Source organism: Bos mutus, chromosome 2, assembly GCF_027580195.1.
Source record: "Bos mutus isolate GX-2022 chromosome 2, NWIPB_WYAK_1.1, whole genome shotgun sequence".
Taxonomy (NCBI): domain Eukaryota; kingdom Metazoa; phylum Chordata; class Mammalia; order Artiodactyla; family Bovidae; genus Bos; species Bos mutus.
The window spans coordinates 95,584,587-95,656,675 of record NC_091618.1 but is presented as its reverse complement, the minus strand read 5'-3'; positions in this window follow the sequence as shown (position 1 = coordinate 95,656,675).

Sequence of the window (72,089 nt, the reverse complement as noted above, 5' to 3'; positions counted from 1 at the left end):
TAAAAAATAAGCAGCCAATGTTATAATGAATATCCTTACATACTGTTCTTTATTCACGCATGCTTGTGTTTCTCTTACCTGTGGCAGATTTATTTCGATATTTGGCAAAACTAATACAATATTGTAAAGTTTAAAAATAAAATAAAAATAAAATAAAATAGAGCAGAGGAATTTTCCTAATGATGGCAATTTAAAAAGATTATCTCAAAAATGGATTTACTAAAAATATAAAAACTCGCTCATTTTCTCACCTTTATCAAACTTGGTTGTTAATAGTAACATTTTTTCCCCTCATTTTTTGCTAAAACATAAAATCTTATTTTAAAATTGTCTTAGCCTGAATTTTAGTGAGGTTGAATTATGTCCTTGTATTTATGGGCTAATTATATTTCTTCCCTGAGTTATTTTTTCTTACTCTTTTCTTATTTTTCCATTGTGCTGTACTTTTCTCATGATAGATTCTGGATATAAGTATTTTGATTCTTGTACGCACTAAAAATTGTTTTCCTAGTTTTTGCCTTGCTTTTTTTATCTTTGGCCATAATAACTTTTAAAACACAGAAATATAAAAAACCTGGACAAAATATCAAATGTTTCTTTTATGAATTTTGGATCTTGTAATTTAGAAAAGCCTTTTTCATTTTGAGACTACTAAATATTTTCAATTTTTTTTCAATACATCATATTTTTAGAATTTTACATTTGTTCCTACACTTATCTGAAATATACTTTTGTTCATGTTGTATGTGTTTATGAAATTGATCTTTATATTTTCCAAATGCATAACCAATTATCATGTGGTCATTCACAGTACGGTCCATTTTCCCTACATAATTCAAAGTCTTAAATGTTGACAGAAGCATTTTCCTCTTTTGGGACTCTATTCTCTTTCATTGGTCAATATGTATATTCCTGCAACAAATGTACACAAAGAACTACTATAGCATTACTTTATGACATGATAATATACTGACAGTATAGAATAGGCCCAAATTTGATTATAAATTCTATCTCCTGGAGAACTGAACTATAAATACTAATTGCCCTATCTAAGTAGAAGTTCAAAAATGACAAAAGCCGAAAGAATTGGGTCTGAAAAATAAAAAACAAACAAACAAACAGATCTTACCCTTGTGAGTCCAAACATATGAAAGCTGGGTATAAAGAATATGTAAAAGAAGAATTATTTATTTAGATTTTTATACTTTTCTTATGGACGAGAACAATATGATATGACTGACTCTTGGAAATCATTTTTTAAAGTTTAAATACACAGTTTAATATGGCAAAACCAATACAATATTGTAAAGTTAAAAATAAAATTGAATTAAAAAAATAAAATTCAAAGATAAAAATTAAAAAAAAAAATTTTAACAGGAGAATAGAAATGGACATATAACTTCCAAAACCCTAGATAAATAAAGGAAAAATGGGGAAAGAAAACCCAAACCAGCCAACCAATGTCAGAAAAGGGAAGAAAAATACAAGAACACTAAGAAAGCATGCTAAGGAGAGCACCTAAAAAATTGAAGCACCTAAAAAATGAGCAGCAATAATCCTAGGCAGACCAGTAAGTCATGATAAATATTAATGGATTAAGCAAGCTTTTAACATAGAGACTTATTTTATTTGTTTTTTTTTTCCTTTGAAAAAGCATGCTGTATGCTATAAGAGTCCCACAGAAAACAAAATCACACATAAAAAGAAAAATAAAAAATGTATTTATAGGCCATTACTTACACAATATGATTTGTGATAAAAATGTCAAACCAAAAACATTAAATAAGACAGAGGCACTCTTGTGTGCTGATCTCAGCCTATCAGTAGGTTATTTCCATCTTTCTCAGAAATAGACAAAATGAGTCAATAAAAAAAAGTAAATAAACAATAAAGTGGATTTAAATAATTTTTTTTTTTTTTTTGCATCAGATGGACAGGTAAAGTACATTATAGTCAAATTTTGAAGACCCATTCACAGAGACTGTTGAATAAAAATCATGGACAAATAGAAAAGCAACAAGGATATATTATATAGCACAGGAAATTATAGCCATTATGTTATAATAACTTTTAGTGGAGTATAATCTGTAAAAATACTGAATTACTAAGCTGTACATCTGAAACTAATATTTTAAGTCAACTTATATTTTAATAAAAATGGGCAATTTAAAAGAAACTCTTTAGAAAAGTTTAATACACAAAAATAAGAGAACCTGTGTATTTAATCATTAGGTAATAAAATAAACCTCAAAAATGTCCCATGGCCTACTTGTTGTTCAGTCTCTAAGTCATGTCCAATTCTTTGCAACCCTATGGATTGCAGCATGCCAGGCTTCCCTTTCCTCCCTCCCTGGCTTAATAATGGGACATTTAAAAACATTCTACATAATTCTTGGGTATAAAGATGAAAATGCAATTGAGATGGCAAACTATTTTGAAATGAAGATAAAGTGATTGCCTGTATACTCAGTACTTGTGAGTTAAAGCCAAAACAAAAGTCAGATAATGCAATTTATCACCACAATTTATTTATTAGAAAACAAGGGAAGTAAAACATACCTTACATATTTTATAGAGGAAAAACCAGAAGATAATGCCATAAACGTAATATTTCTTAAGAGCTTACTGTGTGCCAACCACATTTCTAAGTCATTTGCATATAAATAAATTGATACAGCAAAATGATTTTAAAGAGGTTGGCAAATTACTATATTGATTTTATAAATAAGAAGTTGAAGCACAAGAAGCTTAAATAAATTGCGTAAGGTCACTCTGATAGCAAGTTGGGGAAGTTGGCAACGACTCTAATCCAGGATAGATAAAATAGGAAAAATAAACCAGGCTGCATCATTCCATTCTGAAGATTGTCTTCTGAAAGGATCAACTCAAGAAACCAAACTCATAGTCAGTCTGATTAAGTAGAAAAGTTTTAAAATGCAAAAATACATATTAGAAATATAAAAAGGTAAAATTACAGATGCCGTCCCTGGTGGCTCAGATGGTAAAGAATCTGCCTGCAATGCAGGACATGGGTAGAATTTAAAAACTTTATGAGAATACTACACCCAACTTTATAGTAATATGCTTTATAATCTGGATGATATATAAATGGATAGATAAAATGAAATTTAAAACTGTCTCAAAAAGAGATTTGTAAAGTCATTTTACAGATTTTATAAGTTTACATAGACTAATATTTATAGAAGAAATTGAAGGTATTCAAGGATTACCTTTGAAAGTGAGTAGCCCACATTTTGGGAGGAGTATAATCATTTATTCCATAAATATTGTGTTCAGGGTAACAGAGCCCCTCTACAGAATGCCATGACTCTATCAGCAAAGATAAATTGGAGATTCATTCTTAATGTTTTTGGGTCCAACTGACCCCTAGCCCTTAATTTTATGGCTGCTCCTTAGAATTCACAGAGTCTTAACCTTTTTTTGTGGGATGAAATGCATTATCAGTCTAGTGAATTCTTTGTACCTTTCTTAGAAAAAATGTTTTAAAATGCATGCAATCACCCACACAAGTACATATGATCATAATACATAGGCTTATAAAGAAAACCAATTATATTTAAAAGTTTTCTAGCTACAGAGTCCTTGGAGGGGAAACAAATTAAGAATCCTGTGAAGGTCTTGTCATCAAGCTATTGTCATTTTAATTTTATGATATTTAAATTCCAGTGGATCTTTAGTGTGGCCCAAGAATCACACATTTCCACAGTCCATTCACCCTCCTTCCCTCCTAGATGACTGTTATCATCTTCTCTACTCACCTCGAATCTCCAGTGCCTCCTTCTAATCCTCACTCTCAGCAGTGGGAAATTCCTCTCCCTCCTCTCTCTCTAAGTGAACAGTTAGATATAATATCCTTAAGGCTTTACGACTACATCTAGTTGTTTACCTTCTTCTGTGCCCACATACTTGACCTGTTGTTTGCTCAGTCAGTTGTGTCTGACTATCTGCAGCCCTATGGACTGTAGCATGCCAGGCTCCTCTGTCCATGGGACTTTCTAGGCAAGAATATTGGAGTGGGTTGCCATTTTCTGCTCCAGGGAATCTTCCCGGTCCAGGACTTGAACCTATGTCTCCTGCGTCTCCTGCATTGGCAGGCAGATTCTTTAACACTGTGCCACCAGGGAGCCTGTTATCCTGTTATTAAAGAAATTTCTTTTGTCTAACAATAAACTTTAATACAAGTATATTAATATTATTTTTACTAGATATTTACATTTAGTCTAATTACTTTAATATAGATTCTACCAATATTTTTGTTACCACCTCCACCATTATGAAATAACTAGGTCAAAACATGCTTTATAGGGAAATTGGCATTTAAGCAAAAGTAAAATTGGGAATGAGATGATTTCAGGATAAAAAAATTTCAAAGCTGATATTTAATAATTATGAATGTAATATGCATATATGCTTAGCTGTGTCCAACTCTTTGCAACCCTATGACTGTAACCCACCAGGCTCCTCTGTCCATGGGATTTCCCAGGCAGGAATACTGGAGTGGGTTGCATTTCCTCCTCCAGGGAAACTTCCCTATCCAGGGGTCGAACCAACATCTCCTGTGTCTCCTGCCTTGGCAGGCAAATTCTTTACCACTGAGCCACTTGGGGGCCAGTTTTTTTTTTTATATAATTCATAGTTTTTTAATGAAATAAATGATACAGTACATATTTTAAACTCTCAGAATTTTAAATCTGTTTCTAGCATTTTGATAATTGTTTTAGAAAATTATGAATAGCCTACAATAGTGATTCAAAGAATAGTTTAAATACCTATAGGCTTCCTGAAACACCTTCTAAAAAGTCTGCAAAGTCAAGCTCTTTTTATGATACACTAAGATGTTCATGGGAAATAGATGGGGAAACAGTGGAAACAGTGTCAGACTTTATTTTTGGGGGGCTCCAAAATCACTGCAGATGGTAACTGCAGCCATGAAATTAAAAGATGCTTACTCCTTGGAAGGAAAGTTATGTCCAACCTAGATAGCATATTCAAAAACAGAGACATTGCTTTGCCAACAAAGATCTGTCTACTCAAGGCTATGGTTTTTCCTGTGGTCATGTATGGATGTGAGAGTTGGACTATGAAGAAGACTGAGTGCCGAAGAATTGATGCTTTTGAACTGTGGTGTTGGAGAAGACTCTTGAGAGTCCCTTGGACTGCAAGGAGATCCAACCAGTCCATTCTGAAGGAGATCAGCCCTGGGATTTCTTTGGAAGGACTGATGCTAAAGCTGAAATTCCAGTACTTTGGCCACCTCATGCGAAGAGTTGACTCATTGGAAAAGACTCTGATGCTGGGAGGGATTGGGGGCAGGAGGAGAAGGGGACGACAGAGGATGAGATGGCTGGATGGCATCACTGAGTGGATGGACGTGAGTCTGAGTGAACTCCGGGAGTTGTTGATGGACAGGAAGGCCTGACATGCTGCGATTCATGGGGTTGCAAAGAGTCGGACATGACTGAGCGACTGAACTGAAGATGTTTTTGGCTTTCTTACTTTTATTCTCTCTTGAGTGCCATGGAGTTTTCCAGAGGCCACATGATACCTGATTACATCTTTGCTCTGAAGGCTAGTGGAATGTATGCTGTGTAGTTTTGTGTTTTAAAAAGTTTACAGCTTAAATCTCTAATATGGTAACTATCAATAAGAAAAATATAAATACGCAAAAATTCTTTGAGTTCTTTAATAATGATTAAAAGTATAAAGCAATTCTGACACCAAAATGTTGGAGAACCACTGTTGTAGAATGATATGTAGTACTTATGACTATCCTAGGGTTGTTGAAGTCTGGAGTGTATGTTCATGTATGCTAAAATACATACATTGGCCACTCGATATATATCTCAGAATTAAGAGTGGAAAACTTATTCTGTACCTCAGTGATTTAGAACATGGTTTCACATTGCAGATGGGCTAAAGAGAAGAGAACAAGTTGACTATGAGCACTATGTAGGGAACAGTTTTTAAAAAAATAAAGCTTAGGTATGGAGAAGAGCTTCCAGGCAAAAATATGTAGTTTGAAAACACTCCTCTTTCATTTTGGCTTTATTCATCTCCACCTACCCCAAAAGCCTTCTCACCCACCACCAATACACACACACACACACACACACACACACACACACACACACGCATGCACTTACATGTACACGTGTGTGTACATTTGCACATTGAATATTACTACTTGGGTCATTAGTAATCCATTATCATTTTATAAAGATCATTGTATTTGTATGGAAAATGCATAACAAAGTAAGAAGTATTTGGAAGGGGGGAAGAAACAGAGTTTTGAACATACTTTGAGGAAGAATTCAAACTGTACCAGCAAAATATGAGAGAAGTCAGTTTCTAATCTGGTTGCCAGAGTAGATGTTAGTATTATCTGTCATGGACTGAATGTTTGTGTCTCCCCCAAATCATATGTTGGGAGTCCCAACTCCTCAATGTGCCCACATTTGATAAGGCCTAATGGAGTTAAGAAGGTTAAATAAAATCATAAAGATGGGGCCCTAATCCAATGATTGGTATCCTTATAAGAAGAGATGTAGGAAATCTTTCTCTCTCTCTTACTCTGTGTGTGTGTGTGTGTGTGTGTGTGTGTGTCTTGGGAAGACACAGTGAGGAGGAGGCCTTTGCAAGTCAGGAAAAGAGCTCTCATCTCTCAAATAGTGAGGAAAACTAATACTGGATTTCTAGCCTCTAGAACTGTGAGAAAATAAGTTTCTGTTGTTTAAATCATGCAGCCTGTGATATTTTATTAATATAGCCCAAGCTAAGATATTATAAAGTAAGATACAGAAATGAAGTGGACAGGGAAATAGTGCAGACAGATTTAAGAAACAAATAATGAACTGCAAAATATTACTTTCTCCCTAAACCAGTTAAGTTGCCTGAAATTTCTTGATATATTTGACAATTATTTTGGTTTAAGATTTCTTTTTCTTTTTTTTTACAATGTTATCTGAAAATTAGAACACAGTAAAAATTCATCATTGCTCTTTAACCCTTTAGTATTGAATTAGCTTCTCAGATTAACTGTGCTTGAATGGGAATGAAAACAGTTGATGTAGAGTTGGGAGGAAGATAAGTGATAGCACAGGCATTAGGTATAGTGCCTAATGCCATCTATGGGACAATAACAGGGTCACACATAGAGTTTGAGGAGACCTTGCAAAACAGGAAGTTCTCATTTTACTGATAGGAAAGATTAACCCCAAAGTTGTAAAGATTTTTGTCCATGACCTCATGAACAGTAAAAGGGATTGCAATGAAACTCAAATATTTTTACTCATAAAGCTTTCCACTTACTAGTGACTTCCAAGTCATACTTTAGTTGAGTATTTTTGGAAGTACTTATTTACAAAGTATTATTATGAAGGTCAAGAAGCAACAGTTAGAACTGGACATGGAACAACAGACTGGTTCCAAATAGGAAAAGGAGTATGTCAAGGCTGTTTGTTGTCACCCTGCTTATTTAACTTATATGCAGAGTACATCCTGAGAAATACTGGGCTGGAAGAAACACAAGCTAGAATCAAGATTGCCGGGAGAAATATCAATAACCTCAGATATGCACATGACACCACCCTTATGGCAGAAAGTGAAGAGGAACTAAAAAGCCTCTTGATGAAAGTGAAAGAAGAGAGTGAAAAAGTTGGCTTAAAGTTCAACATTCAGAAAACGAAGATTATGGCATCTGGTCCCATCACTTCATGAGAAATAGATGGGGAAACAGTGTCAGACTTTATGTTTTGGGCTCCAAAGTCACTGCAGATGGTGATTGCAGCCATGAAATTAAAAGACACTTACTCCTTGAAAGAAAAGTTATGACCAACCTAGACAGCATATTAAAAAGCAGAGATATTACTTTGCCAACAAAGGTCCATCTAGTCAAGGCTATGGTTTTTCTGGTGGTCATGTATGGATGTGAGAGTTGGACTGTGAAGAAAGATGAGCACTGAGGAATTGATGCTTTTGAACTGTGGTGTTGAGAAGACCCTTGAGAGTCCCTTGGACTGCAAGGAGGTCCAACCAGTCCATCCTAAAGGAGATCAGTCCTGGGTGCTCATTGGAAGGACTGATGCTGAAACTCCAATACTTTGGCCACCTCATGCGAAGAGTTGACTCATTGGAAAAGACCCTGATTCTGGGAGGGATTGGGGGCAGGAGGAGAAGGGGATGACAGAGGATGTGAGATGGCTGGATGGCATCACCAACTTGATGGACATGAGTTTGGGTAAACTCTGAGAGTTGGTGATGGATAGGGAGGCCTGTCGTGCTGTGATTCATGGGGTTGCAACGAGTCGGACACAACTGAGTGACTGAACTGAACTGATTAAAATATTGGCTATATTTTGGCACTTTTTTATTAAGAATTTACTTTTAAGAGCAGTTTAAGGTTCACATCAAGATGGAGGGAAATGTATAGTGATTTTCCATATATTTCCTGTCCCCACACATGCATGATCTCCATCATTATCTATATTCCCCAACAGAGTGGTACATTTGTTTCAATCATTGAATATGCATTGACATATCATAATGTTCTGTAGTCCCTCGTTTAAAGTTCACTCTTGGTGTTGTACATCCTATAAGTTTGGTCAAATGTAAAATGACATCTAGCCATCATAATGATATCACACAGTATTTCCACTGCCTTAAAAATCTTCTGTTTTCTATCTATTCATCTCTTCCTCCACTCTGTCCTTCAACCTCTGGTAACTACTGAACTTTTATCTTTTCCATAGTTTTGCCTTCTCCAGAATGTCTTATATTTGGAATCATGCAGCATGTAGCCTTTTCAGATTGGCTTCTTTCACTGAGTAATATGCATTTAAGCTTTCTCCATGTCTGTCCATGGCTTGATAGTTCATTTCTTTTTGTTGTGAATAATATTCCATTGCCTGATGTTCCATAGTTAATTGATCCATTCACCTACTAATGGACATCTTGGTTGCTTCCAAGTTTCTCCATATATAAATAAAATTTCTATAAACATCTATGTGTAGGTTTCTTCATGGACATAAGTTTTCAACTTCTTTGGGGACATATTTCTGTATCATATGGTAAGAAAATATTTAGTTTTGTGAGAAACCACCAAACTCTGTTCCAAAGTGTCTGGAATTTTGCATTCCCACTACAATTAATGAGAGTTTGTTGGCTCACCTCCTCACCATCATTTGGTGTTGTCAATTTTCTCCATTTTGGCCATTCCAGTATGTGTTTATTGATATCTCATTTTTTAAATTTGCAGTTTCCCGATGACTTCTAACATGAGCATCTTTTCATATGCTTATTTGTCGTCCTACATATTTTCTCTGATGAGTTATCTGTTCAGGTCATTCAGTTCAGTTCAGTTTCTCAGTTGTATGTTCAGGTCTTTAGCCCATTTTTAAAATTAGGTTGCTTGTTTTCTTATTGTTGAGCATTAAGAATTTTTTGTATACTTTTGATAACAGCTCTTTATTAGATATGTATTTTGCAAATATTTTCTCCCTGTCTCTGGCTTGTCTTATTTTCTTGACATTGTCTTTAGCAGAGCATACGTTTTAAATTTTTGTCAAGTTCAGCTTATTAATTATTTTAATAGATTGTGTCTTTGGTGTTATATCTAAAAAGTCATCACCATAACCAAGGTCATTGGTTTTCTCTTATATTATCTTCTAGGAGCTTTATAGTTATCCATTAAATCTGTGATCCATTTTTGAGTTAATTTTTAATCTGTGATCCATTTTTGAATTAATTCTTAATCTGTGATCCACTTTTGAGTTAATTTTTAATCTGTGATTCATTTTTGAGTTAATTTTTTATAAAAGATATAAGGTTTTATATATAAAGCGTTTTGTATATATAAGGTTATATATAAAGCTTTCTAAATATATAAGGTTATAAGGTTATGTATAAGATATAAGGTTTTATCAAGATTTTTTTCCCATGCATTTGTCCAGTTGCTCTAGCACTTTCTGTTGAAAAGACTGTCTTTGCTACATTGTATTGCCTTTGTTCTTCTGTCAAAGGTCGGGTGATGATATTTATGTGGGTCTATTTCTGAACTCTCCTATTCTGTTAAATGATCAGCTTTACTTTTCTTTCATCAATATGACAATGTTGTGATTCATAGTAAGTATGAATAGTAGTTAAATACACATAGTACACATTCTATAGAATGCGTAGATTCATAGTAAGTCTTAAAGTTGGATAATGTCAGTCCTTCAACTTTGTTCTTCTTCAATATTTTGTTTGCTACCCTGGGTCTTTTGGCTCTCTAAATGAATTTTAGAATCAGTTTGTCAATATTCACAAAATAATTTGCTGGGATTTTGATTAGTATTGTGTTGCTCTATAAATCAAATTGAGAAGAACTGACATTACGCCAGTATTTTCTATCTGTGAGCATGAATATTCTCTCCATTTATTTAGTTCTTGTTTGCTTTCTTTCTTTGTGTAGTTTTTCTCATATAGATCTTGTACATGCTTTGCTAGATTTATATGTAAGTATTTAATTTGGGAAAACTGGTATAAATGGTATAGCATTTTCATAGGTAAGCAGTTAACTTTGGGGCTTTGACCTTGCACTCTTCACTCTTGCTATGTTCACCTACTCATTACAGGAGCATTTTTGTCAATTCTGTTAAAAATTCTTCATAAATATTCATATCAGCTATGCACAAAGATGGTTTTATTTTTCCCTTTCTAATTTGTATCCATTTTCTTTCATTTTCTTGCCCTATGGCATTACATATAATTAAGAAACACAGGATGACTAGAGTGGGCTTGAATTGGACATTTCCCTTTCCCAGGTTAGTTAGACTTGGAGGATATCCCAGAAGGATAGGTTCAGGTTAACTAGTTTTCCCTGAGGGCAAACTTTGTTAAGAACAGAGTGCTCTGATGTATTTCAAAATGGTTCCTTTTTTCCTCCTGCTGGAAGAAAGAGGATATTTTTCTGTGATAGTTACTGTGGGCACATTGTTGAGCTTCTGGAAGCAAAGCTCCCAAATCAAACATTTTGCAAGTCCCCATGTTACTGAATTCCCTTGGACTTTTTAACTCTGTGATTTGTCTACAGTGAGCTTCTAGCAATTCATCCATTACAGTTTAGGTTTCCCTACCTAGTACTGGTTCCCTCCACAGTTAGTGGTGGGAACTCCTTGTCTCCAGTAGTCTCTCCAATCTGAAGGACTGTGGTTTTCCCTGAGTCCCCCAACTGTCATACAGATCCAGGAAAGCTTGTTGACTTTTTAGTCTCTTCAGCCTTTTTTTTCGGTCTTAAAACATTTTTTTAAATTTATTTTTTTAATTGAAGGATAATTGCTTTATAGAATTTTGTTGTTTTCTGTCAAACCTCAATATGAATCAGCACTAGTTAGGGGGTTGCAACTTCCAAGCTCCTGACATATTCACTAGAAAACATTCTTCCTTGGATAATTTTCTTTAAACTTTTAATTTTTCATTTTAAACATTTATTGGTCTGAATCATGCAGAAAAGAAAAAAATAATGTTAATAAGTAAATAATTCTCAGCCAATGTTCTTTGAGTGTCACATTTTAACAGTAGAGATTTGTGCTTAATCTCTGCTCCAAATATTTTACCTCTCCGGTTAAATGCTATTAATGTTTATTGAGCATAATTACTAAAAATTGCCTTGAATAAAAGCAAAGTACATTTTACCACATTTGGTAGTCCTCTCTTGCTCTTAGGGTTTTACTTTTTCCAGTTACTATGTAAAAGGCACGTCTCTAGGGAGGTATAGTACAAGAATGTTCCTCTTTTGACTTGGGATGTCTTATTGATTCCTTCATTTTCTTCACTGTTGAGCCTATGCTTGCCAATACAGCCCCCTGTAGAGAGATTTTTTAAAATTCCCAAATGTTTTGAAGAATGCTTTAGAATGTAACTTCTGCCAGAATCTAATTAGACAGGAAACCTGGATTTGGGGAGACATTCTTTATAACTGGCTTATTTTTTCTTTATCCTTATTCTCAAAAGGAATCTTAAAAATATTGTCTTCATAATTATTCCTTCTCCTTATTTTTGGCCTTTTCTATAATGGCTTAAAAATTCTTCTAAACAATAAGAACAAATGTTATAAACAAACTCTTTCACAGGCTTTTTCTTCCTCACATCCTCCTTCTCTTCCTACACTCTGAATAAAACAAAGGCAAAACCTCACAAAGCAGATTTTCATGAAGCAAATGCAGAAATCATAAATCTAACAAAATAAGGCAGGGTTAATTTTTCATGACTTATCAATACATTTAGCTTTTCAGAGTGACTTTTCTATCATATCTGAGGGATGTTGATCACATAAGTAACAAGCTAGCCTGGTGGTGGAAAGACTGCTCACCATTCTGGCATTGATTCTGCCCACAGAAATATGCAGCAAGTTACAAGTGGAATTTACCCTTTGGCCTTTAGCTCCCCCTCTTCTAAAACCAAGAAGTATTGTTTGCACTGTGAGACCAGCTTTTCCACCAGCTAAAAGTGTTTGTAGCTTATTACTAAATGATCTTAAAACAGCTCCTGGAAATATGGAACTTCTTTTTTCAGGAGCACAAGATAAAAAAAAGACAGAGAGAGACCTAAAGTTACCAGTTAAAAAAAGTGAAACCACTAATATTCTTCTAGATTTTTTGTTTTTTTTCTTGACATTTTGTTTGGTGTTGAAATCATATGAGAAACTATGACCAGAATTATATGCATCTAAGAAGACACAGTGATTCTCAATATTCACATTCCCACTTACTCATCACTTTCTTTGCTTATCTTTACTTACTTCTAAGATAAAGTTTACTTATCTTTACTTTTAAAGTCTTGAAATGAAGGAAAATAAGTTGTAGGTATTTGCAGAGTTTCCAAAAATAAGGTTGGTATGCTCAAATAAAAGATGTCCAGTAGTCAGGAGAGAGAGATTTGTCTTCTAAAGGAATAGAGGACAGAAACTGGTATGCTACAAAAATAAGATATGCTTAAGAAAGTATAGAAAATGAAGAACATAAAAACTGCCTGAATTTTCTTTTATGCAGATAAATATAGATAATTTTGGGATAATGCAATTATTATATTTTTAAAATATAGTCCTTATCATGTGAATGTTAGTTGTTACAGCTACTTATATCTTTTTACATTCAAGAAACTAAAGACTAAAATAGAGAATTGTTGAAGTTAGTGCCGGAAGTGGAAAGAAAATCAAATACACCTTCGTGTCTCTCAAACCTGCCTGTTACTGCTGAATGCTCAACTCTCCATGGTAATATTAATAAAAAGTACATGCAAATAATGTTTCATGAGGGAAAAAATGGCTAAAATACACAATGCAAGTGGGAAAAGAACTAAAGCTAGAAAGTGTTAAAATGCCAAATGTGATTTTCTTGGTTTAATCATCTCAGATTTCAGATTAAGAACTAAGATTTATTTAAGTCTCTTTTGTTGAGGCATAAGGATGGAGTTCTTGTCAGAAAATTGTTCACTTTTCTTGGCTGTAGTAACATTATAAATGCCATACAAATACTGTTTTTCTTCATAGCCTGCCAAAAAAAGTGGTAATAAAGAGTTAACTAAATATATCCACATCGCAAAACCATTTTAATTTTAATTTTAGAAAAAGATTGTAGTTAATTCACTTTTAAAGGCTGCAAACTTTCTTAATTGTAAAAAGTAAAAATGGAATTTATATATGAAAAACTGTATGGTTTGCTAAGAAAAAGAGAAAGAGACAGAAAGAATGCAGCCACTCAAAAATGATTGGTAATCACTCTCAAATCTTTTAAGAGAGGAGGGTGATATTAAGAATGAGGATGAGTGTTAGTTTAATTTTATGCTCTCTAGTTTCCATAATCTCAGAGGATGTAAAGTGAAAAAAGACTGACCATATATTACTCTCTGTTGTTTAGTTTTCTGGTCTGAATTTCAGTGCTGTCTTATATGTTGTAACAAGATACAAAATGCTCCCCCCTGCAATACCAGTGCTTTAATTCCAAGGGGATACAATTCCTGAAACTGGAATTATAAAAAAACAAATTATGAAACATTTTCCAAAGTGGTCCTTTCTCCAAAATGGCTGTAGTTTTAAAGGATTACAGATTAGGTACTCTTTTTCCTAGTTGGAGGTGACAAGGAAAGGTGAAAAGGGATGCAGAAACAAGCAAAATACAGGTATTTAAAAAATTAACTTTATTGGCATATGGTTTACATGAAATAAACTTCACAATGTTTAATTGTACAATTCAATGAGTTTTGAAAACGTTTACGGTTGGATAATCCATACCACAATCATGACACTGGATTTTTTTCATCACCTCCATAGGCTTCGTTTCCGTGTGCTTCCTTGTTGCCAGCCTGCCACCAACTTCTGGCAAGAACTGATCTGTTTTCTATCTTTGCCTTTTTTAGAATTTTATATAAATAGAATCATAGAGTATGCAGTCTTTTGTTTCTTTTTTTTCATTTAGCATACAAATTTGAAATTCATTTAGATTGTTATATATATCAGTAGCTTTTTTCCTTTTGGTGTTGAGTTGTATCCTACTATATGGATTTGTTTATCAATTGATAAACATTGAGTTTTTTTCTATTAGTAATAAAGACTTTATGAACACTTGCATCCATGTCTTTGTAACAATATATAGGAATGGGATTTCTCTGTCATATAGTAAATTTATATTTAACTTCATAATAAATTGCAAAATTGTTTCCTAAAATGGTTATAACCACTTTGCCTTCCTTCAAGCAATGTATTAGAATTCTAATTTCTCCATATTCTCAACAACACTTGGTATCTGTTCAAATCTTTTGCTCACTTTCATTTGTTTTTAAAGTGAGATTGTTTGTCTTTCTGTCAGTGAATTCTAAGGCTTCACATATTCTTGATTTAAGTTTTCCTTTTTTTAATAGCGAATAAAAGGTTTTCATTTCGGGCAAAGTCCAAGGCGTCAATTTTATTCTTTTATGGATCCAAGTTTAGGAATATATCTAAGAAACGTTAACTGTCTAACGTCACAAGGATTTTCTCCTCTGTTTCCTTTTGTTAATTTTACAGATTTAGCTTTTACATTTAGCTCTATGATCCACTTCAGGTTAATTTTTGAAAATGGTGTCTGGTAAGGGTAACATTTAGCATGGGCGGCTGTGACCGGCGCAGAGTGGGCCTTAGAAAGCGTCACTACGAACAAAGCTAGTGGAGGTGATGGAATTCCAGTTGAGCTACTTCAAACCCTGAAAGATGATGCTGTGAAAGTGCTGCACTCAATATGCCAGCAAATTTGGAAAACTCAGAAGTGGCCACAGGACTGGAAAAGGTCAGTTTTCATTCCAATCCCAAAGAAAGGCAATGTCAAAGAATGCTCAAACTACCGCACAATTGCACTCATCTCACACGCTAGTAAAGTAATGCTCAAAATTCTCCAAGCCAGGCTTCAGCAAAAGTGAACTGTGAACTTCCAGATGTTCAAGCGTTTTAGAAAAGGCAGAGGAACCAGAGACCAAATTGCCAACATCTGCTGGATCATGGAAAAAGCAAGAGAGTTCCAGAAAAACATCTATTTCTGCTTTATTGACTATGCCAAAGCCTTTGACTGTGTGGATCACAATAAACTGTGGAAAATTCTGAAAGAGATGGGAATACCAGACCACCTGACCTGCCTCTTGAGAAATTTTTATGCAGGTCAGGAAGCAACAGTTAGAACTGGACGTGAAACAGACTGGTTCCAAATAGGAAAAGGAGTACGTCAAGGCTGTATATTGTCACCCTGCTTATTTAACTTATACGCAGAGTACATCATGAGAAATGCTGGGCTGGAAGAAGCACAAGCTGGAATCAAGATTGCCGGGAGAAATATAAATAACCTCAGATATGCAGATGACACCACCCTTATGGCAGAAAGTGAAGAGGAACTAAAAAGCCTCTTGATGAAGGTGAAAGAGGAGAATGAAAAAGTTGGCTTAAAACTCAACATTCAGAAAACAAAGATCATGGCATCTGGTCCCATCACTTATTAGGAAACAGATGGGGAAACAGTGGAAACAGTGTCAGACTTTATATTTTGGGGGGCTCCAACATCACTGCAGATGGTGATTGCAGCCATGAAATTAAAAGACGCTTACTCCTTGAAAGAAAAGTTATGACCAACCTAGATAGCGTATTGAAAAGCAGAGATACTACTTTGCCAACAAAGGTCCATCTAGTCAAGGCTATGGTTTTTCCAGTGGTCACGTATGGATGTGAGAGTTGGACTGTGAAGAAAGCTGAGTGCTGAAGAATTGATGTTTTTGAACTGTGGTGTTGGAGAAGACTCTTGAGAGTCCCTTGGACTGCAGGGAGATCCAACCAGTCCATTTTGAAGGAGATCAGCCCTGGGATTTCTTTGGAAGGACTGATGCTAAAGCTGAAACTCCAGTACTTTGGCCACCTCATGCGAAGAGTTGACTCATTAGAAAAGACCCTGACTCTGGGAGGGATTGGGGGCAGTAGGAGAAGGGGACAACAGAAGATGAGATGATTGGATGGCATCACTGACTGGATGGACGTGAGTCTGAGTGAACTCTGGGAGCTGGTGATGGACAGGGAAGCCTGGCATGCTGTGATTCATGGGGTTGCAAAGAGTTGAACACGACTGAGCAACTGAACTGAACTGACCGAAGGGTAACATTTTGATTTTTTATTTTTATATAGAAATATCCAACTATTCCAGGACATTTTTCAAAAGACTCTTTTTTTCCCTTGAAATATCTTGACATATTTGCCAAAATCAGTTTACTATATATATGTAACTCTGTTTCTCAACTTTCTATTCTATTCCATTGAGTTAAATATCTATCTTTTGGCCAATGCCACAATGTCTTGATTACTGTAGCTTTATTGTAAGTCTTGAAATAAGATAGAATTAATTCCACAACTATGTTCTTCTTTTTGAAAGTGTTTTAGTCTTTGCATTTCATGTAGACTTTAGAATCAGATTATAATTTATACCACAAATATGATTGGATTTTGATTGAGACTGCATTGACATCTATAAATCAGTTTTTCTAGGTCTTCTTTCTTTTCTTTTGGCAATGTTTTTTTTTTTTTTAGTTTTCAGTGCATAAGTATTGCACATTTCTTATTAAATGTAACCCTAAATATTGTATCTAATGACATTTAAAAAATTTAATTGGGTATTACTAGTATTTAGGAATATTGTTAGTATGTTGATCTTGTTTGTATCTTATAATTTTGCTAAACTTATTTCTTTGCCAAAGAAGGAATAAAGAGGTAGGAAGATGTCAAGATCAGTTAATTCGGTATTATGCAATAATCAAAGATCTAAATTTATAGCTCAGCTCTGCCAGCTCTATCACAGTAGCTTTTGACTGCAGATTTATTTTGTCATAGTCATAAAGTGGCTGAAAAACCTCTAGGTATCATATTCTCACACATAGACACACACACAAAATGCAAAGCCCAGTTGAGAAAATACTTTTTCTGATGCCTTTTTATAAGAGATTCAGCAAAAACTCTCTTTCCTGATGGCACATCCATGCAATTTTGTATCCATTGCAAACCCATTCTTGGACAGCCATAGTCAAGGAGACCAGATTCACCATATAACTGGCCTTCACTAATCAAGACTCACCCACTGGGTCTGGAGAAAAGCCTAGCTCCTCTAAAGCATATGACTACCTCAAACAAACAAACTAGTTTGAGATTGCCCAAAACTAGTTTGTTTGTTTTTTGCCTAAACAAAATCATATCCTCTTTAGGAGGAAGAATGGGGAATGACCAATGGGTAATCAGAAAGAGTTTTTCAGGCCTCTGATAATTTTAAGAATGATTTTACATGCTTTTAATCACTTGGCTACAGAACACTAAAAATAATTATTTTGAACTTGATTTACATTTATGTTCTGAAATAGGGACATGAGACAGTATTCAGTTATCAGTTCATATTCAGTTATGATAGTTCTAAATCAAATCTTGATAGGCTAGTTAATGGGACAGGAAGTCAAGTACAAAACTATAGTAATTATACACAGAAGATTTTAGAAAAGCCTTTACTCCTCTTTGATAAGGTATTCTATGTAAGGTTTTCCATATTTATAAACTTAAGTTTAATCTTATTTGAGTGAAACAATGGCAAAGGAAAAACTTTTATTTGTGTTATTTTTGGATGCTATAAAATGGCAAAAATGAGTAAGAGTATTTTATTTGTAATCTTAAAAAAAGAAAGACATTAATGTAGCCAAAAAGAAACTGGCCAACTAACACACATGAGGAGAATATAAAATAACAAAGCATAAAACTGAAAAGTTGTTCATTGATCTCTTAAAATAGATAGTTGTATGTGAGTGGTTGAGATGCAAAAAGGCCTACTTAAATTCAAACATAAATTCAAAACAAGCAGTGAATCAAGAATTTAGACAGTTCTTTCACTTATTTTCTTAATTAAAAAAGCACAGTATTTTTGGTATATGTGATCTAGTTCATTTAATCACTTCTCTCCTAAAATATCTTATGTCCCAAAACCTCTAATATAACACTCTAGAATTAAATGTTAAAAATCTTTAAATTTGAAAGTTAAGGGTGTAATAGCCTTATTCACAAATTAGAGTATTTTGTGTTCAAGTGGTAAATTTTTACATTTATGTGTAATAATGACTATAGAGAATTATCTTTTCTGATACCATATATATAATATGTGTGTGTGTGTATCACACTGCAGCCTCATTAAGCACCACACAGGGCATATACTCAGGCACTTAGAAAAATATCCTGAAATAATCCTGAATATTAAAATACTTCAGCTTCTTAGCATTTGGGAGGTTAGGAGTCTCTGGGAACATTCAGCCACAGGTAGCGGGGGCAAACGCAGTGGACAATAGTCTCACCAGATCTGCCCAGTGTTGTCCAAGAGGAAAGGCTGGGTAAGCATGTGGCTGGCACGAGCACATAAATGCATATATGCTGGTAGATTCTTGAACCACCTCAGCCTTTTAACCCAGTAAACACTACATTAAACATACCCCAGAGGGAAGAAATAAGGAGCGGTGAGGCCAGGGTCTCAGGATCCAAAGGCATCCAGGGCCCTTAAAAGAACTTTTAGTGCTGGGTGGAAATTATAGGAACTAGAGACTCTATTCTCAAAAGGGGAAGGTGAGGGTTAAAGGTATTGACTAGAACTTCCGGAATTAGTGGCTTTCAAGTCCTTTCTCATACTCCTAGCCATGTATAGTTTTTTTTTTATTTTTAGAGTAAAAGATATTACCATTAAATAAAAATTCTAGGGGGTGAAATTCTCCTTCTAAGAACAACTTGTGTATTATTATTCTTCAGATTAGAGAGTTTGGAAAGTCAAGCACCTAGTCAGTAAGAGATGAAGCCTCTAGGGATCAGATGATGAGCAGGACAGATTTTCTCCTCTCCACTCTCCCTACCTGCACCCTGACTCTTCTCTTGTAGCTTTTGAATACATTTGTCTCTTGGTATTTGCGGGGGATCGATTCCAAGAATACCTGTGAATATAAAAATCCACACTGCTTAGGCACCTTCTATAAAGGTACTTGCAGCGTACTACAGTGAATACGGCTTCCCAGGGGGCACAGTGGTAAAGAATCTACCTGCCAATGCAGGAAACTCATGAGATACGGGTTTGATCCCTGGGTAAAGAGCCTGGAGTAGGAAATGGCAACACATTCCAGTATTCTTACTTGGAAAATACCATGGACAGAGGAGCTTGGCGGGCCACAGTCCACGGAGTTGCAAAGAGTCAGACATGACTGAGCAACAGAATACAGAGAGACAGAGACTACAGTGAGCACAGTCCACCCGCTCATCTGCGGTTGTCAACCAACTGCCCTTGGATGTCATCTTTCCACTTATAGTAAGACAAATCATGCAGAACACTACAAATGAAACTACAACTGAACAGCAATTCCCTTGGTTTACCAATTTCTGTCTTAGTTAACGTTAGGAAAATATGTTCTCCTTTCAACATCACAGTTAATTTACATCTTTACTAATTGTTCCAGCAAAAATGCAGAATGATTTTGGCAATTGCCTATTTGAAGTGATGGATTTTTTTTGATTATCCTACTCTCTTCTTTGTGATGGTGGTGGTTTAGTCACTAAGTCATGTCCAACTCTTGCAACTGTCACCTGCCAGGCTCCTTTGTCAGCGGGATTCTCCTGGCAAGGACACTGGAGTGGGTTGCCATTTCCTTCTCTAGGGGATCTTCCCAACCCAGGAATTGAACCCAGGTCTCCTGCTTGCAGGCAGATTCTTTAGCAACTGAGCTACGAGGGAAGCTCTCCCTTCTTTTCGAAACTCTTAATTCCCTTAGCTTCTGGGTCTCCATTTATTCCTTTTTTGGCCTTAGATTTCTTTTTTGTGTGTGTGTGATTTTCTGTGTTTTTTTTTTTTTTAAAACTTTATATAATTGTATTAGTTTTGCCAAATATCAAAATGAATCCATCACAGGTATACATGTGCTCCCCATCCTGAACCCTCCTTCCTCCTCCCTCCCCATACCATCCCTCTGGGTCGTCCCAGTGCACTAGCCCCAAGCATCCAGTATCGTGCATTGAACCTGGACTGGCATCTCGTTTCATACATGATATTTTACATGTTTCAATGCCATTCTCCCAAATCTTCCCACCCTCTCCCTCTCCCACAGAGTCCATAAGACTGTTCCATACATCAGTGTCTCTTTTGCTGTCTCGTACACAGGGTTATTGTTTCCATCTTTCTAAATTCCATATATATGTGTTAGTATACTGTATTGGTGTTTTTCCTTCTGGCTTACTTCACTCTGTATAATAGGCTCCAGTTTCATCCACCTCATTAGAACTGATTCAAATGAATTCTTTTTAATGGCTGAGTAATACTCCGTTGTGTATATGTACCACAGCTTTCTTATCCATTCATCTGCTGATGGACATCTGGGTTGCTTCCATGTCCTGGCTATTATAAACAGTGCTGTGATGAACATTGGGGTACTTAGATTTCTGATTACTTGTTTCAGACTTTGTTCTCCTGTTCTTTACCTGTATGCTTATGCTCTTGATTCTGTATACCCAGACCAGACATCTTTTGTTTGCTCTTGTGCCTATTGGACATCCGCAACTGGAAATCTTACTAGCATCTGACACTCAAATGTCTTTTAAAATACAAGTAAATTTACAAAAATGAATTATTATATCATTTCTAACTCCAAGCCTCCTCCTTCCTTTTGAGACTAATATGTGCTAATCACAGCACACATTTGTCCACAAAACTGAATGTGGGAGACCAATATGTGTCAATGACAGAACTCATTTGCCCAAAACTCATTTAACTCACCCCATGTACTTATTCAACCATCAAATCTAACAGTAGCAGGCTTTTAGAGTAATGGTTTTAATGTAAATGTTGGATGTGTACTGTTTTTGTTTTGAAATCTTGGCTCTATTACTTACTAGATCTACATCTTTTGCAAGTTACTTCACCTGTCTGTTCTGCTCTCCTTTTCTCTAATGTGGGGATGATAACACATGGAAAAGTCATGTAAATACAGATACCAATCTGATAATGTAAATTAGCTAAGAGGGTAGAAATGCAGGGAGGGTGATGGAGAGTGTTATTAGCTTTGATATATACTTTTTCAATACCTGAAAAGGGAATGTATTGTTTTGTAACTTAAGCAATTAATGAAAAATTAAAAACAAAATTATTTAATAAAGGTCTAAATCCAACAGTCATCATTTTGAGTGGTGATGATCAGAGATAGCATGCTCTCCAAATTTCCTGATTACTGATAGTCATTATCAATAACAAGTGCTTGTTAAAACTCATTGGTACATATTGCTCATTTGTCTTTATCTTGGTTTTTCCTGTAGTCAGGAACAGCTTAGCAGTGTAAAAAATCTTTGAGGTATGCCTGAAGCATTCTACTTGCTAAACATGTTGTTGTTTATTCTCTAAGTTGTGTCTGACTGTTTTGTGACCTCATGAACTGTAGCCTGCCAGGCTCCTCTGTCCATGGGATTTCCCAGGTAAGAATACTGGAGTGGGTTGCCATTTCCTTCTCCAGGGGATCTTCCTGACCCAGGGATCTAACCTGTGTCTCCTGCATTGCAAGTGGATTCTTTAGCGCTGAGTCACCAGGGAAGTCCTTCTTGCTAAACATAGTGAGAATTAAAATTCCACTACTAATTTTGGTTTCAGAGAATTCCCTGAAATATGTGATGTGCAGAAATCCTCAGAATAGAAGATATTTTTTAATGTTTTAATCATTTTGGATTCTATCTTTAAACATATGTATCCTTGATTTTGCATAGCATATATAACTGAATATTATCAAATGAAAAAGTAACACATCCACAAAGAGAAGTACAAATATTAATGACAATTATAATAGCTCAACTGAATGAATGAAATAACATGATTACCCATAGTGAGTTTTTTTTCTGCCAATAATGTTTATCATATTTAAATGAAACTTTATTCTGTTTTGACCCTTTTTATAGCTTTACTACAGAAAATGTTAGCCTATATTAGCCACTTACTGGATAAATACAGGAAAACTGCTTGTCACTTATCAGTTTATCCATTGTCATCTCAATGGATGAGTGGTCTGATTTCAAAGTGACAGCTGGTGGTGTCTCTTCCTGATACATGCTAATCCAGTTTTTATTATGGAAAAACTGCCTGTGCTTTCAGACAGCGAAAGGGAGTTACTAAATGTAATCACTAAGGAGGAACCTTGGGATCGCAAACATAAAAGACTAAAATGAACAGTTTTCTCATTACAGAATGGTTTCCTGATTAAATACAGATTAAGGGTAGGGAGAAATCATTTAGAGACCTAAATAGCATTCTCCATTGTGATTATGCACACAGATTCTCAGGTACACCCATTGTCAAGTGAATGTGGCTATAGAAGTTACATGCACATAAATATAGGTGTAGCATTGCTGTAGCATGGTATATAATGATACATACCATCATAGTATTAACTGTCTCTTAATACAGTCATTAAATAACTTAAGAATTATGAATCAATTCCCATTTTTAGGCTGAATTTTTTTGGATTGGAAGCATAAAATAAATTACTGTCATTTAAACAAAATTTGAATTTTTAGATAGATCACTGCTGCAGTTTCGTTGTATTACTCTAGTATAGCTTGACTTGTATCAGAAAAATGGAGGAATACCCACAATCTTTATCCCGCACAGGAAATGAAAAACTAAGAAAAAGCTATGAAAAAGGACTTAGTTACTAGGGCATCATAGCTGCATGACAGTTACCAGAAAAGAGAGCACTTGGTGTGTATAGAGGCATACCTTCCTCACATTCTACTTTGGAATCTTGATGCCATTTGTACTCTATAATAAACAGCTCTTTCGAATTTTAACTCCTAGCTGTCAATTGAAAAGGCCACCTAACTATTTCATTATGCTCTAATTAATAATACACTTCAATAAAAATAACTTCCTTACTCCATAATTTATCAGTGTGTTGAATATCTTGCCCACGACTTATTGCCAGAATAAAATAAATATCCCATTTGTGAGAGAATAGGGAGGTTGTTTAGTTGACAGAAGAAGAGATGGAGAGTTAGATCTAAAAGCAATGAACCTCTTTGTTCAATCTCTGTAGTTGTTGTTGCTTCAATTAGTTTGAACTTCAAATCACAAATACAAATAACTGTGCTGGAGTTAGGTAGTTATGCCCACAGATGACTAGTGGCCAGCACAATTAGCCATCTGACCTCATTTTGAAATTACAAGTGACTCCAATTTATATACCCTTGGTAAAATTAGTGGCCACACACAATTCTGGGTGCAGAATTTGGCACAAATAGCCCAAGTCAAAGGTCTAGTGGAAACGTTTTTCAAAATCTAGCTATCAGTGTTAACAAACTCTTTTTTAGCCAGTCTGTGAATTCAGAAAGTGCAAATAATCATACTCAGAAACATATGCTGTTTCTAGAAAGTAAAATTATTGCTACTCCTGCCTATAAGGGATGTCATAGACTGTTTGGGCTGAAATAACAAAATACCAGAGACTGGATGATTTATAAACAACAGAAATTTATTTCTCACAGTTTTAATGACTGGGAAGTCTGAGATCAAAGTACTGGCAGATTTTGTGTCTAGTGAGGACTCACTTTCTTGTTCATTGATGGCACTTTCTCATTGTGTCCTCACATCCTGAAGGGACTAGCTAGCTCTATGGAGCTAACTCTCTTTTATAAGGGCACTAATTGCAATGTCTTATGACCTAATAATTTCCCAAAGGCTCCATACACTTCTAGCATCATATCCAGGGTTAGGATTTCAACCTATGAATTTTGGGGTGAAGAGGGAGACAAACATGAAGGTGGGAGATTATTACTCAAAGTTCAAAGAAGTCATAGTCCCTCAAATGGTAGACACAAGACTTACTAAATTGGGTATTTCTTTTGTATATATGATGCCTTTTCATCACTCAACACTAAGGACAGCCTTCAGAGACCCTACGACAATGCTCTATAATCAAAACCATTACATGCTTTTTGAATCTTGCCAGTTTAACCAATCTATTGGTATAAAGAAAACTGGCAACAAGAATCCTTACCTATGATGATACTGAGAGGCTTTGTTGCTGTTCATAAAATGTACTTTTTTATATATAATTCTTTTAGAAATAATGGTATTTGGCATTGATGTTATGTTTACATTCTGCAGTGGTATAAACAGAGATCAGAACTCTTAAATACTATTGTTGGAAATAGAGGAAGGAGAAAACACATAATATGCACAAAACTATGTCCCGACTGCTCCACATTGATTCAATTTTGCTACGGTGAAAGACACCTGAAAAATAATGATTCTATTTCAAGAATGTTGATACTATACTCAGGATAACAATTTATAAGACAGTTAAACATAAAAATAGTTGCTTCCCAAATGCCCCACATTTTAATTTTTAGTTAATTTATTTGTATTGAGGTGTAGTTGGTTTACTATATTAAATTAGTTTCAAGTATACAGCATAGTGATACAAATTTTTATGGATTATACTCCATTTATAGTTATTATAAAATATTGGCTGTATTCCCTGTGCTGTACAATGTATCCTAGTGGCATATTTATTTTATATGTACTAGTTTGTATCTCTTAGTCCTAAACAGCTATATTACCCCCACCACTGGTAAGCATTAGTTTGTTCTATATATGTGTCTGCTTTGTTTTTTTTTTAATATACTTGCTAGTTTTTTGTGTGTTTTTTTGGTATCTTTTTAGATTCCATTTGTAAGTCATAACATATAGTACTCAGCTTTCTCTGTCTGATTTATTTCACCAAGTTTAATATTTTTCAGGTTTATCTCTGTTGTTGCAAATGGTACAATTTCATTCTTTTTTTATTCATATATACACATATGTCACATCTTCTTTATCCATTCTCCTATTGATGGACCTCAGGTTATTTCTATATTTGGACTATTGTAAATACTGTTACTGTGAACATTGGGGTGCATGTATCTTTTCAAATCAGTGCTTCTATTTTCTTTGGATATATACCCAGGAATGCAATTACTGTAATGTGTGGTAGTTCTATTTCTAGTTTTTTTGAGGAGCCTTCATACTGGTTTCCATACCCACTGCACCAGTTTGCATTCCCACCAACATTGGTTCCCCTTTATCCATGTCTTCACTTACATTTATTACGTATGGTCTTTTTGATGACACCCATTCTGAAAGGTGTCAGGTGATATCTCATTGTGGTTTTAATTTTCATTTTTCTGATGATTAGCAATGTTGAGCATCTTTTCATGTGCTTGTTGACCATCTGAATGTCTTCATTGGAAAAATGTCTACTCAGATCATCTGCTGCTGCTAAGTCGCTTCAGTCATGTCTGACTCTGTGCGACCCCATAGACGGCAGCCCACCAGGCTCCCCTGTCCCTGGTATTCTCCAGGAAAGAACACTGGAGTGGGTTGCCATTTCCTTCTCCAATGCATGAAAGTGAAAAGTGAAAGTGAAGTCGCTCAGTCGTGTCCGACTCTTCACAATCCCATGGACTTCAGCCCACCAGGCTCCTCCGTCCATGGGATTTTCCAGACAAAAGTATTGGAGTGGGGTGCCATCGCCTTCTCCTACTCAGATCATCTACTCATTTATTAATTGCCAAAAGCCCCATGAATTTGTTCTAAAGTTTGTAGAGTATTTTCAAAGTAATCAAATTTAGTTCAGTTCAGTTGCTCAGTTGTGTCTGGCTCTTTGCAACCCCATGAATCACAGCACCCCAGGCCTCCCTGTCCATCATGAACTCCTGGAGTTTACTCAAACTCATGTCCATCGAGTCAATGATGCCATCCAGCCATCTCATCCTCTGTCGTCCCCTTCTCCTCCTGCCCCTAATCCCTCCCAGCATCAGGGTCTTTTCCAATGAGTCAGGTGGCCAAAATACTGGAGTTTCAGCTTTAGTATCAGTCCTTCCAATGAACACCCAGGACTGATCTCCTTCAGAATGGACTGGTTGGATCTCCTTGTAGTCCAAGGGTGGAAGAAGGCGATGGCACCCCACTCCAGTACTCTTGCCTGGAAAATCCCATGGACAGAGGAGCCTGGTGGGCTGCAGTCCATGGGGTCACGAAGAGTCGGACATGACTGAGTGACTTCACTTTCACTTTTCACTTTCATGCATTGGAGAAGGAAATGGCAGCCCACTCCAGTGTTCTTGCCTGGAGAATCTCAGGGACAGGGGAGCCTGGTGGCTGCCGTCTATGGGCTCGCACAGAGTCGGACACAACTGAAGCGACTTAGCAGCAGCAGCAGCAGTCCAAGGGACTCTCAAGAGTCTTCTCCAACACCACAGTTCAAAAGCATCAAGTCTTCGGTGCTCAGCTTTCTTCACAGTGCAACTCTTACATCCATACATGACCACTGGAAAAACCATAGCCTTAACTAGACGGACCTTTGTTGGCAAAGTAATATCTCTGCTTTTTAAAATGCTATCTAGGTTGGTTATAACTTTCCTTCCAAGGAGTAAGCGTCTTTTAATTTCATGGCTGCAATCACCATCTGCAGTGATTTTGGAGCCCCCAAAAATAAAGTCTGACACTGTTTCCACTGTTTCCCCATCTATTTCCCATGAAGTGATGGGACCGGATGCCATGATCTTCGTTTTCTGAATGTTGAGCTTTAAGCCGGCTTTTTCACTCTCCTCTTTCACTTTCATCAAGAGGCTCTTTAGTTCTTCTTCACTTTCTGCCATAAGGGAGGTGTCATCTGCATATCTGAGGTTATTGATATTTCTCCCGACAATCTTGGTTCCAGCTTGTGCTTCCTCCAGCCCAGTGTTTCTCATGATGTGCTCTGCATATAAGTTAAATAAACAGGGTGACAATATACAGCCTTGATGTACTCCTTTTCCTATTTGGAACCAGTCTGTTGTTCCGTGTCCAGTTCTAAGTGTTGCTTCCTGACCTGCATATAAGTTTCTCAAGAGGAAGGTCAGGTGGTCTGGTAATACCATCTCTTTCAGAATTTTCCACAGTTTATTGTGATCCACACAGTCAGTAGCACAATAAAAAAAAATGTGTAAGAATTAAAATTGTACTTTGAAAACAGGACTGAGAGAAATCAGTGACAGAATTGGTGAAATAAAAAGCTAATATAAAAGATAAAAATAATAATTTACAGAGATTAAAATATCCCTGTATCTCTCAGTCATCTAGGAAGTATCCAATTTTGTTTAGAGTTTTCTGACTTCATATGGACATTACCCACAATTTTGGACAGAGAGTCAAAAGACTTTGTCTCTAGAGCAAGCTACTAATGACTTCATGGATCTCGGTTTCCTCATTGGTGAAATAAGTCTTATAATAATCATTTTTTCTTTCATTTATTCTTCTTCACAGTGTGAATTAAATAATATAAATAAATCAGTTTGTAATTTGCCATTTATTCAATATTTTTACTGTTGACACATTATCATTGTCTTGAATGTAAGCCTATAGAAGTTGGACTGTGCCAGTTAATAGTGAAGTGAAAGTCACTCAGTCATGTTCGACTCTGTGATCCCATGGACTGCAAAGTTCACGGAATTCTCCAGGCCAGAATACTGGAGTGGGTAGCCTTTCCCTTCTCTAGGGGATCTTCCCAACCTAGGGATTGAACCCAGGTCTCCTGCATTGAAGGCAGATTCTGAGCCACAAGGAAAGCCTGTTAATAAAAGTCTTTGAAATCCAAGCAAAAACTATTAACTTTCTGGGATGTTCTATATAGAAATTCATTTTTTAATATTTTAAAAAATGTTGTTATACATTTCTACTGCATGTCTTGTCATAACTTGAAACTCAAATGTCAGGCTGTTCTGTCCATGGGATTTCCCAAGCAAGAATACTGGAGTGGGTTGCCGTTTCCTAATCCAGAGGATCTTCCCGATTGAACCCATGGGTTCAGTCTTCCAGGGATTGAACCCATGTGTCCTGTGTCTCCTGCATTGGCAAGTGGTTTTTTTTTTTTTTTTTTTTTTTACCACTGGGCCATCTGGGAAGCCCTTAGGGGCAGCTTTCAATCGGTAAGAGGTAAGAGTGTCTGGATACATGCCCCAGCCTTCCCATCCTCTATGTGATAATTATGAGATATGTTCCACACGATTTCTCACAGAGTCCCAGTGATGTTGAGCCCCAATTGCTCATCGAGATAGTCTACTCATGAATGCAATATTAATACTTTTCTCTCTTCCCTGTGCCACTTCCTTTTCCTTCACTTGTGCTTCTCTAGATTTCTTCTAAATAAACTACCAAGACTTAGTCTCATCATTTGTTTTTGGAGAAGGCCAAACTAAGACAGCATACTTTTAGTTTAGTATCTCTCATCTTCTTTACTCAAGAATCTTCCATAGTTCCCATGCATACAAGGGAAAATATAAACTCTTGGCTTTGGAAATTAAGATTCATTACAATATGTCATTTTATATTTATCCTGTCTCCATTTTCTCCTGTAAAACCAAATAGTTTACTCATTATTTTAAAAATATAGCAAGCATATTATTTCCCATACCATTTTTTTCACATCATTGTGTCTACCTAGGATGTTAACCCTCTTTATTTTCTTTTAAATATACTGTTTCTCCAAAACTCATTTCTGTGAATTTTCCCACACTACACAAATCAGCATCTGAAGTCTATAATGTGACTGTTTTCCCTCCTTTTGACTCCTGTCATAACTACCTTATAAAGTCCTTTGCAATCCTCATGTCCTGTGTTTAGTGCTATTGGGAGAGGCTCTATTTTTAGGTTTTTATAACTATAATGCCTATTCATTATAGAAAATCAGCATATCTTGAACAGAGAAACAAGACTAATTTCTTGTCATGCTGTTTAGAAATGGCCAAAGTCAAGATTTGAAACATTTCATTTTAGTTTTTCTATGTGCTTGTTTTATTTAACATATATATACATGATTTTATATAATATGTATATGTAAAGTTATATATAATATATATTTAATGACTTAATTTATATTTAACTATCCTAACATTTATTGTGAGGATACGCTTTGTGCTAGGTATTATAGCAAGTGTTTTATATATGATATGCTATAAGCTGTGAAGGATACTATTTATGTATGAGGAATCTGAGAATTAAGAGTTTATATAATTATTCTTCTGTTCAAATATTATTAAGTGCTTAAGTTGGGACTTAGACCTAAGTCTGTCTGGTTGAAATTTTTATACTTCTAATCATTAAAACTTACTACCATTTTCACCTTCATGTTATGTCTCAAGATTTAGGTATATAGAAATGGATGAAACTTTCAATGATGATACCCTGTTAATATAGCTCTCCTATTTTCTATGTATGTATGTATCAATCTATCATATATCTATGTATGATCTGTTTTTATCTATCTTCATCATCATCATCATTAATCTATCTGTATTGAGTAATAAAAACCCACGAATCTATCACCCAGCTTGGAATTTAACAGAAATCCTTACTGTAAGCTCTTTCTCATCTTAAAACCTTGAATCTCATATGTATCAGTACTTGGCTTTTCTTTTTATGCATGTTTGTTGTATTTGTGTGATGTGGTATGTTTGTGCTATGTTTTGTTGTTATTTAATTGCTAAGTCATGTCCCATTCTTTGTGACCCCATAGACTGAAGCACACCAAGCTTCCCTGTCCTTCATTATTTCTCAGAGTCTGCTGAAATTCATGTCCATTGAGTTGGTGATGCTATCTAACCAGCTCATTGTCTGCCACCCTCTTCTCCTTTTACCTTCAGTCTTTCCCAGCATCAGGGTCTTTTCTAATGAGTCAGTTAGGGTATCATGCTGTGTGCTGTGCTTACTTCATCTGTGTCTGACTGCTACCCCATGGACTATAGTCTACCAGGCTCCCCTGTCCATGGGGATTCTCCAGGCAAGTATACTGGAGTGGGTAGCCATGCCCTTTTCTGGGGGATCTTCCCAACCCAGGGATTGAACCTAGGTCTCCCACATTGCAGGCAGATTCTTTACCTTCTGAGCCACCAGGGAAGCCCAGGGTATTATGCTGAACCTAATTATTTAAGCCTTCTTTTCTTGTTTAATAGGTGCTCAAATTCAACTACCTGTCACTGTAGTTAAGTCATTTTGACCTATATATAATCTAGAAAGAGAATATGGGGCTTTCCAGGGAGCGCTAGTGGTAAAGAACCTGCCTACAAATGCAGGAGACATGCATGCATGCATGCTAAGTCACTTCAGTCGTGTCCGACTCTGTGTGACCCCATAGATGGCAGCCTACCAGGCTCCCCTGTCCCTGGGATTCTCCAGGCAAGAACACTGGAGTGGGTTGCCATTTCCTTCTCCAATGCATGAAAGTGAAAAGTGAAAGTGAAGTGGCTCAGTCGTGTACGACTCTCAGTGACCCCATGGACTGCAGCCTACCAGGCTTCTCCGTCCATGGGATTTTCCAGGCAAGAGTACTGGAGTGGGGTGCCATTGCCTTAAGAGATGCTTTTTCCATCCCTGGATTGGGCAGATCCCCTGGAGGAAGGCGTAGCAACTCACTCCAGTATTCTTGCCTGAGAATCCAATGGTCAGAGGAGCCTGACGGGCAGGGTACAGTTTATAGGGTCCCAAAGAGTCCAACGTGACTGAAGCGACTCAGTATGCAGCACATATGAGAATATACAAATTTATATATTCGTTCTCCTCTGATGAATATTTAGACTGCTAAGATTTTGCTATTGTGAACAATGCTTCCATGATCTCATGCATGTCTTTTCTTCTTCTGAATACATTTTAAATCTTTTATCTCATAACACATACATTTGTCATCTAATTGTCAGTTCTAAATTTTTTACAGTAAATTGCTATCTGATAGTCTATTGCGTATTTCACTTAGTAGCTCCCAGTGTTTTAATTTGTGGGTAATTCTAATTTTCTTGTTATCTTTCTACTTAGTTTTTCATGTGTAAGAAGATCCAGTTATGATCCATATGAATTACTGGAATTAAGATGGAGACTACAAATAATACATTTGCTAAGATTATATTCTATGAGTATATGATATGATATAGATGATAGGGTGTCAAATGCACAAAAGTTAGAATATGCTCTTGTCACATGTTACAAGAGCAGTGACACTATGACACCTAATTCAATGCAGTTGTAATTTTTGCCTTTAATAAAATGTAGATTAATTCAGTTCTGAGACAAAAAGTCTTATTGATGCAGCATTTGATAGAACTCAAGCTTTCTTAAGCAAAATCATACAATTTGTGAGTCTGAAATATTTCAAAGTTGTCTAGTGTAGAACTGATTTAAATGTTTATTTGACTTAAGACCTGTGTATGCATGTTGTAAAAAGGAGATATGATTAACTTAATTTAGAATCAAATAAAGTGAAATATGCAGGACCATGAATAAAAGGCTTTTTGCTGCAATTAAGAGCCCTAGCTCTTCATCTTATTGACTCACCTTCATCTCACAACACCTTTTGGTATTTACAGGTGTATCAGAGAGAATTAACAAGGTATTCTACTTACTTGACACCTTGAGCCCTATAGCCATTGTTCTTGTCTAAGTTGAACTGCTCCATCAGTCTGAGACAATTTTTAATGACTTAATGTGTTAGTTTCTCAGTTGTGTCCAACTCTGTGACAACATGGATTCTTCTGTCCATGGAATTCTCCAGGCAAGAATACTGGAGTGGATTGCCATCTCCTTCTCCAATGATATAATACTTACCATAAAATTATACTTCTTCTTAGAGATAGTTTATCCTTTATAATTGCCACTATTCAGAAATGGAGGGATGTTTATTTCCTACAATTTACTAGAGATTGTGTGGACATAATACCAAAATGAAGAAAATGAAGAGGGTCAGAACAAAAATATGAATCTCCTTCACAGTTTTCTTAGGGGCAGCTCGGGATTAATTTTAGATTGCTGCCTAACTGGGCAAAGGCCCTATGGCAGTTAAAAACTTGTACATCCTTTACTTATACCCTAGTTACAGAATTAGTCTTGCTCCTATATAGAATTAGGCTTTATAATATCTGGAAACTTTTCCTTGAATAAGTGGTAGCTGTTAATTTTATATAAAAAATCAGAATTGACACAATTAACATACATTATATTCAAACCACTTAATATCAGAATTCTTATAAATCTAAAAATTGTCTACTAAAGAGGCAAACTGTTTAAAATCTGCTGCTATGTAATAAAACATATAATTATATATGAATAAAAAGCATAGAGCATTACAGCAATGTGTATGCTTTGAATCCACCTTCTCTTCTATTAAAATATAAAATGTGGATTTTTGTGTTAAAAAGAAATTTTAAGGTTCCATAGAAATAATTTTAAAATAAAAAATTTGAAGATTTTACAATGTAGAAAAAATTAGGTAGGTAGAAAATAGAAACTTCACAATAATAACATTCAATGTGCCATATAAAATATTTGAATAAATTAGTTACTGATATGATTCCAAATATTATATTTGGTTGTTAGCATAACACATCTCTTTGCACAGTTACAGTTTTGCTGAGAAATAGGAATCACACTATACAAATTCAGTTTATAAAAATACAAGAATAAAATTATTATCATAAATAAAACTAGCAGCAATATGTCATGTAATTAGAGGAATGAAAACTGAAGAATTTTTTCAGAGTCTAAAGCAGTTTTTTAAAATTGAGAATTATTAAATTTAGGAGCAATTTTATATGATCTGAATTTAATCTGGAACAAGATTAACTGAAAAGTTATGTAGCCCATATCATTGTTTTCAATGAAAAAAATTCTCAATATTTTTAAACAAGATTGAAAAATTTTAAAGTAAGTTAAAGTATGAAAATATTAGAAAGTGAGAAATTGAGACAGGGAACCCCTTCATTGTTCATACAACTCCAGATATGCACACATGTTGTTACTATTTTGGTAAGCAATTATGCCATTTCAACTATTACTAGTAAAATTCTCATTTGGTGGATTTAAGTCAACACCTTAATATTATTTGGGCATAATTTTTGTGGTATATTACAAAATTGGTTTTAGGTTAGATTTTGGTAGAAAATAGCCAGAGCCCATTTGGCTGCTACTTTTCTTGGATGAGAAAAAAAATAAAAGCTTTATCTTAATTAAAGTTTAATTAAGGATCACGTTTGGCAGTACTTTTCACACCGATCTACACCAGCAGATTTTCTAGGGCTTAACTTTATCGTGCAGAAAATCCTCTTTTATTACTCCCAACCTGTTGTAAAAGCTGTTGGCACAGAGCAGTGGTTGCTTCATTCAGACGCCTTGTTTGCCACTGGAAATATCCCAAGTCTCTAGAGATAGCACCACAGAGGTTCAATTTAATATCTGTCCTATCACTACAAGACTCCAACTCATTATTAATGATACTATTCATTAATTTCTTGTTGGGCTGATGTTGTTATTTATTAAAATATTAAAGAATGCCCCCGGGACGCATGCATAATGAGGGACACCTCAGTTTCTTGAGCATGAGCGGTACCTGCTGAAGGAATGAATGAACACACTACAGAGGTACCCACCCTGCACTGCACTATCCCTCTCTCATTAGTCCTGCTACATCTCTGAGTGACACTGTAAATTCATTCTGTGCTCTGTCCAATCAGAGCTTAATACAAATGCGGAGCCCTTTTTTTTAATGAGCCATTCCTATGCAAAATGAATTGACTACTGTCTAACTCATCTAATCTGCCTGTATTTTGGGGAAGAACTAAATAGCCTGAATTTATATGGGAGATAAATAAAAGCTGACATATATTTTTTTTTCTTTTCAGCCTTGCATTAGGAAAATTTCAACATAATAAATTCTCCATCTTAAGAACCTGCCACCTTAGTTAACTAAATCCCAGCATGACATTTAAACATGTGATCGTCGTATTTAAAAAAGCCTAAACAAGCAGTTTGTACACGGCAGTGGTCATTTGATGTGTGTTTGCACATGCATTCAGGTGCAGCCTACAGAAATTCTAAGAATGCTTGATATATTTGCTCACCTTTTCAATACATGAGTATTTGAAGACATCCTTCGAGTGTGCTTAAATGTATATGATCATATAAAAGAGAAAATATGTGACATTTGCAATTATTTTCAGCTATTTAGGGAATAGATAATTTAAAAATATTTTTCTTTAGAGAAGAAAAGTCTTATTATTTTGTTCTCTTGCTGGTGACTGAATGTACAAAGTGAAATTTGCATAACAATTGAGGTAGCATCTGAAGGTAAAGTTTTAATTTGTTCTATATGGTTGTTATTTTCTCTCCCGTGCAAATAATTACTTTAGTGAAGAAATACCACACTGTTTTGAGGGGATTAACTGGGCATAATTGCAGCCTGTTTTGATCCCTCTTTTAATAATGGATTCTTTCAATCTATATCTAGTAGACCAGCTTTGGAGGAACAATTTAAAAGCTTTACAGATGCCTATGCAAACATTATACTGTGAATTTATACCTGTTTGTTTCTGAGCAAAAAAATTTAAAAAAGAGGTATTGTGTTTATTGTATTTGGATGATTACATCAAGGGTTCATACAACAAACCTTAATCTATCTTTGCCTAAAACAATGAATTATGGTTATTTTAATCTTGTCCAATAGTTTATATTTCAACATGCATTTTTCTAGATTACATTTTGTTCAAAGTTACATTTATTGCATGTTTTATTTTGAAATACAAGCTCATTTCATGAAATAAATTTTCCTGGCCCGTGTTAAGTGCTCAAAAAATCATTTGCTAAAAAAAAAAAAAAAAGGATGCTAGATAGGCTGCAAAATATTTTATTTGTCTAAATTTGCAAGTCTTGAACTATCAGTGACCTGACTTTAACATTGCAGCATATTTGCTTCACAGTAGTGACTTAGAAATGTACTGATTTTTACGACATATTTTCTTCCAAGTCCTGATTAAGGTAAATGATGTCTTCACATTTTTATTTACCAGTATTGGCTATATTCAGGAAGGACTAAGGAGTCTATTTTCTCCAAAGTAACTGGAACCATGATGATCAAATGCTATTGGGTTCTCATAATGACATAAAAATTATTTAATAAAACTTCAATCCTGAAAAAAAGAGCAATAAGACATTTTTAAAAATCATATTAAAGAAAAGACAGAGTTCGGTAAAATGAAGACTAGGAGGAGCAATGACCAGATTTTATGAAAATCATGACAGTGTAAGAAAGAAGAGATGCCAATTTAAAATTTAAAAAAAGGTTTAAAAAAGGAAGAGATGATTATGGTGATTATTTTACAAAATCCCTGAAAATTAAAATTAAGGTTCTTTTACGAGAATTTTAATGTCAAAACAAATAATAAAATAGAAAAAAATGTTTATTACTGTAATTCCTCTTAGGAAGTGAGCTGCATTTTTTTTTTTAATACTTTCATATAGGCTCTTAAAGTGGAGAGTAAAAGAGGGCCTCAGATTAAGGGAGAAATATTTGATAAGATATCAGAGTTGAGAGTGGAGACTAGAAGGGAAGGAGCAGATGTGGTTTTCTGGGGAGGTGGAGGAAGGGAGCCAATGGGAAAATAGCACTATTAGAAAGAGGGGCTGCAGGATGAGTATGCTGTGTGCCCTTCCAAAGTCAGTCAAACTTAAAATCACCAAATGTTTGGTGAAAGATGAATTTTGAAGCAGGAACCAGTGAAAAGCTTGGCTTCAGACAAAGGTGGGCATCCCTTGTGGCTCAGCTGGTAAAGAATCTACCTGCAATGCAGGAGACCTGGGTTCGATCCCTGGGTTGGGAAGATCCCTTAGAGAAGGGAAAGGCTACCCACTCCAGTATTCTGGCCTGGAGAATTCCATGGACTGTATAGTTCATGGGGTCTCGAAAAGTGTCGGACACTACTGAGCAACTTTCACTTTCAGACAAAGGTATAATAGTTTATGCATATATGGAAATGCTGAAATAGAGAAAAAACATGGCACTGGCAGTTGGAACACAAGTAATACACTATTTTGTGGATAGAAACCCAATAGCAGGATAACACCCAAATTTCTATAGGTGGAGTTAGAAGGACTCAGTCCCATAGATATTTTTTAGCTTAACAAGCCATCTTATTTACAAATAATGAAAAATAGATTAGGAAGCTAAATGGCATAACTAGTTGCATACTAGTTGATGTAATTTCCACTCACCATGTTTGTATAGGATGGTTACAGGCTTGTAACTTTAAGAAGTGGTATAGAATTAAACTATATAGTGCAGAAGGTCTGAAGTATAATTATGTATTAAATTATATGTAATTGGCAACATAGTTTTGGGCAGCACAGTTTCAGAAATATTGAAACGGACGAACTTCACAGGAAGTAGTTAAACATTAAGATTTCCTTGGATTATCCATAAATTTCCTTGAATTATCATCAGAGAAAAGAACTTTATGTGCTGACCAGTGGTACTATATTTTTAGATTTTTATGCCACATGATTTCTTTATATGAGAAAATATTCATTTACTGTACCATATATTTAAAATTTTAGAAAGATTAAATAAAGGTAACAATGAGTTATGAGAAAAAGTAATATAATTTCTCTCTGAGATTACCTTTGAAATTCTAAATTAAAGTATCTAGTTAGTGGCATATCATCATCATTAAATGACTGTAGTTACATTTTGAGAATCACGTCTTAGAGTTTAAAAGGTGAAATATCTTGATGTATCTTTTGCAGTGCAAACTTAATCCTTTGGATTAAGAAGCAAGAGTGGAATATACTTTTTTTTTAAGTCAGTAAGTCTTTATTCTTGTTAATTATTTTTATAGTGTCAATTTGCATATAAAATATAAAAATACACTATAAAAAGTGAATATTTCACATGCCATTATTTGATATTATGTTTTATAGGGTCCAAATAGACTATATTGATCTTCAATATAGTCAGATCTATTTGTGCACTTATTTGTGACAAAAAGTGAATTTATTTGACAGATCAAATTGTAAACTTTCCCTTCATCTCATTTTGTCATATCATATTTGACAACCAATCATTATTATTTTATTATCTTTCAAATACTAAGTTAATATCTGTATTCTTCAAAATGCTTTATGGGAAATAGGAATTTAAACCAAAGTGTACTTTAGAGGAATTTCTTTTCTGTTTTGAGTCATATGTTTGATTTTTCAATTGCCAGGATGTTAAACTTAATAAAGGAATCTATTTTTCCTGGAAAGTTCTTCCAGTGCACATTTAGAAATGAGTTATTTTTGCATTATATTTTATACAGAATTCCTATCCAAAAAAACTGAGATTTTTAAAAACTTTGGTGAAAATTGTTATTTAAAACTTCTGATTGAAAAAGGAAACTTATATAATTCTCCCCTCAAAAAGAGAAGAAATATTAAATTCTACTTTAGCTGAACTTTTCCTTGAAATTTAATCAATTTATAATTTAATGAAAATTTAAAAGAAAATTTTACTTTTTAAATAAGATAAAAAAACAAAACTTGAGTCTCAGACATATGAGAAAAGATTTCATTCTTTGGAATAGAGGATGAAGACTGAAAATCTTGTGCTTAGGGAAAAAAAGCTTTAGTTTGACCTGAATGACAGTGATCATTCATCAATAATTTAGTAATTTGAGGGAATAGAGGTTTTTTTTTAAAACATATGTATGTATACAGATAGACACAAACATACACACAAATGTTAGAAAAGAAAGTAAATATCATGCTACTTTTCCAGTTTTATAAGAAAATCAAGATTTTACTTATAATAATTCTGGAACTTTGTCTGTCAGTATCCCCCAGTCAGTAGCTATTCAACAAGTCCTCTTTACTATAGTAAATTTAGCTATACCTTTCATCCATTTGTGCATCTGATTAAATATTTTTGACTTAACTTGATAAAACCTTTTCAAATATTAATATCCATGCTTTGAATTTGAAGTTGTAGAGTTTGTTTGATTGTTTTTGAATTATTTTAAAAGAAGTTTTTATTTATTTAATAGTAGTGAAAATGCTGCCTCTTAGCTGAGCCATATTCTTTGCATGCATTGATTAGTGGTGAATATGATCATTTCCATTTCCCAGAAAAATACCTAGACACATAAAAATAATACTTGATGCCACAGTGAAACAGGAATCCGAGTTCTTGTTTGTGGAGCCAAAGAATGAACTTCACGAACACACAAACACTCAAGAGGATAGGATTTATTAAAGAGAAGGAAAGTACAAAGCTCTCAGCATAGGCACTGAAAGGGGGTAAAGAGTTCCCCAAAGGTAGGACTTACAGCAGTTTATATTCTTATCAGTATTGATCTGTACATTTTTAATTGGCTCCTGTCCTTAAAATATGTCATTTCTAACCAATCTGTTTAAAGGTCAAAATGTTTAGGTTAACATCTTTATGGCTTCTTTTGATCCTTGGATTAAATTGACCCCCTTTTTCATGCTCCCTAGCCATTTTACAATGGACCAGATGTATGGGCTAAAGATTAATGATCACCAGTTGTTTTTCCCTCGGGCACATGGAACAGAAGTTAATTACTGCCCTTCCCTGGATCTGAGTGCTGATAATTTATCAGATCAAGGACACATTTCAGGAATTCAGGACAAAGGGTACAGTTTTAGGTTAATGGAGAGAGATGTTTATTGAAAATAGGGCCAAGGTCTTAGAATCCTACACTGACTGCCTAGCAATTTTTGCCTCAATAGGATGGAGAAAGAATATTGCCATGCTGATCCTGACTCCAAAGCAGAGGTCCAGTGCAGTGTTTTGTCACTGACCATTGTATCAAGCTGCCACATATGAGAGAACATGGTTGTTTATAATCCCAACTTCGAAAGTTAGGAATGCAACTGAAACCATCATTTTCTTAAGATTCATTTAAAGTATATTTATTATATTTCCTTTCTTTTTTTTTTTATACATCAGTATCTCTTTTGCTGTCTTGTATACAGGGTTATTGTTACCATCTTTCTAAATTCCATATATATGCGTTAATATACTGTATTGGTGTTTTTCTTTCTGGCTTACTTCACTCTGTATAATAGGCTCCAGTTTCATCCACCTCATTAGAACTGATTCATATGTATTCTTTTTAATGGCTGAGTAATACTCCATTGTGTATATATACCATAGCTTTCTTATCCATTCATCTGCTGATGGACATCTAGGTTGCTTCCATGTCCTGGCTATTATAAACAGTGCTGTGAAGAACATTGGGGTACATGTGTCTCTTTCAATTCTGGTTTCCTCAGGGTGTATGCCCAGCAGTGGGATTGCTGGATCATAAGGCAGCATATTTTCTTTATTATTTGTGAATATAGAAAAGACAGCAGTAATGGTCTTCTTCAAGAAATATTTTCTTTAAATTTACATTTCTAAATTTTAAGAATTTTTCTAGGACTTGGTGAATAAATTTGTATTCAGTCTATTCATTCTATTAATTGACTATTCTTTGTCATATTTTCTAATCAAGGAACATTAACCTTTTATGTTCCTTTTATGTGGAAGTTTTATGTGGAAAATTCTGAAAGAGATGGCAATACCAGACCACCTGATCTGCCTCTTGAGAAACTTGTATACAGGTCAGGAAGCAACAATTAGAACTGGACATGGAACAACAGACTGGTCCCAAATAGGAAAAGGAATACGTCAAGGCTGTATATTGTCACTCTGCTTTTTTAACTTATATGCAGAGTACATAATGAGAAACAGCTGGAAGAAGCACAAGCTGGAATCAAGATTCCCAGGAGAAATATCAATAACTTCATATATACAGATGACACCACCCTTATGGCAGAAAGTGAAAAAGAACTAAAGAATCTCTTGATGAAAGTGAAAGAGGAGAGTGAAAAAGTTGCCTTAAAGCTCAACATTCAGAAAACGAAGATCATGGCATCCAGTCCGATCATTTCATGGCAAATAGATGGGGAAACAGTGGACACAGTGGCAGACTTTATTTTTCTGGGCTCCAAAATCACTGCAGATGGTGATTGCAGCCATGAAATTAAAAGACGCTTACTCCTTGGAAGGAAAGTTATGACCAACCTAGACAGCATATAGAAAAGCTGAGACATTACTTTGTCAACAAAGGGCCATCTAGTCAAGGCTATGGTTTTTCCAGTAGTCATGTATGGATGTGAGAGTTGGACTGTGAAGAAGGCTGAGCGCTGAAGAATTGATGCTTTTGAACTATGGTGTTGGAGAAGACTCTTGAGAGTCCCTTGGACTGCAAGGAGGTCCAGCCAGTCCATCCTAACGGATGGGTGTTCATTGGAAGGACTGATACAAAAGTTGAAACTCCAATACTTTGGCCACCTGATGCCAAGAGCTGACTCATTTGAAAAGACCCTGATGTTGGGAAAGATTGAAGGCAAGAGGAGAAAGGGACGACAGAGGATGAGATGGTTGGATGGCATCACCGACTCAATGGACGTGGGTTTGGGTGGACTCTGGGAGTTGATGATGGACATGGAGGCCTGGCGTGCTGCAGTTCATGGGATCACAAAGAGTCGGACACGACTGAGTGACTGAACTGAAGATAGATGGGCAGATTGGAAAGGGCATACATTCATGCATATACATACATATACATATATGTTTGCTCTTCAAATATGCTTATTCACTCTGAATTATTAAAATTATATTTTGATTACAAGTAAGCTAGATTCATGAGTTTGAGTGAACTCTGGGAGATGGTGATGGACAGGGAGGCCTGGCATGCTGCGATTCATGGGGTCACAGAGTCGGACACAACTGAGCGACTGAAATGAACTGAAGCTAGGTTCACTTCTAGTTAAAATTTAGAAAGTTACAGGAAACTTATACTTTACCAAATAGATAAAAACAGTTAAACTATATTAATGCTCTACTCCTCATCATCATTTTCTCCTGAAGGACTTGGCTGAACTGAGAAGCTGAAGGCCTCGGCTAGCAAGACAGATTAAAAACTCTCCCAGAGAGTCATGAGGGTTGGGAGAGAGTTCTTCTGGTGAAAGGAACAAATAATAAACACAACAGTGTTCTTATTCTCGACACTTTAACATGAATTAAAATGGTGCTAAATAAAGTCACAAAACAGCCTCAACACAGCTCAGTTTACAACTAAACCTAAGCAATCAGCCCTTTGCACTATCTGCCTTATGAGAAAAGAATGTGGAAAATATATTTCAAATTATCTATCATTTTAAAATACAGAATTCATGGCATATACTCAAAATTGTGAGATATGGAAAGTTGCAGAAAAAATATAACCCATATAATGGAAAGAAAAATAATTCAATGGCAGCAGGAACACACATCATACAAATGTGATAAGGAGAAAAGTATTTTGAAATAACTATCATAAATATCTTACAGAAGATAAAAAAATGGAAAATGGAGGAATGATGGAAACATTCAAAACAGTACTGAAATAATAAAAAAAAAGGTCTTTATTCCATTTTTAGTTTATCTTTGTGTATGGTGTTAGGAAGTGTTCTAATTTTATTCTTTTACATGTAGCTATCCAGTTTTTCCAACACCATTTATTGAAGAGGTTGTCTTTGCCTCATTGTATATTCTTGCCTCCTTTGTCAAAAATAAGGTAACTATAGGTGCATGGATTTATTTCTGGGCTCTCTATCTTGTTCCATTGGTCTATATTTCTGTTTTTGTGCCAGTACCATACTGTCTTGATGACTGTAGCTTGGTCATATAATCTGAAGTCAGGAAGGATGATTCCTCCATCTCCATTCTTTCTCAAGACTGCTTTGGCTATTCAGGGTCTTTTGTGTTTCCATATCAGTTGTGAAATTTTTTTTGTCCTGATTCTGTGAAAAATGCCATTGGTAATTTGATAGGGATCACATTGAATCTGTAGATTGCATTTGGTAGTATAGTCATTTTCACAATATTGATTCTTCCTAGCCAGGAACATGGAATATCGCTCTGTTTATGTCATCTTGATTTCTTTCATTAGTGTCATGATTTTCTGTGTACGGTTCTTTTGTCTCCTTAGATAATTTTATTCTTAGATATTTAATTCTTTTTTATTACAATGGTGAATGGAATTGATTCCTTGATTTCTCTTTCTGATTTTTTCATTTTTAGTATATAGAAACACAAGTGATTTCTATGCATTCATTTTGTATCCTGAAATTTTGCTGAATTCATTGATTAGCACTAGTAATTTTCTAATACTATCTTTAGGGTTTTCTATGTACAGTATCATGTCATCTGCAAACAGTGAGAATCTTACTTCTTTTCTGATCTTTATTTATTTTCTTTTCTGATTTTTTAATTTCTTTTTCTTCTCTTATTGCTGTATCTAGGAGTTTCAGAACTATGTTGAATAACAGTGGTGAAAGTGAACACCATTGTCTTGTTCCTGATCTTAGTGGGAATGCTTTCAGTTTCTTACCATTGAGATTCAAAGCAAGATCCTCTATGACCCACCTCCTAGAGTAATGGAAATAAAAAACAAAAGTAAACAGTGGGGCCTGATTAAACTTAAAAGCTTTTTCACAAAGGGAACTATAAGCAAGGTGAAAAGACAACCCTCAGAATGGGAGAAACTAATAGCAAATGAAACAATTGACAAAGAATTAATTTCCAAAATATACAAGCAGCTCATACAATTCAATACCAAGAAAACAAACAACCCAATCAACAAGTGAGAAAAAGACCTAAACAGACATTTCTCCAAAGGAGACATACAGATAGCTAACAAACACATGAAAAGATGCTCAATATCGCTCATTATTAGAGGAAATGCAAATCAAAACCACAATGAGATATCACCTCACACTGGTCAGAATGGCCATCATCAAAAAGTCTACAAACAATAAGTGCTGGAGAGGGTGTGGAGGAAAGGGAACGCTCTTACACTGTTGGTGGGAATGTAAATTGATACAGCTACTATGGAAGACGGTATGGAGATTCCTTAAAAAACTAGGAATAAAACCACCATATGACCCAACAATCCCACTTCTAAGCATATATCCTGAGTAAACTAGGGTTGATAAAGACACAAGTATCCCATTGTTCATTGCAGCATTATTTAACAATAGCTGGAACATGGAAGCAACCTAGATGCCCATCAACAGATGAATGGATAAAGAAGTTATGGTACATATATACAATGGACTACTACTCAGCCACAAAAAGGAATACATTTGAGTCAGTTCTGCTAAGGCGGATGAACCTAGAACCTATTATACACGGTGAAGTGAATCAGAAACAGAAAGATAAATATCACATTCTAATGCACATATATGGAATCTAGAAAGATGATTCTGAAGAATGTATTTACAGGGCAGCAATGGAGATACAGACATAGAGAATAGATTTATGGACATGGGAGAGGGGAGGAGAGGGTGAGATGTATAGAAAGAGTAAATGGAAACTTACATTACCATATGTAAATTAGATAGCCAGTGGGAATTTGCTGTATGGCTCAGGAAACTGAAACAGGGGCTCTATATCAACCTGGATGAGTTGGATGGGGTGGGGGGGGAAGATGAGAGGGAAGTTCAAAAGGGAGGGACTATATGTATACCTATGGCTAATTCATGTTGATGTTTGACAGAAAACAACAAAATTCTGTAAAGCAATTATCCTTCAATAAAAAGATAAATTAAAAACAAACAAATAAACTTGGGCATTCTAGAAGAGAAGATAGAACATCTGAAATGAAGAATCAGTTGCATAGGCTTTTAACAGCTGAATGAGGCAGAAGAAATGTTCAGTGAAGTACAATCTGAAGTACAGAGAGAAAACAACTAAAAGCTGAGAGAACAGAGTGTGAGAGATGTATGAAACTGTCAAGTTATCTAGCATATGTGTAGAGACCCATAAGAAGAAGAGATTAAAGAGGTCAGGAGCCTTCTTTGAAACTGATAATAAGACTTAACATACATGTTCAAGAAGTTCAGTAAACCCCAAGTAGGGTAAATACAAAGAAAGCCACACCTAGGCATATCAGTCAAATTGCTAAAAATCAGAAATGGAGAAAAAATCTTAAAAGCAGCCAGGGGGAAAAGGACACAACATGTTTGGGAAGCAGTCATAAAATTTAAATTCAAACTATGGAAGCCAAAATTACAGTGGAATACTAGCTCTAAAGTTCAAGGACAAATAACTGCAAACTTAGAATTCTATGTTTATTGAAGACATTTCTGAAAACTGAAGTTAAATAAAGAAAATTTTATAAAGATGAAAATGAGAGAGTTCACCACCAAAAATACCCAAATTGTAGGGACTAATAAGGTTTTCAGGGTGAAAGAAAATTTTTAGATAAAACTATAGGACTGAAAGAAGAAATAGAGTAAATATTTGGGTAAATATACAAATATTAAAAAAAAACTTTTAACATAAGCTAACTGTATAAAGTAACACAAGTAATGATGTATGGTGCATAATATTTATAGAGATAAAATCCAGCACCCAACAGCACAAAATGAGAGGAGAAAATAAATAGAAACATGCTATTACTAGGTTCTTAAATTATTCATGAAGTGATAAAATACTAAATTGATGTAGATTTTAATTAGTTAAAGATGCATATTGTGATCTCCACGGTAGCTAATTAAAAATGCAAAAAGTTGTAACTAAAAAGCCTGTAGGCAATGTAAAATGGAATTTAAAAAAATTCTTGTCTAACTCAAAAGAAAACAAGGAAAGGAGAAGAAATTAAGAGTACATGGGCAAACAGAAAAAAAAAAAAAAAATAGCAGAAGGTATTTAAACTCAACTATACAAGATAGCAACCCACTCCAGTGTTCTTGCCTGGAGAATCCCAGGGACGGCAGAGCCTGGTGGGCTGCCGCCTATGGGGTCGCACAGAGTTGGACACGACTGAAGCAACTTAGCAGCAGCAGCAGCATACAAGATAAGCGACTGAGCATGCATGCATGTACATACAAGTTATAACATCAAGTTTTATTAAAAACCCCAGTTAAGAGACATTGTCAGATCGTATTAAATAAGACCTGGATACAATATATAGTTACCTACATCAAGGTAAATGGATGGAAAAAAAAAACCTATATTTCACTATTTTGATATTGGGTAGAGTAGACTTTAAGTCAAAAAGAATTGTCAGAGATGACAGGGGACATTTCAAAGTGGCAAATGGAATAGTTCAGCAGGAAGACCTAACAGTACTAAACATATATGCAACTAATCACATACCTACAAAGTATCTGAATGCAAAACAAAAATAAACAAAAAAGGAGAAATAGAAAAATCTTCATCATATCTGAAGATATAACCCCTCTTCCAGTAACTCTGAGAACAGACATACAAACAGTTGGTTATAGAAACTGTAGAAAATGTGAAATGGACCTAGTTGAGCTAATAAACATTTATATTAATAGAACACTGTGCCCAACCATGTAAAATACACAAGCACATAGCATTTTCATCAAAATAGGCCACATACTGGATAAAATAAAGTATGTGTCAAGTAATTTTCAAATGGCACTATTTTAGATAATTTCACTGTTATCGTTAGTGCCTTTCTCTAGCAGAAATATTTACAGACTCTCAAGGAGTCATACTCTATTTGACTTCTAGATGTTTGCAATGTACACAGCATTGTACTTACTCTCAATTTTTGCCTGGGTAATATATTATTTTTGAGGAAATAGATTGTATATCCACTTCATTGGGAAGATAACCTTGTCAGCTAAAAATTGTGATACTCTTATGTCTTTTCAAAATAACTTATGCTTATGCCTAGCATACTATTTTGTTGTTGTTGGCTAAATATCTATATCTATATATATCTCACATAGTCTTAATCCATTCACCTATTGATGAACACTTAGGTTGCTTCCATATCTTTGCTGTAATGATTAATATTGCAACAAACCTTTTCAAATTAGTGTTTTCATTTTCTTTCAATAAATGATTAGAAGTGAGATTTCTGAATCAAATGGTAGCTTTATTTAAAATTTTTTGAGTGAACTCCATACACTGTACAAATGTACAAATTTACATTCCGACAAGGAGTGCATGAGGGTTACTTTTTCTCCACATCCTCACTAAGACTTGTTATTTGTTATTTAGATAATAGCTCTTCTGACAGGAGTGAGACAATAACTCATTGAGGTTTTGATTTACATTTTCCTGATGATTAGTGATGTTGAGTATCTTCATATGCCTGTTGTCTATCCATATGTCTTCTTCAGAAAGATGTCTATTCAGATCCTCTACCCTTTCATACATTGAATTGTATGTTTGATTTTTGTTTTTTTGGACATTGAGATAAGTGAGTTCTTTATATATTTAGGCAATGGCATCCCACTCCAGTACTCTTGCTTGGAAAATCCCATGGACGGAGGAGCCTGGTAGGCTGCAGTCCATGGGGTCGCTAAGAGTCGGACACGACTGAGCGACTTCACTTTCACTTTTCACTTTCATGCATTGGAGAAGGAAATGGCAACCCACTCCAGTGTTCTTGCCTGGAGAATCCCAGGGATGGGGGAGCCTGGTGGGCTGCCGTCCATGGGGTCACACAGAGTCAGACACGACTGAAGTGACTTAGCATAGCATATAGCATATAATCCTTATTAAATATATCATTTGCAAAATCTCCTATTCATTAGGTTGCCTTTTTGTTTTGTTAATGATTCCTTTGTTGTGCAAAAGCTTTTTAGTTTCATACAGCTTCATTTGTATATTTTTGTATATATTTGGTTGCCCTTGCCTGAGGGCAAACTCCAAAAAAATATTGCTAAGATCTATGTCAAAGAGCTTACTGAATATGTTTTCTTGTAGGAGTTTTATGATTTCAAGTTTTAGATTTATGTTTTTATTCTGTTTTGAGTCTATTTTTGTATATGGTGTAAGAATATGGTCAACAATTTATCCTCAAACAATGTTGAAGAAATTGTCTTTTCCCAATTTTATCATAGGTTAATTGACCGTATGTGTGTAAGTTTATTCCTGGGTTCTCTTTTTTCAACATGTCTGTTGTTTTGGGCCAGTAATATGCTGTTTTGATTACTGTAGCTTTGTAGTATAATACGAAATCAGGGAGTGTGGTATCTCCAGATTTGTTCTTTCTTGAGATTGCTTTTGCTATTTGGGGTATGTTGTGGATCCATACAAATTTTAAGATTATTTGTTCTAGCTCTATGAAAAATATCATGGATATTTTGTTAGAGATTGCATTAAATCTGTAGATTTCTTTAAGTATTATTGGCATTTCAACAGTATTAATTCTTCTAGCAATGAGCATGGCATATATGTCAATTTTCTTTTGTTGTCTTCAGTTTCTTTCATGAATATTTTATATAGAGTACAGTTTTTGGTTAAATTTTTTATTCTTTTGATGCAGTTATAAATGGAATTACACTAAATTTCTCTTTCTGATAGTTCTTAGTTTGTAGAGATGATACAGATTTCTATCTATTAACTTTGTATCCTGCAACTCTATTGAATTAATTTATTCTAATAGTTTTTTGGTGGAGTCTTTAGGATTTTCTGTGTATAGTATCATGCCATATGTAAATAGTGACACTTTTACTTCCTTTTTAATTTTTTTCAGATACATTTAATTTATTTTCATTTTTCCAATTACTTTTGCTAGAATTTCCAGTTATGCTGTGGCAAGAGTAGACATCCTTGTTTTGTTCCCAATCTTAAAGGAAAAGTGTTCGGCTTCTCATCATTGTGTATATGTTGGCTGTGGGTTTACCATATATGACCTTTATTATGTAGAAGCTTGTTCTCTCTATATTTACATTATTGAGAGTTTTTATCATGAGTGAATGTTGAATTTTATCAAATTCTTTTTCTACTTTTATTGAGATGATCATTTAATTTTTATCCGTTTTTTTTGCTACTGTGATGTTTCATATTGATTGATTTGCAAAATATTAAACTATCCCTGCCTCCCTCATTTCATCATGATATATGATCCTTTTAATGTACTGTCAAATTCAGTTCCCTAGTATTCTGTTAAAGATTTTTGCATACATTTTTTGTTGTAATGTAACCATTATGTTTGACATCAAGGTAATACTGGCCTTTTAGAATGAGTTAGAAAGCATTCCCCCCTCTTCAGTTTCTTTGGAAGTTTCTTTCTTTCTTTTTTTTTTTTTTTTAAGAAAATGTATTTACTCTTTAAATGTTTAGTAAATACCTTTCTTTTTTTTGTAAAGAAACTTCCAAAGAAACTGAAGAGGGGGAATGCTTTCTAACTGTTTAGCAGAATTCTCCTTTGAATGTATCCATATTATCCTGCACTTTTGTTTGTTGGGAGTTTTTTGATTACTAATTTAATTTCATTACTAATTTGCTCAGATTTTCTATTGTTTCTGATTCAATCTTGAGAGGTTGTATGATTCTAGAAATAATCTGTCAATTTCTTCTAGGTTGTTCAATTTGTAGGCATACAATTGCTCTTATGATTTGTTTATATTTCTGTGACTTTGCAACTTCTCTTTCATTTTAATTTTATTTATTGGGCTCTTTTTTTCTTAATGAGTCTGGCTAAAGGATCTGTAAGTTCTGTTTATCTTTTTAAAAAGTCAGCTCTCAGCTTCATTGACCTCTTCTATTATTTTTCTTTTTTATTTTCTGTTTCATTTCCATTCTGATCTGTATTTTTCCTTCTTTCTATTAGCTTTGGGCTTTATTTTTACTCATCTTAATCTAATTTCTTGGGTGTAAATTGAGGTTGTTCATTTGAGATTTTTCTTGTTTTTTTTTTTTTTTTTTTGTGGTAGGCCTGTACCACTATTAGTTTCTCTTTTAGCACTGATTTTGATCCATTCTACAGATTTTGGAAAGTTTTATTTCTACTTTAATTCATCTCAAAATATTTTAAAATTTTCTTTCTGATTTCTTCACTGACATATTTGCTGTTTAGTAATACTGTTTAGTATCCACATATTTATGTTTTTTCTATTTTCTTTTTTTGAAAGTGAAAGTGCAAGTGGCTCAGTAGTGTCCTACTCTTTGTGATCCCATGGACTTTAAAGTCCATGGAATTCTCCAGGCCAGAATACTGGAGTGGGTAGCCTTTCCCTTCTCCAGGGGATCTTCCCAACCTAGGGATCAAACCCAGGTCTCTCGCATTGCAGGCAGATTGTTTACCAGCTGAGCCACAAGGGAAGCCCAAGAATACTGGAGTGGGTGGCCTATCCCTTCTCCAGCAGATCTTCTGGACCCAGGAATTGAACAGGGGTCTGCTTCATTGCAGGCAGATTCTTTACCAACTGAGCTATTAGGGAATCCCTTTCTTTTTTTAAAAAAAATCTTTAAAATAATTTTAAAGGTATTTTCCATTTAAAGTTACTAATAAAATATTGACTATGTTCCCCATGTTGTACAATACATCCTTCTAACTATCTTACAACCAATAGTTTTTATTTTCCAATCCCCCAAAACTGCACTGCTCCTCCTCCTGCTGATAATCACTAGCTTGTTCTTGATTTCTGTGACTTTGCTTTGTCTTTGTTATATTCATTAGTTTATGTATTTTTAAAATTCTACATACAAGTGATATCATGTAGTATTTGTCTTTCTCTGTCTGACCTGTTTCACTTAGCATAATACCCTCCAAGTTCATCTATGTTGCTGGTTCATGTACAACAATTTATACATATAGCTATTTTTTGCTAAAGTTTAACCACATTTTAAATTTTCTACATTTTTGACTCTCCATCATATTTTATGTTGCTGACATCTTATTTTACATCTTTTTACTTTGCATATCCTTTTCCTTGATGGCTCAGATGGTAAAGAATCCTCTTGCAATGCAGGAGACCTGAGTTCGATCCCTGGGTCGTGAAGATCCCCTGGAGAAGGGAATGGAACCCACGCCAGTATTCTTGCCTGGAGAATCCAATAGACAGAGGAGGCTGGTGGGCTACAGTCCATGGGGTCACAAAGAATAGGACATGACTGAGCAACTAGCACACACACACCCATAACTACTTATTATAATTGATTTTACCTGTTTAGTCCTTAAACCTTCATCCTATCTTTTTAAGTGACTGACTTACCACATTTATGATTAATATATGTTTGTCTTTACCAGCAAGATTTTTTTCTCTCATATGTTTTCTTTCATTTTGATCTTTTCTTTTTAGCTTAATGAAGATCATTTAACATTTTTGTAAGACCATTTTAGTGGTAATGCATTCTTCTAAATTTTTATCTGTCTGGGAAACTCTTTATTTCTCCTTCAATACTGAATGATAACCTTACTGCATAGAGTATTCTTGGTTGCAGATTTTCTTCTTTCAACACTTTAATTAGTCTACTCCCTCTTGTCCTGAAAAATCTTTGCTGAAAAATCAACTGATAGCCTTACAGGGGGGTTTCTTTCTTTCTTTCTTTCTTTTTTCTTGCTGCCTTTGAAATTCTCTCTTTATCTGTAACATTTTAATTATAATATGTCTTGATGTGCATCTCTTTGGGGCTTCCCCAGTTGCACTAGTAATAAAGAACCTGCTGCCAATACAGGAGATCTAAGAGATGAGGGTTCTATCCCTGGGTTTGGAAGATCCCCAGGAGGAGGCCATGGCAACCAACTCCAGTATTCTTGCCTGGAGAATCCCATGGATGGAGGAGCCTGGTAAGTTACAGTCCATAGGGTCACAAAGAGTCGAACACAACTGAAGTGACTTAGCATGCAGGCACACATCACTTCATAGGAAATAGATGGGGAAACAGTGGAAACAGTGTCAGACTTTATTTTGGGGGGCTCCAAAATCACTGCAGATGGTGACTGCAGCCATGAAATTAAAAGATGCTTACTCCTTGGAAGAAAAGTTATGACCAACCTAGATAGCATATTGAAAAGCAGAGACATTACTTTGCCAACAAAGGTCCATCTGGCCAAGGCTATGGTTTTTCCAGTGGTCATGTATGGATGTGAGAGTTGGACTATAAAGAAAGCTGAGTGCTGAAGAATTGATGCTTTTGAACTGTGGTGTTGGAGAAGACTCTTGAGAGTCCCTTGGACTACAAGGAGATCCAACCAGTGCATCCTAAAGGAGATCAGTCCTGGGTGTTCTTTGGAAGGACTGATGCTAAAGCTGAAACTCCAATACTTTGGCCACCTCATGTGAAGATTTGACTCATTGGAGAAGACTCTGATGCTGGGAGGGATTGGGAGCAGGAGGAAAAGGGGACGACAGAGGAGATGAGATGGCTGGATGGCATCACCGACTTGATGCACATGAGTTTTGGTGAACTCCGGGAATTGGTGATGGACAGGGAGGCCTGGTATGCTGCAATTCATGGGGTTGTAAAGAGTCAGACATGACTGAGTGACTGAACTGAACTGAACACATCTTTTTAGGTTCATCATGTATGGGATTCCTTGTGCTTCTTGAACTTAGACTTCTGTTTCTTTCCCCTTGCTTCCTTTTTTTTTTTTTTTTTTAATATTTTATAACTCCTTGTTGAAGTTCTCACTGTGTTCCTCTACTCTTCTTCCATGTTTGATGAGAATGTTTATGACTGTTGCTTTGAACTCTATATCAGGTAAATTACTTCTCTCTGTTTCATTAGGATTTTTTCTGGAAGTTTGCTTTATTCTTTCACATCTATTTTCATTTTGTTTGACTTTCTGTGTTTGTTTCTATCAACTAAGCTAAATGGTTACCTCTCCTGGTCTTGAAGGTCATATCTTCAAGAACACTCTTGAAGCATTCTTATGTAGGGATATTCTGATGTAGACTGCATGTGTCTTGTGGCTTTGGTGGCAATGCTGGATCCGGAGCTGGGCATCCAAGTGTTTTCCTGGAGTCTGCTGGAGATTGCCACTTGGCAAGAGGATAGGATGTAGATGCCAAGGACCTAAGCCAAGCATGGATTAGGTGGAATGTTGGAGCAATCTTGGTGGGATAGCTAGGGTTCCAGGCACTTTTCAATCTGCTTCCTCTATGCTAGAACTCAGAGGGCATTTTGTGTACAAGCCCTTAAGAATAGGGTCTTGGTTTCCTAAAAACCTCTAGCATTCCTGGATGTAAGTCCTGTTGGTTTTCAAAGCCAGTTATGAAGACTTATCTTCTGCTACTATTCCCCAGGGCTGTGATGCCATATCTGGGGCTTGAGCACTTTGTCCGCTAGGGAAGACTTCTGAGTTTGTGAAACCCTCTCCCATTTGTGGGTTGCTCTGCCAGGCGTGGGGGTCCTCACTAGATCATGTCTTTGCCTTTTCTATCCAATATGATGCATTTTTTTTTCTTTCATTCTTTACATCCTTAGTTGCAGAAGAGCTATATTCTGTTGTCTTCAGGTCATTTTCAGAGAAAGTTGTTCTTTTGGTGTGTTGAGAGGAGGCGAACTCAAGATATTTCTATTCTGTTATCTTGATCTGTCCTCAGGAGAGAAAGCATATTCTTAACATTGTATCTAAAGCACCTGGTAAAATAAATATTTTTTGAGTTAATAAAAATCTTTACACACTGAGGAAACCAGAAGGGAAAGAGACACGTGTACCCCAATGTTCATCGCAGCACTGTTTATAATAGCCAGGACATGGAAGCAACCTAGATGTCCATCAGCAGATGAATGGATAAGAAAGCTGTGGTACATATACACAATGGAGTATTACTCAGCCATTAAAAAGAATACATTTGAATCAGTTCTAATGAGGTGGATGAAACTGGAGCCTATTATACAGAGTGAAGTAAGCCAGAAGGAAAAACACCAATACAGTATACTAACGCATATATATGGAATTTAGAAAGATGGTAACGATAACCCTGTATACGAGACAGCAAAAGAGACACTGATGTATAGAACAGTCTTATGGACTTTGTGGGAGAGGGAGAGGGTGGGAAGATTTGGGAGAATGGCATTGAAACATGTAAAATATCATGTATGAAAATGAGATGCCAGTCCAGGTTCAATGCACGATACTGGATGCTTGGGGCTAGTGCACTGGGACGACCCAGAGGGATGGTATGGGGAGGGAGGAGGGAGGAGGGTTCAGGATGGGGAACACATGTATACCTGTGGTGGATTCATTTTGATATTTGGCAAAACTAATACAATTATGTAAAGTTTAAAAATAAAATAAAATTAAAAAAAAAAAAAAAGAATACATAAGAGTGACTGGTAGGAATGGGTGGGAGCCCTGTTGTTTCCCTAGTATTAGAGGCATTTGAGGAGGGCCCCTTCCTCCTGGAACAACATTAGTATCCTTATGTGGCTGAGCAAACCAGCCAGGGTTAGCGGAGCAGATTGAGAGAGACACAGAAGCATAATACAGAGAATCACTGCTGCTGCTGCTGCTGCTAAGTCACATCAGTCGTGTTCGACTCTGTGCGACCTCATAGACGGCAGCCCACCAGGCTCCCCCGTCCCTGGGATTCTCCAGGCAAGAACACTGGAGTGGGTCGCCATTTCCTTCTTCAATGCATGAAAGTGAAAAGTGAAAGTGAAGTCGCTCAGTCGTGTCTGACTCTCAGCGACCCCATGGACTGCAGCACACGAGGCTCCTCCATCTATGGGATTTTCCAGGCAAGAGTGCTGGAGTGGGGTGCCACTGCCTTCTCCACTAGGCCAAAGTTAAAAGAAATAAAAAAAGAATAAATAAGAGTATTTATGAGTATCAATATAAAGAGTCAATGTTAAGAAAATGATCATTCTTTGCTCTAGCTCTTTAGTCTCTCCTTGTTTTCTTGAGGAGCATATGCTTTTTTTAAATAATAGAAAAAGATTTAAAAAAAATAATACTTTAGAATATACATGCTTCTAAAACTTTTTGTTTGAATAAGAAATGTACTGAGAACAGTTATCCATTTTCTTCATTTCAGATACTGAAATTTTGATGTTGTTAAGCAATGCAAAGAGTTGGACAAGACTTAGTGATTGAACAGCAACAAACCAAGGCATAATTGGGGGAGAGAATTAAAAGTAACAAAAAAAAAGTTGTGATCCTTGAAGATATTGCAAATGAATAATGAATTGATCACTTATATAGTAATAGTTCTACTATAATGCAAAATAATTGTGACTTTAAGTATAAATAAAGGGCTATAGGAATTCCAATGAAGGGATGATCTGATGAATTACTTGAATTACTTGAATGTTGGGTGGTTGAGGAAAGCTTCAGAGAGAAATGTACAGTTGATATGACCTCTGTAGAATGAGTAGGATTTGGACAGGTTGAGATAGGAAGGGGCTTCCCTGGTGGCTCAGACGGTAAAGAATCTGCCTGTAATGCAGAAGACCCAGGTTTTATCCCTGGCTCGGGAAAGATCCCCTGGAGAATGAAATGGCTACCCACTCCAGTGTTCTTGCCTGGAGAATCCCATGGACAGAGAAACCTGGCGGGCTACAGTCCATGGAGTCACAAAGAGCTGGACAGATTAAGAAGGAAGGACATTCAAAGCACATGAATTACTTGAGGAAAGGCACAGAGATGGCAAAGTAAGGCATGTAAAAAGGAAGGTTTTGCCTGGATTATTAAGTGCAAGGAATTCATTAAAAGGTTGGAATGGTGAAACTAATATTAGTTACAAATCTGAATGTTATTATGCATATGGGTATTGGATGAGAATGCTCTACATTTCCTAAAGTCAAACAATTTGCTTCAGCCTCTTGGAAGTTAGATGGAGTGTCTATAGAGATGGTTGTGACTCCTCTTTAGTGGATACATATCCAGAATAGATTCCCAAAGTTCAAATTAAAAAAAAAAAAGTCTCTAATAAAAGCTGTTTGAGGGTAACTGGTTTTAAGGAGCCTAGCCTTCTGGACAAGCATTTCTTCTATTATTTCTATGAGAATTCATGATATTCTAGAGAACATTTTCACAATGACATTTTTTAAAAATCTGGTGTTCACTGTAAAACATTTCCTGAGGGTTGATACGTACTCTACAGTGTAAATAAAGTAGCAATTTCATGTTAAGAACTAGGCAGCTGCAAAGTGAATAAATTATTAATGCTTTTGAACTGAGTTTGTTTTACCATTTAAAATTTGGAGGAGCTAGTTTTTTAACAGAAAAAATTTTGATTATTATAATTGAATGTTTAAAGTCTCAAGGAATCTGTTCTGAGGCCTAATAACTCTTAGAGAGGAAAACATTTTATATCCTCAGCAACCTGCAGGAGTTTGAAATGTTTGCAAGGGTAATTTCCTTGAAGTTATAGTTAGGGTTATTAAAGTTCATTTAACAGGTAAAGTTAGCTACCATTTTCTGGAACTCTATAAGATGACAAGGTTTCTCATGTATAAATCTAGAACAGAATACTAGAGGGTTATGAACCATAATGAAATAATGTTCAGTATATATAAACATAATTTTGTATATTTGGGACATTCTGAGGACACTTCCAGATTTTCTCCTTTATATGGAGTTCAATTGATAAAGGAAGTTTTGAAATACTCAAGCTGAATTTTACAGAAGTAGCTCTGTTAAGTTCTTAGGTTTTTCCTTTTTTCTTTGAAAATAGATCTTGATTCACTTCTTAAAATAATAAAATATTATTAAAATAATAAATATTCATAAATAGATAACATTTATATTATATTATTAAAATAAAAATATTATTAACTAACTTCTATTTATTAAGATTTAATGTTATTCATGTAATACTTGGAATAAGTATTTATTATTTCTTAGAGTGTTCTGATGGAAAGATATTCATTTCTTAATGAACAAAGCTTGACAGTCTTGTTTTTAATTAAAAAGAATTTTATGGTTCTTTATATTTTCTGGATAATCTATTTTATCAGATATATGACATATACATATATTCTCCCAGTTTTACCAGATGCATGATATATATATATCTACTTCAAATTTGGGTCTTATTGTTTTCTTCTCTTAACATGCTTCTGAAGCTCAGAAGTACTTGATCTCAAGTTCAATTTGTAAATTTTTTTTTAATGAATCCCAACACACTATTTAAAACTAGAAAACAAAATAGTCAGTATCTTTGATAACCCTCAGACTTGATATTCTCAAGTGAACTTATTTGGGTAGTAAGTGTGAAAGAATGTAGCACTTCTAAAAATTACAAAATTATGTTTATATACACTGAACATTATTTAATTATTTTTAATACAACTGACTTAATAGATTAATTAATTTTATATTATGTGATTCAGTTAATTACTTCAGTCTTCTAAAAATTCTGCAGGTTAATGTTAGTCTTTGAGTTATAGGTATTATAGATTTAATGAAAAACTGAATACTAATTTGAATATTTCAGCTGATAAAATACTATTAGGAAGTGAACTAGGTTAAAATTGAAAATATTTCTTAATATGTCATAAACATATTATCATTCTTTTAAGAATAATTTCTTTTTTCCCAAATAGTACTTCTAATTACTCATATATTCAAACTATGAGACATTGTGTCTCCCTAAGTCTTTCAATCTAAAAGTTGCCCTGGAATTTTTGAGACTTCCATATCTCCTTTCTGCACATGGACATCACCAGATAGCCAATACTGAAATCAGATTGATTATATTCTTTGAGGCCAAAGATGGAGAAGCTCTATACAGTCAGCAAAAACAAGACTGGGAGCTGACTGTGACTCAGATCAGGAACTCCTTATTGCAAAATTCAGACTTTAATTGAAGAAAGTAGGGAAAACCATTAGTCCATTCAGGTATGACCTAAATCAAATCCCTTATGATTATACAGTAGAAGTCACAAATAGATTCAAGGGATTAGATCTGATAGATAGAGTACCTAAAGAACTATGGATGGAGGTTCATGACATTGTACAGGAGGTGGTGACCAAAATCACTCCTAAGGAAAAAAAAATGCAAAGTAGTTGTCTGAGAGGCCTTAAAAATAACTGAAAAAAGAAGAAAGGTGAAAGGCAAAGGAGAAAAAGAAAGATATACCCAACTGAATGCAGAGCTTCAGAAAATAGCAGTGAGAGATGGGAAAACCCTCTTAGGTGAACAATGCAAAAAATAGAGGACAGTAATAGCATGGCAAAGCCTAGAGATCTCTTCAAGAAAATTAGAGATACCAAGAGAACATTTCATGCAAAGATGGATACAATAAAGGACAGAAACAGTATGGACCTAACAGAAGCAGAAAATATTAAGAAGAGATGGCAAAAATAAACAGAAGAACTGTACAAAAAAGGTCTTAATGACCCATATGACCAGGATGGTGTGATCACTCACCTAGAGCAGGACATTCTGGGGTGTGAAGTTAAGTGGGCCTTAGGAAACATTACTACAAACAAAGATAGTGGAGGTAATGGAATTCCAGCTGAGCTATTTCAAATCCGAAAAGATACTGCTGCTAAAGCGCTGCACCCAATATGCCAGCAAATTTGGAAATCTCAGCAATGACCACAGGACTGGAAAAGATCAGTTTTCATTCCAATCCCAAAGAAGAGCAATGCCAAAGAATGTTCAAACTACTGCACAACTGCACTCATTTCACATGCTAGCAAGTCAAAGCTCAAAATTCTCCAAGCAAGGCTTCAACAGTATGTGAACTGACAATTTCCATATTCACAAACTAGATTTAGAAAAGACAGAGGAACCAGAAACCAAATTGCTAACATCCATTGGATTAGAGAAAAAGCAAGGGAATTCCATAAAAACATCTAGTTTTGCTTCTTTGACTATGCTAAAGCCTTTGACTCTGTGGATCGCAACAAACTGTGGAAAATTCTTGAAGAGATGGGAATACCAGATCATCTGACTTGTCTCCTGAGAAACTTGTATGGAGGTCAAGAAACAACAGTTAGAACTGGACATGGAAAAACAGACTGATTCAAAATTCAGAAAGGAATATGTGAAGGCTGTATATTGCCACCCTGCTTATTCAACATATATGTGGAGTACATCATGAGAAATGCCAGGCTGAATGAAGCAAAAGCTGGAATCAAGATTGTCAGAAGTATCAATGACCTCAGATATGTAGATGACACAACCCTAATGGCAGATAATGTAGAGGAGCTAAAGAGTCTCTTGAAAAAGATAAAAGAGGAGAATGAAAAAACTGGCTTAAAACTCAACATTCAAAAAATAAAGATCATGGCATCTGGTTCCATCACTTCATGGCAAATAGATAGGGGAAAATGGAAACAGTGACAGACTATTTTCTTGGGCTCCAAAATAACTGAGGACAGAGACTACAGCCATGAAATTAAAAGTTGCTTGGTCCATGGAACAATAGCTATGACAAACCTAGATGGTATATTAAAAAGCAGAGACATCACTTTGCCAACAAAGGTCTGAAGCTCCAATTCTTTGGCCACCTGCCATGAAGAGCCAACTTATTGGTAAAGACCCTGATGCTGGGAAAGATTGAGGGCAAGAGGAGAAGAGGGCGACAGAGGATGAGATGGTTGGATTGCATTATCAACTCAATGCACAAGTTTGAGCAAACCCTGGGAGACAGTGAAGGACAGGGAAGCCTGGTGTGCTGCAGTCCATGGGCTCACAGAGAGTCAGACATGACTGAGCAACTGAACAACAATGACAATATTCCCTTTCAATAAAAATAAATAAATAAATAAATCCGTGTACTGATGATGTATTATGTGAAAATTTGGCTTTTACAACTTAAGGTTAGTTTCTTATATGAATTTGCTGTCAGTGTTCCAGGTATTACGATTTCTGCTCCAAGTGCTTGTAGTTTTATTTATTGGAAGACTCTCTAATGATGAAGAGTTTGAAATCTCCCTGTCAGAATATAAATGGATTTCCCAGAGCTTAGCATAACAATGTGTAAAATAGATACAGAAATGATGTGATGCAAATTTTCTCAGAGGTGTTTTTCCAGGTATTTTAGAGGATACTTTTCTCATTAGATACTTAGCGAAAACTACAATTCCTTGGTCAGGTGCAGGCTGCCCCTGCCCACATCGCCCTTAGTTTCAGGTGTAGTCATTTCCCACCCACTGTGACGCTTGGCTGTTAATAATTCCCCATTACTCTTTGTGTTCTTAAATTTTTCCTGGAGATTTAGTGTCTTATTAAATATTAGCTATCTAATGAAGAAGGGTGTGCTAGTTGCTCAGTCGTGTCCAACTCTGTGATCTCATGGACTGTAGCCCACCAGGCTCCTCTGTCAATGGGGTTTCCCAGGCAAGAATACTGAAGTGGGTAGTCATTCCCTTCTCCAGGGGATCTTCCATACCCAGGGATCGAATCTGGGCCTCCTGCTTTGCAGACAGATTTTTTACCATCTGAGCCAAATGTAGAAGGTAGTATTAAAAAAAGAAAGAAAGAAACAGGTACCAAATATAGTCATTTTTTCTAAGCCCACATTACCAAGCCAAGACTTACCTAACTCGATTGTAGTTTGACCTTCTTCAGGGATGTAATCTTAACTAGTCAGTCTGAAATTTCCTGGTCAGCACCAGTGAAGTGATCTACCTATTAGACCACTTTGTTTTCCAAAGGAAGGTGACCTTGTTCAAAATAATTATTTTTTTTCATTTGCAACTTCCTTGTCCCATCCATTCTCCTCAGAGCTACTGAAAAGGGAAAATGTTTCGTTTTCTCTAGCTCTTAGAAGATCCTTTCCATTTACTTGATGGAATGATAGTCTATTCATGAATTATTGAATAAAGCCAATTGGATCTTCAGATTTACTCAGCTGAATTTTGCTGTTTAACAGTAGCATCTATTCTACACTCAAAATTCAGGCAACACATAGCCAATGACTGACTGGCAGAGGGGTACAAAAAAGGCTAGCCACCTTGCCTCAAAGTGAGATGAATTTTGTGCTGTTCGAGGGGATCAAACTGAAGTTAGTCTCTAGCTGAAATGGGTATTTTGTTTCTGAAAGCACTCTCAGTAAATCACTTATGCTTCTCATGTTCTGCCTCTGGGAAATTTGACTTAAGACAAACGTATTTTGGGGAAAAATTGTTTATTACTTATTACTGTTTATTATTATTATTATTGCCTACTCTTGGAGAGTCAGAAAACTTTGTATATTAAAATTATGATGTTTAATGGCACCCCACTCCAGTACTCTTGCCTGGAAAATCCCATGGATGGAGGAGCCTGGTGGGCTGCAGTCCATGGTGCTGCTAAGAGTCGGACACGACTGAGCAACTTCACTTTCACTTTTCACTTTCTTGCATTGGAGAAGGAAATGGCAACCCACTCCAGTGTTCTTGCCTGGAGAATCCCAGGGATGGCAGAGCCTGGTGGGCTGCCGTCTATGTGGTCGCACAGAGTCGGACACGACTGAAGTGACTTAGCAGCTTAGCAGCACAGTTGCAGATATTAATAGTTTTCTTTTGTACATGATATTCTAATTCCTTAACAATGGAATAGTTTTTTTTTTTCCTGTAGTAAGATGTTATATCTCTCAATTCTGGTGTTTCTTAGGATATGCTTGGGAAAAAACTGGCTTAGAATGTGATTCTTTATTTAGGCCTAAAAGACACAAACTTTGAATTGAAAAATTATATCTAACTCTCTCAGTATAATGCCAGTTTTGGTCCATGCTCTTTAAGCTCTAGCAAGTACTTTGCTAGCTGACTTGAAAGGATGAGACACAGAACATTTGAGATTTTGGTCACATATCAAAGTAGAGAATATCTTTCAGGAAACACTCTTTGTTACTTTAAGCAACTCTTCTTGGGTGCTCCAACTTGATGGGATTGAAATTCTGACTCCTTTATATTAGCATTTGCCTTTCTTCTCTCTGATTGCTAAGAAGAGCATACATATGGTTTGCCCTGCACAGTAAAGTCTTGGATTAACTGGTTATCTAGGGTTATTATTAACATTGCTTTTCTCTTAAAAATGCCCTTGCTTGATAATAACATGTAGAGTTTATCTACCTATAATCAGTGATTTTTGCTTTCCTAACTCTGGAACTCTTTCTAGGCTTGATACCTTCATGTCCTACTGAGTTTGCCACAAGTTATGACATTATGTAATTGTGTAAATGAGCTCTGTCAAAATGTCCTCTGCCCACTTGATATATTGAAATTTATTCTAGAAATACATTGAGATTATCATATCCAGGGAGAAGTTAATAACTTGTTTAAATGTGTAGATTATTGCTATATGAATAGTTTCCCTTTTATCCATAATCTTAACATCTGCTTAGTATACCATCAATTCTTTTTCTTAGACTTCTTTAGAGAAACAAGAAGTTTGTACATTTTTTTTTTCTTTTGTGAAATTTCAGTTCTAAGATAGAATGGTGTGAGAGCATCACTCCTTATGCCAGCTCGAAGTTAAAATGGTGTGAAAATATTGAAAGTGTTGAATGTAAAACAAACTTCTGGAGAACATATCTACAGTTAAAAAATAGGTCACTTATAGCTCAGGACTACAGAAGTAAGTAATTAAGATTCAAGAAATTTGGCTGAGTATGACAAATAGTGAAAAAATATCAAGTATTTTTAAACATTTTTTATTCTGATGAAATAAAAATTAAGTCATTTTATATTTTTTCTTTAAGCCCTGAAAAATAATTTTACATTGTTTTCCTCTGGACATAAAACACAGAACTAATTCACGTATTTTAAGTATTTACCTGAACTCCATAATTCCAAAAATGTTTTTTAAATGTGACCTTTCTATATTGCCAGTGGGACTAACATTATGAATGTGGGAGAATAAGAACCAATACACTTTTCTGATGCTCAGAGGGATGGAAGTCCCCATAAATCGCCCTGTTAAGAAAAACACAGTTTCCTCTTTTGTTATATTTTTCTGCATTGACAAAATTTTTCATGTGATTTTATCTTAATTTGTAATAGAAAATTTCACCAAAATGTGTTGAAACTTTTTTCCAGCATGTTGAGTCATACAAAAAAAAAAAAAAAAAGTTGAGTTCTGCAGAGATTTCCTATGTCTAATGTTTTGGTTTTACAGGTATTTTGAGAAGAAATAAATGCTTTTCAAATGTCGATTCATGAGTGTATAGATTAGTGACTAAATCTAAAGTTGATTTAAATATTTGACTCTTCTCTGTGGTTTTCCTTTACCTTATAATTTTCATTAGTACAATAATAAACCAGCAGACATATTGATCTTAAGGGATTTTCTTTTAAACAACAAAGACTTCACAAATTTTAAAAAAGCCATAAATATGTCATTGTATTGTTAGTACTAAGGAAATATGTACATTACCTGTCTAACACCATTGTTTTTTAGGTCAAATTTTATGCTCAATGAGAACACTATTAGAACTATTAGAACATGATTAGTCTAGCATGAATTATGTAAAGATTTTACATTTCATGAAAAGATGGGTAAAGATGGACAAGACTGAGAAACTGAACTGAACTGAATGTGAATTATAAAAAATAACTGCATCACAGACTCAGCTACTGATGAAGGAGAGATGTGAACGGGTTACACAGGCCTCCATCAGTTCAGTTCAGTGGCTCAGTTGTGTCTGACTCTGCAACCCCTTGGACTGCAGCATGCCAAGGTTCTCTGTCCATCAATAACTCCCTGACTTGCTCAAACTCATATCCATCAAATTGGTGATGCCATCCAACCATCTAATCCTCTGTCATCCCCTTCTCCTCCTGTCTTTCATCTTTCCCAGAATCAGGGTCTTTTCCAATAAGTCAGTTCTTAGCATCAGGTGGCCAAAGTATTGGAGTTTCAGCTTCAACATCAGTCCTTCCAATGAATATTCAGGACTGATTTCCTTAAGGATTGACTAGTTTGATCTCCTTGCTGTCCAGGGGACTTTCAAGAGTCTTCTCCAACACTACTACAGTTCAAAAGCATCAGTTTTTCAGTGCTCAGCTTTCTTTATAGTCCAAATCTCACAGACATACATGACTACTGGAAAAACCATAGCCTTGACTAGATGGACCCTTGTCAGCAGAGTAATGTCTCTGCTTTTCATTATGCTGTCTAGGTTGGTCATAGCTTTTCTTTCAAGGAGGAAGTGTCTTTTAATTTCATGGCTGCAGCTGCCATCTGCAGTGATTTTGGTGCCCCCAAAATAAAGTATCTCACTGTTTCCATTGTTTCCCCCTCTATTTGCCATGAAGTGATGGGACTGGATGCCATGATCTTAGTTTTCTGAATGTTGGGTTTTAAGTCAACTTTTTCATTCTCCTCTTTCACTTTCATCAAGAGGCTCTTTAGTTCTTCTTTGTTTTCTGTGATAAGGGTGGTGTCGTCTGCTTATTTGAGGTTATTGGTATGTCTCCTGGAAATCTTGATTCCAGCTTGTGCTTCATCCAGCTTGGTATTTTGCATGATGTACTATGCATATAAATTGAAAAAGCAGGTGACAATATACAGCCTTGATATAATTCTTTCCTGATTTGGAACCAGTCTGTTGTTCCATGTCTGATTCTAACTGTTGCTTATTTACCTACATACAGATTTCTCAGGAGACAGTAAGGTAGTCTGGTATTCCCATCTCTTTAAGAATTTTTCACAGTCTTTTGTGATTCATAGTTAAAGGCTTTGGCGTAAATAAAGCAGAAGTAGATGTTTTTTCTGGAACTCTCTTGCTTTTTCAATGATCCAACAGATGTTGGCAATCTGATCTCTGGTTCCTCTGCCTTTTTTAAATCCAGCTTGAACATCTGGAAGTTCACGGTTCATGCACTGTTGAAGCCTGGCTTGGAGAATTTTGAGCATTACTTTGCTGGCATGTGAGATGAGTACAAGTGTGCGGTAGTTTGAGCATTCTTTGGCATTGCCTTTCTTTGGGATTGGGATGAAAACTGACCTTTTCCAGTCCTGTAGCCACTGCTGAGTTTTCCAAATTTGCTGGCATATTGAGCGCAGCACTTTCTCCGCATCATCTTTTAGAATTTGAAATAGCTTAGCTGAAATTCAACCACCTCCACTAGCTTTGTTCATAGTGATGCTTCCTAAGGCCCACTTGACTTTACATTCCAGGATGTCTGGCTCTAGGTGAGTGATCACACCATCCTGGTTATCTGAGTCATGAAGATCTTTTTTGTATAGTTTTTCAGTGTATTCTTGCCACCTCTTCTTAATATCTGCTTTTGTTAGGTCCATACCATTTCTGTCCTTTATTGTGTCCATCTTTGCATGAAATGTTCTCTTGATATCTCTAATTTTCTTGAAGAGATCTCTAGTCTTTCCATTCTTTAAAATGTAGATAAAATAAAAATACATGTACATTTAAAGGGGCTTCCCCAGTGGCTCAACAGTAAATAATCCACCTGCATTACAGGAGACCTGGTTTGTATCCTTATGTATGGAAGATCCCCTGAAGAAGGGAATGGTTACCCACTCCAGTGTTCTTGCCTGAAAAATTCCATGGACAGAGGATCCTAGGGGACTACAGTCCATGGGATTGCAAAGAGTCAGATATGACTGAGGGATTAACACACACACACACACACACACATTTAGAGACACTGCAATGCACCGAATGACAGAAGTAGAAGAGCATTTTCAGCTTCCTAATCCAAATGTTAGGAAGGCAGGAGGAGAAGGAAGGCAGGAGGAGAAGGGCATGACAGAGGATGAGGTGGTTGGATGGCATCACTGCCTCAATGGACATGAATTTAAGCAAGCTCAGGGAGACGGTAGAGGACAGGGAAACCTGGCATGCTGAAGTCCATGGGGTCACAAAGAGTCATACACGACGGAGCAACTGAACAACAATAAGCCAAGTGTGCTGCCTGACCTCCGTGGGCTAGGGGTGAAGGCAATGACATTGGAGAGACAGAAATTATACTGGAAAAACAATAGCTCTATCAACTGAAGTTAACAGAGGTAAGCATTCCTGTTTGGAAAACATCCAGAAACTCCAAGGGGAAATCCCTAACTGTGAAAAAGCAAAAGAGTAGATCCTTTCAGAGCCTAAATTGTCAAGTCCTTGGTTGACAAGTTATGCATGTGCAAAAGACACCACAGAGTGAACACCAAAAAGAAAGGCAGAGACTAGAGAGAAAAATACTTTTGAAACTTAGAGCAATAGGGAACCAGAAATATGAATTTCTTGTTTTAAAAAAACAAGTGCATTCTCTAATTGTAAATATCTTTGGGTGCAGAAAGCCTTAAGGGTAAGATTGCAAAATTGAAGCCAAGGATTGCTGGAATTAAGGATATTCTAAAAAAGCAAGGAGACCTGCCAAATTCTGTATGTAAAAGAGAATCCCAGGGGATTAGGTTAAATAAAATTGCAGCAATGGAAAAGCATAAGAACAGGGCAGATGTACAAGCTGCATGACTTAGAGTAGAAATAGTTTGTGATTTGATTCTGGGCAACTTAACTATCAGCTAGAAAAAAATCTGATAACCATTAAAAGAACATTATCCATTGTTATAATAAATTATCTAAAATGGGCAAATAACAGCCAAACCACCAGACACTAAAAGTGTAACTCATACCTAGGCAATTTTTTTTGTAATTTAAAAGAAGGAATCAATAGAATCCTATTCATAGTAAATCATATTAAAATAAGCAGAGGAAGATTTCAAAGCAGACATTCTAAATATCTGAATGAAATTAGGAATTTCATTCTTAATAGAATGGAATTAGAATGTTTTCAAATATTAGAAGGCAAATAGGGCATCAATAATTGAAGAGATGAGCAATCTCAACAGAGAAATGTAAACTATTAAAAAATCGTTCTGGAAATGAAAATTACAATTACTGAAATAACAAGGTGAACACAACAAGGTGAACACTGTATTAGAAATGGTAGAAGAAAGATGCAGTGATTTGAATATGCTGCTGCTGCTGCTAAGTTGCTTCAGTCATGTCCAACTTTATGCGACCCCATTGATGGCAGCCCACAAGGCTCCCCTGTCCCTGGGATTCTTCAGGCAAGAACACTGGAGTGGGTTGCCATTTCCTTATAGACCAAGATAATTTTCTCAATCCAAAGTTCAGACAAGGTTTGCCAAGTGGTGCCAGTGGTGAAGAAGCCACCTGCCAATGCAAGAGTTGTAAGGGACACGGGTTTGATCCTTTGGTCTGGAAGATTTCTTGGAGTAAGAAATGGCACCATTCCAGTATTCTTGTTTGGAAAATTTCATGGGCAGAGGAGCTTGGTGGGCCACAGTCCATGGGGTCACAGAGAGTCAGACATGGCTGAGTGACTGAACACATACTAAAGATCAGATGGAAAAAGATAGAAGAATAAAGAGTATAATCTCAGAGATCTGTGCTTATGTATGAAGCAGTTCAACATACACATAATTGAAATCCTAGGAGGAGAAAAATGACAGAAAAATGATTTGAAAAAAAGTCAAAAACTTGAAATTTGATGGAAAATACTAAAGATTCAATACTCATGGAAACTTAAGCTGACTGAAAATGAAGAAATCCAGTTTGAGATATATGTAGTTTGAATATAGATTGCCAATCAAAAGGAAAATTTGAAAACAATGAAAGAAAACAATAACTTTAATAATTTTAATGGCTCATTTATCATTAAAAATTCTGGAAGCCAAAATTTGTTGTCTTGACATTTTCAATATTCTGAAGGAATAAAAGAAGAAAAAAGATTTCTGAATCCAGTGAAGTTATCCTTCAAGAGTAAAGATGATTGTCTGTTTCTAATTGCAATAAAATTCTACAAAATGCAAACTAATGTATAGAGAAAAAGCAGATCAGTGATTGCCTGAGAACTGAGGTGGAGGGAAGGCTGTGAAACACTGAGGTAAGAGGAAACTTATGGAACTCATGAGAATGTTTGTTGTCCTCATTTATTGATTTTGATTATATATATTCGGGTTGGCCCAAAAGTTCATTTGGGTTTTTTTTGTGTGAGACATTACAGAAAAACCTGAATGAACTTTTTGGCCAACTCCACATATAAACCTGATGAAATATACACTCACACATGCGTAGCGTGTGATGACGTGATAAAAACTTACCAATTTATATCTTTTAAATATGTGAAGCTTATGTTGCATCTATTTAATCTCAAAAATCTGTAAAAAATGAAGGCAGAATAATCACATTTTCAGGAAAGCTAAGACTTAGAGAATTTGTTGCCACCAGACCTGAACTATAAGAAATGGCAAAAGAAGTCTTCAGTTCGGAAGGGAAATGGTATTAGTTAGCAAATTAGATATATATGGAGAAATAAAGACCATCAGAAAAGGTAAATACAATAACTATTTTTCTTCTCATTTTTAAAAATGACTAAAAATTACAGCACTTATTGTTTATTATGTATATAATCTATCTCAGACAAACATGACACTAAAATTAGAGAGAACAATGGAAATAGACTTTTACTAACTGTCTTGTATTTTTCCTGAAGTAATTTACTATTTTATTAGTTTAATATTAATTATAGGTAGATTGATACATGTTTAAGAAACATACCCCTATTCTTAGAGGTATCACTGAAATCACAAAGGAAAGAAACAGCTAAAAATCAATAGTGTTGAGATGGAATATTGCAAAATATATGAATATGTTAATCACAAAAGGAAGAAAATGAATAAAAATATACAGTACAATAATAGACAAATATAATTATATCAATAATTATAGCAAATGTAAATAGCTAAACACTTTTTAAGAAGGCAGAAATTGTCAATCTGTATTAAAAAGCAAGAGCTAAATATTTGTAATCTACATAAGGTGCTCTTTAAATACTAAAACACAAATAGACCAAAAGTAAAAGGCTAGAAATAGATACTCAAAGTAAACAGTAAGCATAATCAAGAATGATTACATTAATATCAAACAGAATAGATTCCCAGAAAAGGAAAAAAAAATATCTTAAATCAATGAGCTAAACTTACACGTAAGCAACTAGAAATGGAAAAGTGAACTAAGCCAAAACTAAGCAGAATGAAGAACATAATAAAGGTGACAGCAGAGATCAGTGAAATAGAACACTAACAAAGAAAAGAAAAAAAAATCATAAAATGAAAAATAATCAGTCATGTAACTCTAACTGAAGTGATAAGGAAAAAATGGAGGCAACACAAATTACCCAAATTAACATTGAAAGAACAGACACTACTATAAATCTTTTAAAAGTTAAAAGGAAAATAAGGAAATACTATGAACAATATTTTTCCAGTAATCAGAAGATCTAGCTACAAAAACACATTCAGTATATAAAAAAACAATTATTTTTTCTATATACTAACAATAAAAATGTGGGAAATGAACCTAAAAAATCACACTATCATGAAAAATAGGAAATGGTGCTAGTCAGTTGCAAAATCGTGTCTGACTCTGTGACACCGTGGACTGCAGCATGCCAGGCTCCCCCGTCCTTCACTATCTCCCAGAGTTGGCTCAGATTCATATCCACTGAGTGTGTGATGCTATCTAAATGTCTTATCCTCTGCCTTCCCCCTTCTAGAGATAAAAAAAAAGAAAGCGAAAGTCGCTCAGTGGGTTTGGACTCTTTGTGACCCCAATGACTTCAGCTGCCAAGCCCCTCTGTCCATGGAATTCTCCAGGCCATGGAATTCTCCTGGGTAGCCGTTCCCTTCTTCAGGGGATCTTCACAACCCAGGGATCGAACCCAGGTCTCCAGCATTGTAGGTGGATTCTTTACCATCTGAGCCACCCAGGGAAGCCCAAAATATAAGAAAATATATGAATAACATATTTTGAAAACGATAAAACATAGCTAAAACTTAAAGAAACAAATAATTACAAAGATATACCCATTCATTGATTAGCAGATTCAATATTTTTAAGATATAAATTACAGATTGATCTGTAGATTCTATGTAAAAGAAATCAAAATTCCTGTGGAATTTTTGGTAGAAATTGTCAGTTTAAAGTTTTAGACTTATATAGAAATGCCAAGATCCTAGAAGAGGAAAAATAATTCTGAAAAACTGGAAAAAATTAGAGGATTTAGATTCCTGATTTCAAGACTTAGATAACGTGGGATTGGGATAATAATAAACAAATAGATCAATGGAACAGAATAATGTTCAAAATTAAACCAACCCATATATTGATTGTAACAATCGTACAGAGATGAATCAATGATCAGTGAGTACATTTTTGATAAATTGTACAACAGTTGGATAACTATGCACAACATATATACACGCACATATATTTATGCATATATAGACAATATACTTCTCTCTCATGCTACTCACAAAAGTTAATTCAAAATAGATAATAGGTTGAAAAATTCTAAAAGAAATCATAGAGATCTTTGTGATATTGGGTTAGACAAAGACTTATTTTAAAAGACACCAAAACCATGACCTATGAAAAAAAATAAGTAGAAACTTTAAAACTAAAACTATTGCTCTCCAAATATGTTAAGGAAAACAAAAATGCAAGCAACTAACCAGGAGAAAATATCTCCAAAACATATGCCTAATAAAGAGTGTTCACAGTACAATAACATGATAATCTTGTTAAAAATTAATAAAAAATATTTGAACCAATACTTCATAAAGAAGAAATAAAAATGAGGAAAAGATACATGAAAAGACGCTCAACATCAGCACACACTGAGGAAATTCAAAACACAGCCAAAATGATTTATCACTACATACTTAACCAAAATGGCTAAAAATTAAAAAATGAAAGTGACAATACCAAGTATTGGTGAGGATGTGAAACAACTGAAGATCTTAGTCTAGTTTACAGGAATGCAAATGAATATAATACCTTGGAAAATGGTTAATCTCTTGTAAATTAAACATATTTGCCATAATACCCAGCACTCTCACTCCTGATGTTTATCCAAGAGAATTAAATACTTTTTGCAAAGAGATGTGTATGTAATTGTTGATTGCAGTTTATTCAGAATAGCCAAAAGATGGAAATAACCCAGTAATATGTCAGCTGAAGAATCCTATTTGGTGGTATTAAGGTATACCTCAATTAAAAAAAAATAAAATACATATACAAAGGTCAAAAATTGTATCAGAAAATAAATGAGATGAAAAATAGATGCCTATATGCAAGTCAATAGTTTGGGTATAGGACTCTGTGTTGCACATTAAGATAAAGAAACTGCAGAATTCAATGAGAGTCCAAGGCTGAGAACCAGATTTCATCATCTGAAATTAGAAGTGGGGAACAGTTTTAGAACTGATTACAAAATCAAAGAATTATTTGTTCTCTGAGAATTTTATAAAACTCTACTATCAGTTCAGTTCAGTCACTCAGTCGTATTCAACTCTTCGAGACCCTATGGACTGCAGCAGGCCAGACTTCCCTGTCCAGCACCAACTCCCGGAGTTTACTCAAACTCACATCCATTGAGTCAGTGATGCCATCCAACATCTCATCCTCTGTCATCCCCTTCTCCTCCCATCTTCCATCTTTCCCGGCATCAGGGTCTCTTCAAATGAGTCGGTTCTTTGCATCAGGTGGCCAAAGTATTGGAGTTTCAGCTCTAGTATCAGTCCTTCCAATGAATATTCAGGACTGATTTCCTTTAGGATGGACTGGTTGGATCTCATTGCAGTTCAAGGGACTCTCGAGAGTCTTCTCCAACACCACAATTCAAATGCATCAATTCTTCAGCGCTCAGCTTTCTTTATAGTTCAACTTTCACATCCATACATGACTACTGGAAAAACTATAGCTTTGACTAGATGGACCTTTGTTGGCAAAGCTATGTCTATGCTTTTTAATATGCTGTCTAGATTGGTCATAGTTTTTCTTTCAAGGAGTAAGCGTCTTTTAATTTCATGGCTGCAGTCACCATCTGCAGTGATTTTGGTGCCCCCCAAATAAGTCTTTCACTGTTTCCACTATTTCCCCTAACTTCTTTTTTTTTTTCAAGTATTTTTACCACTTTATTTATATAAATGAGGCAGAGATACTGAAGTGGTTTGCCATTTCCTCTCCAGTGGACCACATTTTGTCAGAACTCTCCACCATGACCTATCTGTCTTGGGTGGCCCTGTATGACATGGTTCATTGCTTCATTGAGTTACACAAAGGACAGTCCAGGGGGTCGCAAAGAGTCGGCCACAACTTAACAACTGAACATTAACAATTGATATAAATGACATATAAATGTGTCAGTTTAAGGAGTGCAATGTAAAGAGTGGATATATGTATATATTGCAAAATGTTTATTACATCCACAACTTACATACTTACATAGTTAATAGTGTGTGTGTGTGTGTGTGTGTGGTGAGAACTTTTAAGATCTACTCTCAAAACAAATTGGAGAGCCTAGAAGAAAAGGATAAATTCCTAGAAGCGTAAAACCTTCCAAAATTGATTCATGAAGAAAAAGAAAAGTTCATTAGACCAATAACGAGTAAGGAAATTGAATGAGTAATCAAAAAAACTTGTAACAAAGAGATGTCCAGTGCCAGATGGTTGCACTGGTGAATTCTATCAATAATTTAAAGACTTAACACCAATCCTTCTTAATCTTTTCCAAAAATTTGAACAGGAGAGAACACTACCAAACTCATTTTACAAGGCCATTATCCTGATAATCAAAGCTGCATAAAAACATCACAAGAAAACTTTAGGCTAATATCCCTGATAAATGCAGGTTCTGGTTGTATTGGTCAATTATATTATTTGTTTGTGGGTAGAAGGTGTTAGATCAGTTCAGTTCAGTTGCTCAGTCATGTCCGACTCTTTGCGACCCCATGGACTTCAGCATGCTAGGCTTCTGTGTCCATCACCAACTCCTGGATCTTGCTCAAACTCATATCCATAGAGTCGGTGATGTCATCCAACCATCTCATAGTCTGTCATCCCTTTCTTCCTCCCACCTTCAATCTTCCCCAGTATCAGGGTCTTTTCCAATGAGTCAGTTCATTGCATCAGGTGGCCAAAATATTGAG